Source organism: Poromitra crassiceps (assembly GCF_964638095.1).
Source record: "Poromitra crassiceps genome assembly, chromosome: 3".
In the NCBI taxonomy this organism is placed as follows: domain Eukaryota; kingdom Metazoa; phylum Chordata; class Actinopteri; order Beryciformes; family Melamphaidae; genus Poromitra; species Poromitra crassiceps.
Window position 1 is genome coordinate 80,978,914 of NC_139625.1, and position 71,933 is coordinate 81,050,846.

The window sequence follows — 71,933 nt, forward strand, 5'->3', positions numbered from 1 at the left end:
CGCATTCATTCGGACCAGGGCAGAAATTTTGATAGCGCTCTGATTCAGCAGCTCTGTGAACTGTATGGCATCCAGAAGACCCGCACCACCCCATACCACCCACAGGGGAACGGACAGTGTGAACGCTTTAATAGGACCATGCATGACCTACTGCGCACTCTTCCCCCTGAACTTAAATGCCAGTGGCCGGAGTATCTTCCCCACCTGGTGTTCAACTATAACACCACCATTCATCAGTCAACCGGTGAGTCTCCATATATGTTGATGTTTGGACAAGAGCCCCAGCTTCCAGTGGACTTCCTCCTGGGTCGGGTCCAGGATGCCGAAGGCGCAGGAGTCTGTCGGTGGGTCCAGGAGCACCAGAAACGCCTCCAGGTGGTGTTCGACTGCCAGGGACAGGATGAGGGCTGCGGCACAAATGCGGAAGGAGAGACATGACACCAAGGACACCACCCAATGGCGGCAAGTTCACCGGGCGATGTTGAAGCCGGTCCCATCTACCCGGTATCCACAGCCCCAGCAAACTGGCCCGGTACAGCCACAGGTCCCGAGGGAGGATGGAGACTCTGACGATGGCCGTTGGGCCCTCCATACCTCTGGTAATGTCCAACTGCTGGTTGCGCAAGCTGACGCGCCACCACCCCGACTAGGAAATCCTGGGGTCTCTGTCCATACACCAGAAGCCCCAGAAGCCACACACCCCTCTGACCACAGACCCACAGCCCTCCGGAGGACGGCCCGGACAACGGCCGGGACACATGGTAATCGGCATCACCTCCCAGGGCCGGTGAGAGAAAAAGGAGGGGGGGCTGCACATTCCCGGGTGCCTGGCTCTAGTAGTATGACAGCAGCTGTGTTTCGCCCCTGGTCATAGTTAATTGTCGGGCCGCCAATTTAAGAACCCTGGGGAAGATGTAGCCGGTAGTGAATGTCCCTCCCGGGCTCCCGTCTGGTAGGACACCGCCTACTTCCTGGTCCAAATTGTTTGGTAGGACATAAAAGCCGTGCCTCAGTAGGCTTCCCTCTCTCTCTCTCTCTTTGGCTCCTGGTGCGGCAGGAGTGTTTGGCGGTGCTGTTCCCAGTAAGTGTTTTAGTTTACTGGTGTAAATGCTCACGTTAATGCTGGTGACGCTAATTACCTTCTGTTTTCATATGCCCAGATATAGGCTTGTTTCCTGGCTCCCGGCGTGGCACGTAGGCGTCCACTGTGCTCAGGCTGCGTTGCTCCTGGTCCAGTACTGCGTGACCATCCCTGTGCTCTCCCCTCGTCGCGCATTGAGCTGCCCATTACAGGGTATTTGGGAAATAAGCCAAGGTAAAATATAAAGTACGTTTAGTATAGGATGGCTTATTGGGGGTGTGTCAGCAGATATAATAATGTAAATTGTGTTCTTTTATAGACACTGCCACTGCTGTTTTGTTTTGTTTGATTTCGTTTGGTTTGATTTTGTTGTGATCATTAGTGCACTTGATTGTACTTTTATTCCATGTCCCAGCCCTATGTGGCGTCTATTATTTCCTAATTCTCCTCCAAGAACCTATTGGCTAACTAGGTAGCTACCCTACCAGCCTATGTATTGAAACCTTTCTCCTTGTCTCTATAGGATCGCTGCAGGATTGAGAGTGGCCGACCGGTCCGTGGGGGGTAGTAACAGAGGTCTTGACCAGGGCGCCACCTGTTTCTAGTGATGTTGCACTCCATTTTGGATTTTATCCCTTATTGATTTTACTCACCCGTGTGCTGTGTTGGTTGTGGCCGCCCTGTAGTACATTTAGTTGCTCTGTCCCAGGACATTTACCCCCACTGCCGTCGGCTGCGGCCTATGTCCTGTAGCAGGTTTAGGCCTTTTAAAGGCTACCTTTTTATGCCTCCGCCGGCGAAGCCAGGCCGAAGGCATTATGGATCCGGGTTGTCCGTCCGTACGGTCGTACGGATGTCCGTACGGATGTCCGTCCGTACGGATGTTTGTTAACGCCATATCTGAGGAACGCCTTGACAGAATTTCATCAGATTCGCCTTAAACATTCACTTAGGCTCAAGGATGATCTGATTAGATTTTGGTGGTCAAAGGTCAAGGTCACTGTGACCTCTCGAACGCCATTTTCAAGCTTGTTAACGCCATATCTGAGAAACGCCTGGACGGAATTTCATCAGATTCGCCTTAAACATTCACTTAGGCTCAAGGATGATCTGATTAGATTTTGGTGGTCAAAGGTCAAAGGTCAAGGTCACTGTGACCTCTCGAACGCCATTTTCAAGCTTGTTAACGCGATATCTGACGAACGCCTGGACGGAATTTCATCAGATTCGCCTTAAACATTCACTTAGGCTCAAGGATGATCTGATTAGATTTTGGTGGTCAAAGGTCAAAGGTCAAGGTCACTGTGACCTCTCGAACGCCATTTTCAAGCTTGTTAACGCCATATCTGAGGAACACCTTGACGGAATTTCATCAGATTCGCCTTAAACATTCACTTAGGCTCAAGGATGATCTGATTAGATTTTGGTGGTCAAAGGTCAAAGGTCAAGGTCACTGTGACCTCTCGAACGCCATTTTCAAGCTTGTTAACGCCATATCTGAGGAACGCCTGGACGGAATTTCATCAGATTCGCCTTAAACATTCACTTAGGCTCAAGGATGATCTGATTAGATTTTGGTGGTCAAAGGTCAAAGGTCAAGGTCACTGTGACCTCTCAAACGCCATTTTCAAGCTTGTTAACGCGATATCTGACGAACGCCTGGACGGAATTTCATCAGATTCGCCTTAAACATTCACTTAGGCTCAAGGATGATCTGATTAGATTTTGGTGGTCAAAGGTCAAAGGTCAAGGTCACTGTGACCTCTCGAACGCCATTTTCAAGCTTGTTAACGCCATATCTGAGGAACGCCTGGACGGAATTTCATCAGATTCACCTTAAACATTCCCTTAGGCTCAAGGATGATCTGATTAGATTTTGGTGGTCAAAGGTCAAAGGTCAAGGTCACTGTGACCTCTCGAACGCCATTTTCAAGCTTGTTAACGCGATATCTGAGGAACGCCTGGACGGAATTTCATCAGATTCGCCTTAAACATTCACTTAGGCTCAAGGATGAACTGATTCCATTCTGGTTATCAAAGGTCAAAGGTCAAGGTCACAGTGACCTAACAAATGCCATTTTCAAGCTCGGTAACGCCATATCTCAGTAACACCTTGACTAAATTTCTTCACATTTGGCTCAAATATCCAATTCTGCACAGAAACGCCTTGATGCAATTTCTTCCAATTTGGCTCCATCATCCACTTGGACTCAAGAATGAACTAATGGCGGAGGCATAAGTCCGCGTTGCGGTCGTTCTAGTTATATCTTTAACCTATTTAGCATATTAAAGTTGTTTGTTTTAATGTTTGTTTAACTTGTGTTAGCCAATAAAACTGTGATCTTGGGGGAAATGCTTGTCTCGATGCCCTTCCTTTTGGTCACCTGTGTCGAACACTATTTTTGAAACTGGTTGCTGGGTTGGAGTATTTAAAGGGTAGTTCACCCAAAAGTTGCAAAATACCCCCGTGTGCTCCCAGCACCGCATACTACATATATTTTTTTTTAATCAAGTCGGTGTGAATGTTTTCATCACTTTTATCATTTTTTATTAAGTCGGCCTGAATGTTTTTTTTACATCATATATTATATATCGTCGGTGTCGGGCCAGGACCTCGAATGTCACTTTTTTCACTTTCTTACTTTTTCTCATGAATCAATGCCATTGGTCACCCTTCACGTCTCTGTGTGGTTTTAAACAAATGCAACCAATGGAAAAGCATTAAAACGAGCTTGTGAGTAAATCTCGTAACGCCATTCGCCCTCAATCTGTCAGTCAAACCTCGAAATCCCCCCCCTACCTCCGTGTGTACCCCCCCACGCAGGACACTAAACCCGGAAAAGACACACGGCAGACGCGCTGTGTATTTCTCATATCGTTTTGACTCATCCTGGCTTCCTCTGACGTTAATATATCAATCAAATGTTTTCCAGTTATTCCTAGGCTGCAAACTTGTTTTAACATGCAAATCGGAGTGCTTTCTGACGAGAATAAAGTAACGTTAACGTTACGTTATGTCAGACTATTTCTCACCCCATGCGAAAGCCCCAAATCGGCCATGAGAGGCGAGGGGCAATCCTGCTGCTCCTGCGCGCGCGCCCGCGGCCTGGAGCTTGGGGGCTCGTGCATGAGGATGCGGCTGCCTCCCGCTTGACTGGCCATGAGAAAGCGCTTCCAAGTCGGACTGATAATATAAACAACATCATTTGAGCTTATCCAGGTCAGATATTTATAAAGTAATGACACATTCAGCGGGAAACTAACTATAATTAAGACATGTGCCAACTTTGACGACATTTGGTTCAGTAGTTTAAGAGCAAACAGGTTTTTTTTACTTCCTGAAAAGTTTCTGTTTTGGAGATTCGAGGTCCTGGAACGACAGCAGCGATATATATATATAGGCTATATATATATATATATATATTAATATAATATACAATATATATACCGTATTGTAACGAATCACATATTCGTCCAGGAACCAGGAGACTTATAGTTGGTACAGGCTTTTATTCACACTTCACAGACACAACTCCTAGCGGTAGCTACGCTCCTAGCTTCACACACGTCCACTCCGCTTCCTCGTGTATCTTGACCATGATCTTGACTGACTCATGCTCAGACAGGAAGTCCCACTTACACACCGTTCCCCAGGAACAACCCCACGCAACAGTTCCTAGCTAAAACCCTGGATCGCTACATTATATATATATATCTATCTATATAGATATAGATATATATAAAAAAAATATATATAAAGTCAGTCTGAATGTTTTTATGATTTTTATAATAGTTTCTAACATTTTTATCATTGGTTCTACATTTTTTATCATTGGTACAGCGACCATGGAGGAGAAGGATCAGCGAAAGAGGACGATGGCGCGCTGAGCATGGCTATAAGTACTGCCACGTCATAGCCTCGGCATTGACGTCATTACCGGATGAGTCACACGTCATAGCGGACGTCAGGCGCGGACTGCATAATCGGGCACGTCGGGCAAATGCCCGGTGGCCTGGCCTGGCCTGGCCTGCAAAAAAAAAAAAAAAAAGAAATTGGTGCCCGCAGTCAGGCCACTCACTGAACAGCAGGCCAGGCGCCGCCTACTGGTTTACTAGTGGTTTTATTACTTTATTCAGGGTAAAAGTGGGTGCATCTCATTGTAAAATTGGACTCGGCCCAAATTGGGCTTCAAACGGCCCAAATCTGGCTTCAAACGACCCAAATTGGGCTTAAAACGGCCCAAATCTGGCTTCAAATGGCCCAAATTGGGCTTCAAACGGTCCAAATTTTTCGCCGCCGCCCTTCGGACGCCGGCACGCGCGTCGGCCCGTATCAGCCTGGCCTGCTTGGTATCTAATGCCCGGCCTGAATTATGATCCCAGTCCGCCCCTGGCGGACGTCACACTAGGATTACGCTTGACGTCACACTAGGATGATGCCTATTGTGATGTGAGGTAGCGTGACTGGTCTTCATCTTGAAACTAGGTCGAGACCAACATTTCAATCATGAGAGACCAGTGGGTAGAATTTAACAAGCGAGCTTTATTCACAAATGGCATGGCGATTAGATCTATGGCATGAAATAATAATAATAATAATAATAATGCATTTTATTTCAAAGCGCCTTTCAGGTCACTCAAGGACACTTTACAGGGTAAAATCAGAAGCAGAGCAACAGGTAAGCAAACAGTATAAAATATAAAAAGAGTGGAAGGGAAATAAGATAGAACAAAAACAAAGAAACTAAACAGTAAACAAAGAACACCATGGAAATTACAGGGAATATGCTAATTTGAAGAGATGAGTTTTGAGGCTGGATTTGAACAGGGGGAGGGTGTCAATGTTGCGAATGTCAGGAGGGAGTGAGTTCCAGAGTTTGGGAGCAGAGCGGCTGAAAGCTCTGCTCCCCATGGTGGTGAGCCGGGCAGAAGGGACAGAGAGATGGATGGAGGAGGAGGATCTGAGGGAGCGGGTAGAGGTGGCAGTGTGGAGGAGGTCAGACAGATAAGGAGGGGCGAGGTTGTGGATGGCTTTGAATGTGTGCAGGAGGATTTTAAAGTCTATGCGGAATTTAACTGGGAGCCAATGAAGTTGCTGTAGGACAGGGGTAATGTGATGGAAGGAGGGGGTTTTGGAGATTTGATTTGATTTGATAATCTTTATTTTGAACTTGCAGATAAAACAAAAAAATAAAAACATATCAATGAAAGCCATGATATAAAAATTAAGCAACAAAAATAAAATAAAAATAACAATTAAAAAGAAAATGCAATCATTGATCAACCTCAACATGTTCAAAAAGGAGTAGGAAGAAGTAAAGACTTATATACTCCTACCCCCTTCTTATAACATCAATATCCATATTGATAATTACAAGTATAAATGTATATCATAATTTCTATGATTTCTTAAATATATCACTATCTGTATATAACATTATATAATCCATAAAATATAAATATATTTTCTATCTATCTACTATATATCTATAAATAATACTTATTAATAATACACTCATAACTATACCCATACAATACCGTGTATGAATTTGGCATCATATAGACAATCTACTCTGATCACTAAATTACTTAAATAAAATAAAAAATAAAAATATAATCAACATAGCCCTTCCTCAACTCTATACCCCCTAAGTATGTTTCTTTTATACACCCTTTTAAACTGTACCATGTTGGTGCTTTGTTTGAGTTCCAACTCCAGACCATTCCATAAATTTACCCCACAGATTGAGATGCACTGGCTTTTCAAGGTAGTGTGAATAAGTAGTTTCTTTAAATTGAGCTCCCCTCTTAAATTGTAACCTCCCTCTCTGTCAGAGAACATCTTCTGTATATTCCCCGGCAGTTCATTGTTTCTGGCTTTAAACATGATTTGAGCTGTTTTGAAATTTACCATATCCATTAACTTCAGTGTATTTAAGTGTAAAAAAAGAGAGTTTGTATGATCCCGATATGCTACATTGTTGACAATCCTTATTGCTCTCTTTTGTAGTATTACCAATGGTTGTAAATTACTCTTGTATGTATTACCCCAGATCTCCACACAATAGTTAAGATACGGCACAATCAGTGAACAATACAAAGTGAACAATGCTTTTTGATTTAAAGTGTGTCTTGTTTTTCCCAGTATCGAAACGCTTCTTGCCAGCTTGGCTCTTATATATGAAATATGGGGTTTCCAGCTGATTTTGTGGTCTAGCATCACACCAAGAAATTTTTATTACTTTCTATTTTTATATTATCTATCATCACATTTAGTTGTGTGTCTATTTTTTTATTTCCAAAAAACATGATCTTTGTTTTGTTCAAATTTAATGACAGTTTGTTTCTATCAAACCACTGTTTCAATTTATTCATTTCTGAAGTGATCACCTTCAAAAGCAGCTGCAGATTATCCCCAGAACAGAACATATTAGTGTCGTCGGCAAACAAAACAAATTTCAAAATATTTGACACCCTGCAGATATCATTTATATAAAGTATGAATAGTTTAGGGCCCAAAATTGAGCCCTGAGGGACCCCACACATGATGTCCAATAGAGTTGACTTGTACTCACCTAACTTTACAAACTGCTGCCTGCCCATCAAGTAGGTTCTCATCCAATTTAGCCCTACTCCTCTAATACCATACCTTTCCAATTTATCTAATAATATATCATGATTAATAGTATCAAAGGCTTTCTTTAAATCTATAAATATTCCTATTGCATATTTTTTATTATCTATACAATTAGTGATCTCTTCAATTAATTCCATTAATGCTAAAGATGTACTTCTTTTTTCTCTGAAGCCATATTGACTGTCAGTCAGCAGTTTATGTTCCTCAATGAATGTGTCCAGTCTTGTATTGAATAATTTTTCTAAAATCTTAGAAAACTGAGGAAGCAGTGAAACAGGCCTGTAATTTGTAAAGTGGTGTCTATCCCCAGTTTTATATAACGGTATAATTTTTGCTATTTTCATTTTACTTGGGAATTTGCCAGTTTGGAAGGACAAGTTGCAGATGTGAGTTAGTGGTTTTGAAATTCCATCAATGACTTTCTTGACTATTGTCATATCGATGTCATTACAGTCAGTCGAGATTTCGTTCTTGAATTTGCTTACAGTGTCCATAACTTATTTTTCTTCTACCGCTGTAAGAAATAGTGAACTTGGATTCTTATCGAAGTTGTGGAATTCAACACCTTCCCTTGTTGTATCTGACTTGATTTGGTTAGCCAATTCAGGTCCCACATTAACAAAGAATAGACCCTTCTCACAGGGGGCCATTTTGTGTCGAAATCGCAGGGTAAACACAGGTGCAGGCAAAACACTAATGAGCGTTTCCAACTTCCAATCATGGAAATTGGAAACCCTCATTAGTGTGTTGCTTGCACCTGTGTTTACCCTGCCATTACGACACAAAATGGCCCCCGTGAGAAGGGTCTATTTGTTAAAACCACTAGCCACATCCTCCATATTATTTAAGGTCTTATCATTATCTATAAAGTGTGAAGGGTAACTAGAGCCTCTAAATCCGTTTCTAATAATACTATTCAGTACACTCCATAAACCTTTAATATTGTTCTTATTATTATCCAATAATTTATTATAATAATCTTTCTTACATGTTCTCATAACATGTAAGAAAGATTACCCTCCCCCGGTCCCAGCAGAGTAGTTCCGGAGCAGCGGATTGAGTGGCCCTGACCACGTGACCACCTTCGACCCTCCCTATAGGGCTGACCGTGGGTAGCTACTGGGACGTAAGTTGGGGCTTGGCCAGCCCCGGCTGGGTCACCTGGGCGAGGGTGTATGATGTTGCGAGACCCGAAACATCCTATGACCCCAGGGTACATCACTGAGGATACGTCCCAGTTATGCATCCATGCGATGTTTTTTTTTCTTTATTAGTTAGCCTGGCCTAGCCAGTGACTCATAGGAATAGACTATGTGACAACCAGGAAAGACTAGTGACTACTGGAGAGTCAGTTGACAGCCGGAACAGGGACGGCACCCGGGTAGCAGTATGGGTTAGCTCCCCAGCCTGCGTCTTCCGTGAGGAAGAAGCCCAACAACCCACGAGAGGCCTTTTAGGAGGGCCATTCAAGCCGCAAGTGGAGACTGCAGTGCCACCAAGTACTGGTACTGCATGGTGTCCACTAAGATACCATCACCTCAGAATGAGATGTTTGGAGCGGGGGAGTCTGGTGCAGCGCACAGGTCGTAGACCTGGTGAGATGAGGGAGGAAGCCGGCCGGGTGGCAACCCACAGAGCCCGGTCCCTCTACGTACCAGAGCCCTCCCCCTCCCCCGGTCCCAGCAGAGTAGTTCCGGAGCAGCGGATTGAGTGGCCCTGACCACGTGACCACCTTCGACCCTCCCTATAGGGCTGACCGTGGGTAGCTACTGGGACGTAAGTTGGGGCTTGGCCAGCCCCGGCTGGGTCACCTGGGCGAGGGTGTATGATGTTGCGAGACCCGAAACATCCTATGACCCCAGGGTACATCACTGAGGATACGTCCCAGTTATGCATCCATGCGATGTTTTTTTTTTCTTTATTAGTTAGCCTGGCCTAGCCAGTGACTCATAGGAATAGACTATGTGACAACCAGGAAAGACTAGTGACTACTGGAGAGTCAGTTGACAGCCGGAACAGGGACGGCACCCGGGTAGCAGTATGGGTTAGCTCCCCAGCCTGCGTCTTCCGTGAGGAAGAAGCCCAACAACCCACGAGAGGCCTTTTAGGAGGGCCATTCAAGCCGCAAGTGGAGACTGCAGTGCCACCAAGTACTGGTACTGCATGGTGTCCACTAAGATACCATCACCTCAGAATGAGATGTTTGGAGCGGGGGAGTCTGGTGCAGCGCACAGGTCGACCGTGGGTAGCTACTGGGACGTAAGTTGGGGCTTGGCCAGCCCCGGCTGCGTCACCTGGGCGAGGGTGTATGATGTTGCGAGACCCGAAACATCCTATGACCCCAGGGTACATCACTGAGGATACGTCCCAGTTATGCATCCATGCAATGTTTTTTTTTCTTTATTAGTTAGCCTGGCCTAGCCAGTGACTCATAGGAATAGACTATGTGACAACCAGGAAAGACTAGTGACTACTGGAGAGTCAGTTGACAGCCGGAACAGGGACGGCACCCAGGTAGCAGTATGGGTTAGCTCCCCAGCCTGCGTTTTCCGTGAGGAAGAAGCCCAACAACCCACGAGAGGCCTTTTAGGAGGGCCATTCAAGCCGCAAGTGGAGACTGCAGTGCCACCAAGTACTGGTACTGCATGGTGTCCACTAAGATACCATCACCTCAGAATGAGATGTTTGGAGCGGGGGAGTCTGGTGCAGTGCACAGGTCGTAGACCTGGTGAGACGAGGGAGGAACCCGGCCGGGTGGCAACCCACAGAGCCCGGTCCCTCTACATACCAGAGCCCTCCCCCTCCCCCGGTCCCAGCAGAGTAGTTCCGGAGCAGCGGATTGAGTGGCCCTGACCACGTGACCACCTTCGACCCTCCCTATAGGGCTGACCGTGGGTAGCTACTGGGACCTAAGTTGGGGCTTGGCCAGCCCCGGCTGGGTCACCTGGGCGAGGGTGTATGATGTTGCGAGACCCGAAACATCCTATGACCCCAGGGTACATCACTGAGGATACGTCCCAGTTATGCATCCATGCAATGTTTTTTTTTCTTTCTTTATTCTTCTTTATTTCTTTATTCTTTCTTATTTTTATATTTTTTATATTTATTTTCAGTCTCTATATTTCTATGCTTTATGAAATCTCTATATAGTGTATTTTTCTTTTTGCAAGCATTTTGTAGTCCCTTAGTTAACCATGGACTATCATTATATTTTTGCTTTCTATTGTATTTTTTAATAGGACAATATTTATCATATAATAATTGGAATATATTTAAAAATGAGTCATATGCTAAATCTATATCTTCTACTTTATACACCATATCCCAATTTTGTTTTAATAATTCATTTCTAAATAAAGTCATGGATTCCTCATTTCTGGCTCGTTTATAGATGAATTTTTTGGTGTCCTTATCCTCCCTATGATTACAGTCATAGACTTCAAATACTGGCAAATGGTCACTGATGTCATTTACTAGGAGCCCACTAACTATATTGTTTTCCAAAACATTAGTCAGTATATTGTCTATTAATGTGGCACTATGTGCTGTAATTCTGCTAGGTCTTGTGATCTTAGGATGTAAGCCCAAGCGTGTTTATGAAGTCCTCAGTTTGTTTATGCTGGTCTGGGTTGAGAGATGATGCGGCATGGGGAGATGAAATGGCATGGAAACTAATTATATGGCATGGCAACTTGTTCTTTGGTGTAATGACTCCGTGGTAAGATGCCTCTCTTCTTGTGGTGAGAGAGGAGGGCATCTGCTCGGACTAGGATAAAAGAAAAAAGGAAACCCCCCAAAATTGTGGGTTTCGAAAAATAACATGGCTCTGAGACAGTCTGGCTTGAGAGACACAGGAAGTCATAACACAAATGGGTCAAGTGGGTGGGGCTACATAATGTGAACAGCAGTCACCAATCACCATAAAACAGAAGGCTAAACAGTATCATTTTATTGGGACATTTATTAGACATTGTATAAAGTATGGGAAAATACAAATATTTCACACAAGTTTCACTGATGCCATGAGGCAGTTATGTTACATGTTTAGAGTGTGGGTTTATTGAAAAGGAAGGGGAGAAGGAATAGTAGCCTAATGATGCAGGATAAAGTAAAAAAAGACTCCAAAAGGCCAAATAGATTCACCACACAGGAGAGCTATGTTTGTAGCATAATCTCATCCACATGGACCTGGTAGAATCTATTGTGGAAATATTTCATAATTTGTTTCTGATGGATGATCAGAGTGTATAAACGCCAACATTAGAAATATTTCAAATTGATTAAATTACTGTTGGGATAATTTCTGCAAACTGTTCAGACATGAACACACTAAAGCATGCACTCTGTTTTTACATTAGCTTGCCACATTTAAGAGAGGTTTCAAGAAATTCCATCTTAAAAAAGACGAGGCCAGCTGATCAAGTTTGTGTTCACATTGAAACCAGCACATTGCATATTTTAAATGAAATACAAAGACTGTTTCAGAGTTAGACTAGATTGCTTCTGTCATAACAAAACCTATGTTAAAAAAGTCAACAAACAGCCTTGAATGTCCATGCAATTTAGAAACTGTGGGATTAAAAAGGGCCTCATCTATAAAGGACAGTGTGCACCTTCAGTTCAAGTAAGAACATGGAAATCATCAACATGAGTCACCCAGGTTGGAGTTGTGAGTTTTTTCCTGCTACAGCAGTGTCACACTGGCTAATAGGTTGACATGGTTATAAATCTAATCCATCAGTAGACCGCAAGAGGTATAGTTATCTTCCATTGTTTTAGTTAGACCGAGCCCTGTCATGACATACATTTATCAATGTCTATGTAAGATTTGACATTGACGCATGATTTACATGAGATGGTGGGGATTGTGTGTACATGTATTTGAGGCAGATCTCAGGCAAACTGTTTCTTTTATCTCCATTATACCAGCTATTCTCAACCACTGGGCCGTGGCCCACTGGTGGGCCTCAAAGCACCTTGTAGTGGGCCACGGAGGCAGTGGTATTGCCAAATATATGAATAAAAATAAAATAAAAAAGTGTGCTGACAGCTAGTTATTTATTTTTATATCTAAATGTGCTCAAGAATTATATAGATCAAAAACTTCCAATTAAAATGCATAATTTCAATTACTTTTTTCCCTCTGTCTTTCATTTATCTGGGAAGGTGGCCCTCGGAACTGTTTTAATCAGAAGTGGGCCTAAAGTTATAAAAGGTTGAGAACCCCTGCATTATACCATAGAAGCAGGATTATACTTAGATTTTGAAAGAAACAAAGAGAAACTCAGACATTAGAGATAAAAAGAAAAGTCTTAATTCTGTTTACTTGCACATATACTTCTTATACATCCCATGTATATCCCTTACAAGTGCATAAGCATCTTATGTGGCTGGTAGCACCGTGTTGCAATATTGAATGTTGGTGATTTTTGTGTTATTTTCTTTTTTTCCATTTTCCTGTGTCTGAGCCTGTTTGTTTTGTTTTGATTGTGTTCTGTTCTATAAAAAAACGAGAAAAAAATATATAAAAAAAGTGACCCGGCTGCTGTCTTTTTTTCTACCACGTCTAAATATTAAGCACAACTGGCATTTGGATAAGTGACGGCCACCACTAAGCAATCAAAGTGACTTGACATCAGAATTGAGCCCAACATTCATTTCAACATGAATAACAGTTAATAGCTACAATGCACGATAAGAGCCAACAATCCCTCCAATCCAGTAACCCGCTTCTGTAGAACACTGTGCAGTCAGTGTGTTCAACACTGTCACGCTTCCTACAGACACAGGTGTGTTCAAGACCCTCATGGTTCCTACAAGAGGTTTCTTAAGTAATAAGTTCTGTGTCGAAAACGGAAGCTTTCAGGAATGTTTGAGTGGCAATATTTTCAGGGGAAGACAGAAGAGCATATATCATGCAGGTCACAGGTAGAAGAGCTTCACCTCGCTGCGGTTTCTCCTCTAAATAAAAAAAATTGAATTTGGTGACTGTCTAACAAGGGCATTATCTACAGTGTTAACTCTGGAAAGCACTACTCACTTGTATAGACTTCCATGACTATTCAGTATAATAGAAGACTTGTTCATGTGCGCAGGAGATATCAGTACAAGTCTCAGAAGTGCCACTTGTCAGATGGTCTTAGTGTTGTTTTTGTGTCCTCTGCAGACAGGAGAGATTCATTTTGTTTTTATCAACTGAAATATAAATGATTAAATGAATACCGATAGAGAAATCGACTAAAAATAGAAATCCGCAGCGATCTTTGAATTGTAGCTGATTGTTCGGGTGGTCCAGCAGGAAGTGCATTATTAACCAAAATTAATGCTAGAAAGTGTTTTTACATAACCCTAGATACTACCAGCGATAACTAAATAAAAATCTAAAATACCTCAAAGTACAACTCCCCTAAAAAATAACCCATTTGACTAGGTGACAAATTAAAATAGACAAAATTAAATTGAGGTTTACAGTTGCAAAAAACAGTGTGTGCGTGCGTGTGTGTAAACTACTCAAGGAAACATTAAGAGAAACTGTTCTTACAAATGATGACTTCTCCTGAATGCACATGCTTAGGAGAGGTGGAGAATAAGTACTGTAGCTTTCTGTCCACTTCAATCGTTATGGGAGTGTTATTCAATACAGACACTAAACTGGCACGTGGAGAGATTGTATGGGAGGTACTAAACGCAGACCTGCGTCAAATAGCATTTTCAAATAATTCTTAGCATTCTTTTTAACTTCCTCTGGGCTCCCAGGTGGGCAGGGTTTAACTGAACAGAACAACTCAAGATACTGTCAGGTCAGATGTCAATCACAGAAAAGTTTGACTTTCAAACACATTCCTGTGTCTGAACTCTGGTGCTCGAACAGAAAGTGCTCGAACAGATGACTCAGACTGCCACTTCCTTAAAACAAAGTATTTATGAAACCAAACTGATGCGTTTTGGCGACTGAGGTCTTTCCTCAGAGTGTTAATGAGTGTTGTGGTCAGTCTGTGCTTAAAGGAGCTCAGTCTAATGACTTATAGGGAATTTGCAGTCTGAATCATCTTTTCAAACTCTCAAACTCTCTCTCCAAGCGAAGAAATTGTAGTTTGACTCTCCTTTCGACACTCCTTATCGAAACTGTAAAAAAACTATTTGAGGCAGGTCTGGTACAGAGAAGGAGGAAACATGAAGTGTGGTGTGTTCTCCCCAAGAGACGACACGAGCTGTGCAATCTTGATCCCGGTCCACCGGAGGAGACAGCCCCTTAGCCGAAGAAGCCAAGTTTCTCTCTAAGCCACTCCTCTGTTAGGTCCTCTGTGGCCCTGATCTCAAACACCTGGCACAAACAAGACGGAGCAGAACAGCACCAGAGCTTTCTATTAATACAGTAAGGGAAGAGTGGTTGCAAGTTATGAAATGTTATTAAAGGGCCCATATTTTGCTAATATAATGTATTATTATTTTATTGTTGGCCTCCAGTAGAGTAACTTATTGCATCATTCATAGTTGAAAAAACTCATTTATCTTGTACTGGCTCTCACTGCCCCCTTCAGTTCAGCCTCTATATGAAACGCTCTGTTTTAGGTCCTGTCTTTGAACCCCCACCCTCCGGAAAATACTCCAGGAGGTAGGAGGGCAGCGCGAGGAGTTTTTGTGTTTGGCAGCGGAACGAGCTAACCATAACTTCCCAAATGCTTGTGACTATAGTGTGCCTCTCCTAGCAAAGGCTACACGGACCAAACCAAAATGAGGACTTGGAGATGTCAGCAAGTTGGACTAACGTTACAAGTTCTGAAAATGTGTGCCTTCGTCATTCATCGGTTGTTCATGTCTATGAAAGGCAGCTGTGCTGCAAGGCTAATAGCAAGTGCTAACGTTACCCAGCCGGTGGTAACGTTAGCGCTTCCTAGCTGCTAGGTACAACCGATGCTGGAATGAGACACATATTTTCAGAACTTACCACTTCGGTCCTACATCCTGGCTCACTTCCAAGTCGTCTCCTTGTTTTGTGTGAAAGTGAAAGGCAGATACGGCCGAGACGAGTGGAAATTAGCAGCGCTACTGTCGTGTCGGTCGGCAGTGTACTGGAGAAATGTCAACACAGGGAAGGGTGGAGGCTGGCTAGGGCATGCGCGCGCTGCGCGCCGGCGGCGGCAACGCTTTGTTGCCAGGGTAACAAGTCCTACCTGACGTCACCAAAACTATGGTTCTCGCACAAAATTGGCATAAATCCATGTCATCTCGTCTATGAGAGTTCATGGGCGGGAGGGGGGGTTCATGGGGGTAACATTAAAACACTTTCACATATTTATTTGAAGCTTAGCCCATGTTTAATATGACCATCCAAGATTGTAACAACATATATATGATACAAAATTAAGAAATGCATAATATGGCCCCTTTAAAATGAAATACAAATCAAAATATCCCTCTAAATGGGTGAAAAATTGTATGTATGTAATAAATTGCACCACAATATCCATGAACTAATTATTACTTACAAAGAGGCGTAACATATTTTGTAACTGATTATATAATACTGACTAATAATACAGTAACTCACTTATTACATCAATTAAAATGTTACACCCTTTATGAAGTAAAAAAAATACAGTTAAAGTAATAGACCCTTTTCACAGCAGCCATTTCGACGCATCAAAGACACTGAATAGTCTGGTTTTCAAAGCTCAGGGAGCACACCAGGCCCAGGTGCACTCAATCAGCCTTAACGACCCCAGCCAGCGGAGGAGAGTGGGAGGCTCGTCACAATAGACCCTTTTCACAGCAGCTATTAGCTAACGTGTTACCAATAACATTAAAGTTATAATCTCAAGGATATTCATGTAAGTAATGTCCGTTAAGTCACTATCTATCTGATAGTGAGTTGACACAATGGTGATTGAGCCACTTCCACTGATGGAAGCCTTAGACCTTATTCGCTAACCCCGGACAGCGCCATATTGTTGACATACCGTCCTGCAGCTGACAACTATAGTAACGGCCTTATTGTCATTTCTGTTCCATTACAAAATAGCGATAGTGATGACAGCAATAAAAACCCCACAGTTATGCTGCCGTTAATGCCTGTAATAATAAACTAAAGAAAAAACGAGGTGAACAGACTTTGCTGTGAGGAGCTGTCAGAAAGTTTCACCTGTCTCTCCTAACTATCCACACATCTCCTGTGCTGCTGACGTATCCTCCGTCTCGCTCCCTTCACGTCTGTGGACGGTAGGGATAGAAACAAACCACGGGGACTTTATTGCTGCAGGTCACCATCCGAACACAATTGGAACGATACAGGTAACGCTAACGGCGGCTGGCTTCCTATAAACGCTGCTCTTACATAGGCTGTCACTTGAGAGCTGCTGCGTTATGTCGAGAACATGGCGGCGGTGGGCGTGCCAGTACGTGAGTGACGTCAATCGAATAAGGTCTATAATTAACTAGCGGAGCTAACGTAATAGACTCGCTCTTCAGGTTACTGTAGGTTCACAGGGTGGGCGGAGCTAACGTAATAGACTCGCTCTTCAGGTTACTGTAGGTTCCTGACAACTCTTGTGTGAAGTAGGAGAACAAGCTACTTTTCTCTGGTCTCTCCCAGCATTACAGGTGCACTGCTTACTATGGCCTAACAGTAACAACTGACTCTGGTCTCTCCCAGCATTACAGGTGCTTACTATGGCCTAACAGTAACAACTGACTCTGGTCTCTCCCAGCATTACAGGTGGTTACTATGGCCTAACAGTAACAACTGACTCTGGTCTCTCCCAGCATTACAGGTGGTTACTATGGCCTAACAGTAACAACTGACTCTGGTCTCTCCCAGCATTACAGGTGGTTACTATGGCCTAACAGTAACAACTGACTCTGGTCTCTCCCAGCATTACAGGTGGTTACTATGGCCTAACAGTAACAACTGACTCTGGTCTCTCCCAGCATTACAGGTGGTTACTATGGCCTAACAGTAACAACTGACTCATGTCACATAATATGCAATACTTTTTGGATCTCACCTGCAATTACCAATCATTGACATAGATGTCACATAAGAGAATTCAACTGAAATCTTATGGATTATAACTTTAATAATGAGGGCACCTGGCACTGGAACTCCTAAATGGAATGGAACCATCATTAATAATGTTATTGGTTACATCTGTGTTTACCCCGCTTTGACATGTCAAAATGGCTGCTGTGAAAAGTGTCTATTGATGGTTACAGCTGTATGTGTCCCTTGTGGTGCTTTTCCCTGTTCCTCTCCTGTCTCTACAGCTCCGCCCAGGTGTGCATGCAGCTAAGCAGTTCTCAATGAGGTGCGCCGGCCCTAACCTGGTTAAAACCATCCAGTCACATCAACTAACATTGGGTTTTGTTCTGCAAGACACAAACAGAATGTGACTCCATGGATCTGGATGGTTCACCTGGCCCAGGAGAGAAGTGGATAAATGCTCCAGGCTGTTCCAGGCAGAGCCTTCTGCTGTGGACTGCTGGCCTTGCTGCCTCTCAGCCTGAGATTTTAATGAGTGTTGTTGTTGTCTGTTGGCAGTAGTTTGATTTCCTGGATTTTGTGTCTTGGTGGTTTTTGTATGTTTTGTATGTTAATAAAACCCATGGTTGGGTATTTTAATGTGTTGGTAGAGTGTTATTTTTGAGGCAATGGTGGAGTGTTGTTCGCCCCATAAGGCAGACTACGGGTGGGGCGTAACATTGATCTAAATAACTAAATATCTAAATATCTAAATAATACATTTGATTCTATTATCTATAGGTTCTATTACATTTTCAATCCATTCAGGACAATTTATTTGATTTTGACAAGTTATCTGGCAATTGTTAGAAAGCTCAGTTACAATCAAGGCCAGATCTACCATATGGGCAACCTGGGCAGGTGCCCAGGCCCCCTCAGTATGAAGGGGCCCTCCAAATTTATTTATTTTTCCCGTCGGGCTCCACAGAACTATGACACAAATCTAAGACCAATCAGGACAAAATAAAAATTGTTTCCAAGAAGATTAAGGGCTCTATCTTCCAACAGGCGATATCCCCTAATAGCGCTGGTGCACCTGTTTGCGCGTGCCTTAAGGCACGGAAGATAGCATTCCGCCTTGCGCCGTCCGCCAGGTGTTCTGCCGAGTTTTGCTCCCCCGCCGAGCAGCAAAAAAAAGCATCCCCATGATTTATACAGACACGTAACTGTTTAAAAGTGATATAATTGTCTGGTAGACGTGACCTCCCTGATTTCTTGAAAGAGCCCCGAAATATGTTGGGGATGCAATTCTCGGCCGGGATGCGGAAAGGTTCACGGCACGTGTCGCAAGCGCAAATTAGAGCAGTGCCAAAATCATCTGCGCCCCAAAATGCCTGCGCAAACGGGATTTGGCCGGTCTTAACTACCAGAATTATTCACAAGCGTGGCCAGGCAAGGCTGGGCATTACGTCAATCAAAACCAATCAGATTCCCGTCTTGCAATGGCTGTTTGCGCGAGGAATGCAATATGCTGTAATTCTCTCCGTGTGTAATAGAGTGTAGTCACTCGTGCGAGGGCAGAGGGAGCTTATTGACAGATCGTCTGTGGTGCCAACGACGCTCCGGGTTATGAAGGCAAATAGCCTATGTCCATTGTCCAACACGTTTTCTCAATTAATTTACCTCTTTGCGATGTGATAAAAGTTTCTCAGTGAGTTATAGTTGATTGCCTCACTGAATTATCTGCTAATACCCAATTTTAGCAGTATAATTTGATGTCTTGGCGTGGCAAGGCTGTGCGTAATGACATATCCTAAAGGAATTCCACTTTCCACTGCGCAAATACCTCTCTGCGCTGGGAGCGCAGCCGTAATCTCCGTGCAGCACACCCAGCGCAGAGAGGTATTTGCGCGTAAGAGGTCCTTTTCAAAGCTCTTAGCGCAAAGTAATTGCGCGCTGCTGACGATAGGGTAATGCCATCTATCGCAACGCCTGCTTTGGCATGGGGCAGCCAATGCCCAGTACAATTATCACAGGCATGCGCTTGTGTCCGCCCCCGATTTGCATTGGGCACGGCGTTAAACGAGCGCAAACGCTAAATTAGCGCTTTTGGGAAGATAGAGCCCCTCAGTCTCATGATTGAGTGTCATTGGATGCCTGTGGGCAAGTGGTGACCAGGGGTGCGGGAAGTGGGGGTGCTTGTGGTGCTGTGCTGCAGCACCCTCTGGTGGGGGTCGGGATGGGTAGGGGGGCCCCTGGGAGCTTCAGTGCCCAGGGGCTCCTGGGGGTGTTAATCTGGCTGGTGGTTACAATGTTGTATTTGCTGTAGGCAACTTGGCATTAAAGGAACAGTTCACTCAAAAAGGAAAATTCTGTCATCTACTCACCCTCACAGCAGTTGAAACACAGGTGAGGTTTGCCCATAGATAGAACCCACGGGGAGGTTGCCAGTTCAGTACAGTACAGATGAAGTCAATGGTGACTGGCTTTCTCTTGAGTTGTGCTGGCTATGGACAAACTTCACCGATGTTTAAACTGGCATGAGGGTGAGTAGATGATGACAATTCATTTTTGGGTGAACTGTTCCTTTATCAGATGTGAAGATGGCTCACTAACCTTGGTCAGTTCGACAGTTTGCACCAGTTTGTTCTTGCTTCCTGCATACATCATTTGCAGCTCCGGTTTGCACCCTAACAAATACAAATACATCAATACAATACAATACAATACATACAATACAAATACGCGTACATCATGTGCTGGTCCGGTTTGCACATAATATTGCAACTTGTGATTAGAAATCATGTATTGCACACATACTTCCAGAGATGTTCTTACCTTGTGGGCTGGAGAAGATGAAGCAGAGGGGATAAGAAACACGTCCATCATCATGTTCGTACTTGTAACTGTAGACGACAAATGTTCCTGGGGCTAAGGACAATTCCCATGTTTCACATTTGGACTCATTACAAAATACCATGGCAACGATGCGAGGAATACACTAAAACAGCCCACCTTCTCACTCAACAAAACTGTTAATTGGTGTTCTGGGAAATGTAGGAAATCATTCACTGAAGTAGAAGTGGATGAGGAAGGATGAGGGAATTACAACGTGTCATCACAAAATAACTCTTAATTGAACTCTTAATTGAACATCACAGATTGATTTGATACAATATCAGTGTAAGAGGGTTGATATTTTTTCTTTCTTTGGCATGTTTTTATTGGGGGGTTCCTATCTGGAGGAAAGCCCAGGGGAGCACGGGGAGAACATGCAAACTCCACACAGAAAGGCCCTTTTTGACGAGCCCACCTGGCCAGTAAAGGCATTGAGGATATGGGGATGGGGACCCACTCTCAGCGCCCACAGCATCCCAGGTGGGAATCGAACCCAGGACCTTCTTGCTGTGAGGCGACAGCGCTACCACTGCACCACCGTGCTCCCGAGCTGCTTAGGAACCTACAAGCAGGTGGGGTAGATTTGTCCTTTAAATACTGGTAAAGACGCATGTCTTTTTTCCCAATCAAAGGATATCTTGGCTGTCTTTCAGGCAGTTCCTCCTTTAGCATATCAGGAGAGATATCCTGAAACAGGAGAGGACATTTAGTGAACAGTTACAGTGAGGTGCTAGTTACACTTTATCTACAATATATTATCCATTAACATCCAACAGCTGACGAGTGGCAAAACCAAAATACTTTTAATAACACAAAGTTGAAATGTTTCCTTTTAACCCCTAATGTGCTGTTCATCCCAAATTCTAAAGTATGCACTATAAATTTGCATGAACTTGCAAGCCCACTGAGAACTAACAACTAACAACGACTATACAACAATTTAGTAACAGAAAAATAGATACATTACCTCATGTTCTTCATCAAGGATTACAAGCTGTGTCTCTACATCAATCTTCACTGAAAGGGAAAAGAGAAAAAACACATTTTATGTAAAATCATCTCTAAAACAGAACCAGTTGCCATGGAAATTTTGTAGAGTTTATGTAGTTCAATTAGTCATGAATAATTGACTTTAGTGTGTCCTATGAGACAAATGTCAGCCCATGGAACATTTTATTTTTACATTTCTGGGAGGGGCGGGGCATATTTTGTAGGGTTGCACGATAAATCGCATTTTCATCATCATCGCGATATGAACATGCGCAATAAACACATCACAAAGACTGCCTGAAATGCAGTGAATGACAAAAAATATTGTATTTATATGTGCCATGCATTCACATTCAGCATGTGATCATTTTGTCTTCTGTTGTAAATTGCCGCCAAAGCGCAAACACGCTTCTCATAATGTCTGATGTCAGCACCTGGTTTTACCACAAGCTATATTGTAAGACTTTGATGCCACAAATAAGGTTATTTGTAGGGGTGTCACGATACACTCAGTTCACGATACGATACGTATCACGATACTGGGTTCACGATAACGATACGATACGATACGATTTTAACAATATTTTTTTAAACTTGAATAATGACAATATATGACTGGAAAAGTAGTATTTTATTTGAAATGCACAAATACAAAACATGCTGTTGTGAGAAATTGTTATTACAATAACAACTAGAAAAAACATGAGATTGGAGATAAGGCTTATCTTGAAATAGAATGAGTTACACCGTCACTTAGATTTACTTTGAACTAAAAGGTTTCTCAGCAGTATAAATTCTCATTATGCATCTTCAGTTTTTCTTCAAACTCAAACAACAAGACTTTTCTTAATCTATTTTTTATGCATCTTCAGTTTTTCCTGTCAAGTAAACAGTTTTGCCAGAAACTCAATTGAATGGTTTCTCTCCTGTATAACTTCTCATGTGTCTCTTCAGAGACTTGTTCAACTGAACTACTTTCCACACATTGAACTTCAACAAACAAAGACGTTTCTTAGTCTATTTTTTTTTTTTTTTTTTTTTTTTTAATTCTTTTGCGATATGAGATTTCATCTCAACGATACATATCGTGACGTTTTACTATCGCGAAATTTCGTGGGACGATATATTGTGACACCCCTAGTTATTTGTCAACAAAATACAGTGGCAAACACTTTGGCTAATCAGCAGAGCAGGACAAACACAGCTACACATGAAATATCTTAAAAATGACAAAACTGACTGGAGGAAGGCTTTAAGAACTTTTCCTAAAAAGCAACAAAGTATTGGGTGTTTGCAAGTTCACTCCCTCATCTGGATTAAGAGACTCAAAACAGTGATCCTCGTCACAAGCGTACTTTTCTAAACTTCCAACTTATTATTTACAAGTTAACCTAATTAATATGCAAACTGCTGCATGCCAAAGATGACAAACACGCATACAAATTCAACGTGACAGCTTTAAATAATAGCGAAATGCAATACTTGACCATCATGGTAGAAGCTGGTCAGTTTTAACGGGGCTTTCCCTACTCACTGCAACACCTTGCCCTGGCTATTGGTACTTGATCTAGAATGCATAATGATCATCTATAAACATGCAAGCACCAAAGTGTCTTAAATGCGATGCTGATACTTACTGACGATAGCCGCATTATTAGTCTGCTTCCGGAAACGGAACTCCCTCAGCTTTTTCACCAGATCCTCATGTACATCACACACCGCAAGTGATTCACTCTGTTGAAAAGGGACAAACACGGTGTGGTCACTCAAATGTCACAATTTCACAACCAATTTAAGTCATGAGGTTTATTTTGTTTTGGATAACAGTGAAGTCCCACAGACAGTATATCCTTCTTACATTAGAATTAGCATGTATATGTTTTTTTTATATATAACCCTGCACAATTCCTCTGTGTTTGTGTTTTTTTAATCTTCTTTCACTCTGTTTTTGTGTTAAATTTATGAACCAAACTCTGAAGTTGCTTTAAAACTAAAAGCTGACATAAAGAAGGGGTTATTATAGTAATAGTATTCACCTTATCAGTCGACACTCTACATTAGTGTTATAGTCAAACTGCATGCTGATCAGGAAGTGCATCCTAAGCCACACCTATAAAGATTATTTTAGTTCCCTTCAATTTCCTCCCTTCTAGTAGCATATTAACATACGAACATCTGTTGTCTAAACAGTTTGGACATGTTTTTGTTTAGGCTTTTCACAACAGAAATATTTTCAAGTGTTTCTCTGCAGGATTCTTGCACATCTTTCTTCCACAGTTTCCAGTTTATGGGTGTAAGAAGTTCTTACATCCATTTCTCACATCAAACATTTCCAAAACTCTTGCATGGAAACTGTGGAAGAAAGATGTGCAAGAATCCTGCAGAGAAACACTTAAAAATATTTCTGTTTGTAAAAGAGATCCACATCAGTCCCACATCTCACCATGTACTCATCTTAAGCCAGTGATTCCCAACCAGGGGTACGTGTACCCCTAGGGGTACTTGAGCAGCTTGCAGGGGGTACTTGGAAAGATTTGAGATTACAATTTACTTCCAAAATGATTTAAATATATATATGGCATTCCAAGTCATTTCATAAGCCCAATGTTAAAATGGTACGTCCGCGCTGCAACTATTCCCCCTGGCAAGTGTCAACTGCTATGCTGATAAATGGTTCAAAAACATTCAGTTGCTGTCACTCCAGAAACAGGTTTGGGGGGCCTGGTGACAAAAGGGAAAAAAAGGCCAAGCCCAAACACCAGCAGTTCAGTGAAACAAATATTTTGTATGGATTTACTTGTTTGTCTGCATTTCAACTAAAAGTTAAACAACAAATTTAGGAGAATCATCAACACACATGAGTGAGGGGGTACTATCGGCATGGAAAAACAGCTTAAGAGGTACATATGACATAAAAGGTTGGGAACCACTGTCTTAAGCTATTGCCAAAGTTATACTTAATTTAGCTTCATGTTCTTTAGGATATTTGCAGAGGGTTATGTTTGGAAGACAGCTGTAGAGGCACTGCTTCACTTGAAAGCAATATAGAAAAAAAAATCTGAATTCCCAAGCCAGTTAAAAGAAAAACATATTTTTGTCATTTAAAAATCCTCCTGACACAATGTATCAAACCAGGATCCTGCAGGAGTTCATTCTGACCTACTGGACCTTTTTATCCAGCAGGACAATCAAATACCAGTTCCTGTAGCCTGCACACAGGATTACTCACTGTATAATAATGTCATCACAATGCTTAAAAGTCTGCAGTTTTTTGTAAGGACGAATTTGAATGCAGAAGTCACCCAATTTGAATGCAGAAGATTGTGCAATAATTACACCTTCCTGAACAGATGGCTGGTGGGAGTCAGGATTTCTTTGAGCCCATTTTAGAGAAAAATATGCACAGATTAAAAAGAGACTGTGGTCTCTGTGGTCAGGACAAAGCAACGTGTAAATCTGGACGCAGAGGGGGAAACAAAACAGGGGCTACCCTCCATCCATTGACAGGCAGCTAGCTAGCTTTGCCAGCTGGGCTAGCAGTCAGTCAGGAAATTAAAGTCGGCTAACTTTAGCTAGCAGGGTCATTTAAAGCATCTGACGTGTCTCGATCTGCCGTACAGATGGGACAGCAACATTTCCCTAGCGTGCATCGACACTTAACAATATGAAGTTGTCATGACACGAACAGACAAAACGAAGGGAAAGCTGTCAATCTTGATATGCGAGCTAGCTTGTTAGCCAGCTGCCAACTCCCCATACCAGACGTGTTGTAGCACATCACTGATGAACAGATAGCCAGACGAATACAGGAAGCTGGCAGCAAGTCTTCACAATAAGCGCGTCAAATGTCACTTTAGACAAAAATAATTATGGGGGTTTGTGTCACTACACAAACCAGAATAAGCATTATTATTAGCAGAATTAACAGCTTTATCACGGGATATTCTTATACATAATCTTTATTTTCACCTTCGAACTTCACTCCAAAAACCCAGACCGGACGTCTAGGTTGTCTATATTGTGGCTACTTGACACTGGAGGGTGGAACTTATGCTAGCTTGGCAGGCTAACAGTAGCCTGGGTTTACTTTTTCTAGATAATCGTTGCCAGTTCAATTTTGTTATTAAGAGCTGTTAATACAAAGGTTACGTTACACAAGTTTCCTCGCATGCAACTTACCATTTTGCCGAGTTAAAAAAAATGTCCCGAACCTGCAGCTGCTGTTGTGGATGGTGGGGAAGCTTTCTTCAGTGAGTGTGTGTTATGAGGGGTATGTGTGTGTGCGCGCGTGCGTGTGTGCGTGCGCGCGTGCGTTCGTGTTTTTTTTTACTTCCCTCATGCATCATCTTGTGACTGGTTTGACCAATCCCAATCGCACACAAGCGCACCCTCGTTTGTTTATTTATCAGTATTTTATTTTCATATTAATTTCTGTCAACCATTGACGCCAATAACCGTTTTGAGGTGGTAAAGCAGGCCCTCATTAATGTTATTGGTACACATGCGTTTGCCCTGCTTTTACACTAAATAGAAATTTGGGCTGTGAAAAACGAATGGAAAAACGTTACAAAACGAAAATGTCCACAAAAAACGGTGAGATAAGGCAATCGAACTATCTAGTTAAATTGTTTTTTTAATAACAGATAACTGGTAGCCGATAATAAACAAATAATTGTATCCTCTTTCCCTTTGCAGTTTGTTTGTGACACAGTCGCAGCAATGCAAAGCAAAAAGTGTTTGTGTGTCCGCCTTTGGGAACGCGCCCACTCTAGCATACGTCATCATCAAGGCGTGTGTGCGCTTCCTTTTCAAGAGTTCTGTCTGTCTGAAGCTAGTTGTGTGTGGAGCCTGTAGTTGTATGCTATGCTACAGTAGCTAGCTAAATTAGCTTGCTACCTGCTTTTCACAACTGGATAAATAATCGTTGTTGGCCACTACCATTGGAAAGGAGTCTGTCTTGTGGAGAGGTAGCAAGAAAAAATCTACTTCCTGTACTTTTGAGCCCTCGTCTAGCTAGCAGCTAGCTAAAATAAACAAGTGAGCTAACGTTAACTAGCCGCTAGCTAGCTAGCCAAGTATAATATGTAACACCAGTTAACTAACGTTAGATCCATGTCTAAATCGCTAACTAATGTTCCACTGAAGACCATAACAGTTAGCGTCTGCTTAGCATATCGTTGTGTATATTCTCAGCTCTCTCAACAGTCTGACTAACGTTAACGTTACATGGATTTGCTTGATCACCAGTGTTGGTTGGAAACAGTTACTCATACATAGAGCATTACAGTATGTGTATGTGAGTGTGACATGCCTTCAAATGTGGTGCCAGCTATAATTAGTTGTCATAACTATTTAATAAAAACTAATTAAAGTTGTGTCTTGTGTTTTGTCTTAGATCATGGCAGATTTCTCGGTGAGTTTAAATAACTACTGTCACTCAATTATGGTGATTTGATTACATTGTAGCTAATGGTTATTTACTTATTTTATGGTGTTTTGATTCAATTATAGCTAATTGTTATTTTCAATTTAAATTAACTACTTTATTTTCATTAGCTTTTGCAATAGTTTATAAAAACAATAGTTATGTTATTGTGGAGAGCAAGAAAAGTCATCTGCCCTCTATCTTTCGCTTTAGCTGTCAGATGCCATACTGGACGATGTCCCGGGCCAGGCAAGCAAAATAGGAAACACTAACCCCTCTGTCCCTGCCAACACCATTCCTCCTGCTACAAACCCAGGCTGGCCCGGTTCAGCCCCTGGAGCTCCGACCCAGCCCTCCGCTCCGGGTGAGTTTCCTGGGGGGCCGTCTGGCCCGGGGGCACCAGGGCAGTATCCTGGAGGTCAGGGACCATTCCCGTCTGGTCCTGGCGCACCAGGGCAATACCCCGGACCTCCTTCAGTGCCTGGTGGATTCCCACCAGGTCCTGGTGGATTCCCACCAGGTCCTGGGATACCTGGACAATATCCATCTGGTCCAGGGGCACCAGGGCAGTTCCCCTGTGGCCCTGGAGCTCCTGGGCAGTTCCCAGGGCAGTACCCATCTGAAGGAGCTCCAGGACAGCTACCTGGAGCCCCCGTTCCATACCCAACTGGACCGTTTCACTCTGGCCCCGGAGCTCCCCCTGGGCCTTATCCTAATGTGCCTTTCCCAGGCGGTCAGCCAGGAGGAGGGAATGGGATGTACGGACCGGGTGGCCCAGGTGCCTTCCCCCCTGCAGCCGGTCCAGGCGCTTTCCCTGGATTCCCTGGTGGAGCATTTCCTCCCGTCCCCCCTGGATCATGGGGACCACCTGGAGGGGGAGGTTTCCCTCCGGCCCCTAGCCCCTTTGCTCCAGCACCCATGGGGCCATATGGTGGGCCTTCTGCTCCTGGAGGCATGCTGGTGGGTATTAGTACTGTTTAAAACAATACATTTGGCTTGCTTGCTGCATTTCTGTGCGGATGATCTTGCTCTAGTGACAGTGGAGCATCTTCTTACTTGCTGTGTCTGTCTTTGGGATTCAGGGTGGGGAATAACTGTTGATGGTAAATTATTCTACCAGCCACTTTAGCAGGGAACCAGCCATCAGATGTCCTATTCTGTTGTAGTATTAGTTTGCTTCTAAAACAGTGAATATTATTACTGATCATTTTGGTGTGTACCTGCCACTGAGGCTGGTGGACAAAAAAAGTTTGTTTGCTTTCCTGTTGGGATTCTCTGGAAGGTGTTGAGTCTTCGGTGAGGGCTGCGTTTGGATTCTTTTGGTCTTGGGCTCTGCAGGGGTGCAAAGCAAAAAATAAAGTAGAAACAACAACAAAATGAATATTTAGTCATCAAAACTGTATTCTTGTCTTTCAGCCCAGATATAATCCACCATATTCTTGGTGAAAGCAATGAAATCAACTTTTCAGTCGGACAAGGACACCTGCACCTGCAATCACCTGCACTTATGGTTTTATTAGTCAACATGGAAATGTACCAAGACTGAATACATGGAGTTAGTGGTTTAGTGTTAGATCTGCCTGGGGATCTGATGCCGTTTCAGTCAAGTGCAGTATATGATTTTTGCCACTTTACTTTTTACTTTATAAAGACACATTTATTTTTGTAATAATAACATACACCCCTCACCAATAAAGTCATAAAAAGTATATTCCCACTTTCCCCGCGTTAATTTGTAACTTCTGTACATGATTGTATTAAAAAAAATCTTAATTTGTTTTCCATCATTGTGGTTGGAGTTCAGTTTTGTTATTTTGTTAGTGCCTTGTACATGTAAAAGATGAAAAAGCTCCAGCTTGTTGATCAGCTTTGTCGTTATCTTTGGCTAATCATTCCCTAAACCCCGCTAATCATAGTGATTTGCGAGATAGTGCTAAACTAAGGAGATGATGACTCATTGGCTGTTGGAGTAGGAATGTGGGCGAGGTGCAACATTTTGAATAGTGTTCAACTTAAGATTTTTCCACCCCCGCCCAATGATTTGACGTATACAGCCCTAGTTTAGACTATTGGTGTGATTTCTTTTAAAATCATTTCTACTTCTGCCCACCCAGGACTATTATAAACAGGGTAAACACCATTTGCATCTTCTGTCTTTTGCTTCATATATTATATTATATATTAGTCATATGGATCAAATTAACACCATTTCAAAATAAACTACCATAGTAAATGTAGCGTTCTGAAATTTAAATATTTCTTGCAGATGGTGCCCCATGATCTCCCACTTCATGCTGGAATTATGCCCCGACTTTTAATCACGATAGTTGGAGAGCCTGTTCCCGGAGCAGACAGGTATTTATTTATTTCAGTATATTCATACTTTAATTCTGCTGCAGAGATGTCAGTGATACCTCAACATAACTCAGGCACTGATAACTACATTTGATCCATCTAAGCACATGGCAAAAGCAACATTTCACATCTATCTATATATAAAATTGAGTATGGGCAATATTTGTTTCAAATTCTGTTTGGCCACAGCTATGCCGTTTTACGTGCAATCGGGCTGATACCTTCAGGGTGTGTAAAGGGCACCCGTGCGGGTGACCTGACGGAGCCAGATTTTTTAATTAGTTAATGATGTGATGTCATCAGTGATGTCATAAGGGCGCACACACATGGAGGCATTGTGACGAGACTGATCAGTGATGTCACACACACGAGGCATTGTGACAAGACTGATCAGTGATGTCATAGGGGGGCACACACACACACACACACACACACACTGATTATGTCATCAGTGATATAAGGGGGCACACACACACAAGGAGGCATTGTGACATCACTAATGCAATAACATTTAGTGAGCAACACACGCACGCGCCCAATAGGGCAGGCGAGGCCCTAGAGAGTCTCCTCTTGTAATTCTATTCTACAGAAGCCTGTCTTCTACAAGTGGAACTTATCTTGCAAAGTGAATGATTGTTATTTTTCTGTCGTTTATGCCATATTAAAACTTTCTTAATGCGGGATGGTGGTTTCTGTATGTTTTGCTCTCTGAAGTTCTCAGTCTCATTGGCCTTTTACTTGCAGGTTCCAAGTTGACTTCATCAAAGGACCAGACGTCATCTTTCACTTCAATCCTCGGTTTCCTGAACAGCAGATTGTCCGAAACTCCAATCTAGATGGATGTTGGGGACCAGAGGAGCGGGAAGGAGGCTTCCCCTTCGCTCCGGGCCATCGTTTTGAGGTAGACTTACTGGAACTGTAGCTAATACTGTCAAACTCACAAGCTTAGGGTGTTTGATACATCATTGAGCCTAGTAGGCCTATGCTGATATCAAAAGTTCATATACAATTAGCCAAAATTACCTCGATATATATACTGTTATCCCAATAATTATCCTGGTAATTTTGATCAAAATCAATACCGTAATATGATTAAATTACTTAAAAACTAATTTATCATATCAGTCACGAGACATTTCTCTTTTTATACCTCCACCGGCGATAGCCAGGCCGGAGGCATTATGGATCCGGGTTGTCTGTAGGTACGGACGTACGTCCGTCCGTTGTTCGTTAACGCGATATCTGAGGAACGCTTTGACGGAATTTCATCAAATTTGCCTCAAACATCGACTTAGACTCAAGGATGATCTGATTCGATTTTGGTGGTCAAAGGTCAAGGTCACTGCGACCTCTCAAACGCCATTTTCAAGCTTGTTAACGCGATATCTCAGGAATGCCTTGACGGAATTTCATCAAATTTGCCTCAAACATCGACTTGGACTCAAAGATGAACTGATTCCATTTTGGTTATCAAAGGTCAAAGTTCAAGGTCACTGTGACCTCACACACCCAAGTTCCAAGCTCTAACGCAACATCTCAGGAGCGCCTTGACGGAATTTCTTCCAATTTGCCTCAAATGGCGATTTGGACTCAAGAATGAACTAATGGCGGAGGCATAAATCCGCAGTGCGGTCGTTCTAGTTTAAACACGTTTTAATGGGAGTCTGTAGAGCATGTAAAATATTGACTTTTTGCATTTATTATTCAGCCTCCTAACAACTAGAGCCCGACCAATACTGGATTTTTGAGGCAGATACCGATATTAGGGAGTAAAAAAAAATCCAATATCGATATGACTTGAGATATCTACTGTAGGCAGGATATATTACAGCTGATCAATAAACTTTATTGTCCAAAATGACATCAATGCAATGAATTGCATTAGTTAATTATTAATAACTAGAAATACAAAAACACAAATAGAACAAATATAAAATATAACTTGAGTTAAGAAAAAAGATCAAATATACACAACATGCTGTCTATAACTTAAAAAATACAAAATAAATAAATATCTGCAATACCGGCCAACATGTCGGCCGATACGGATATATCGGTTATTGGGCAATATCGGCCGATAATATCGGTGGACCGATATATCGGTTGGGCTCTACTAACAACACAATGTTTAAATATATATAATATATTTACAGTATATATAATATATATTGATAGAGCAGCTTGATATATATTAGCTTGATATATAGATATATATATATATATATATATATATATATATATATATATATATATATATATAATATAAGCGATGCATAGTTTGATATTAACGTTTGTTTGGCACAGCTTTTCAGCTTTATTTCATTCTAGTTTCTGCTACAGTGGCATCAATGTAAGTACAGTGTTGAATCTCGAGCATTAATGTAAGTACAGTGTTGAGTCTCGAGCATCAATGTAAGTACAGTGTTGAGTCTCGAGCATCAATGTAAGTACAGTGTTGAGTCTCGAGCATCAATATAAATACAGTGTTGAGTCTCGAGCATCAGCTCAATTGAGGCAAACTCTGAAGCAGGATTTCCAACTACATACGTGCCAAATTGCTACTGGCTCAGTGGGGAGTGGAGGGAGGAGAGACGAGGGGTTAAGTGTGTTAGTCTTCCTGGTTTCTACTGGCTCAGTGGGGAGTGGAGGGAGGAGAGAGGAGGGCTTAAAGTCGAGCTGAACCCAAGAATGACTTTTCTTTAGTTCAAATACCTGGTTATGCAGTGCACCTATTTAATAATGTATGCAAAACAAATCACAACAATCTAATTTCTTTAGTTTTTCACACTTTTTCACATCAAAAGTTCGTTTTTCAAGATTTCATTGATAACAGTAATTTACAGTTTGCTAACGTCACCCAGTACTATCAAATTTCTACCCCATTTCAACCAATCATATCACGACATGCAGCTGTCAATCAAATCTTAATTTCTGGATAATTTTCTCTTCCAAATGAAGTCGAAAATGGCGCCTAGTGCCTGTCATCTGGCAGAATTCCTATCCCATAAACGAACTACTAACTTGGCCAATTGTTAGAAACATGGATAAAAAACAAAAACTATAATGCAAAGAAATGTAACTGGCTCGTTAAAACGCCCATTCCAGGGATATCGTATCGTTATAGCAGTGATAATGGCGCGCGCATCCGAGAGCTTGGTTGTCAGGGGTCGCACTTCGGAGATTCCAGGCCGACGTGCTGCACTCTCCGCTCGGCAACACGAAGGCAGCTGGCTGCCTGCGGGTCGCTGAGCTCCACTCAGCCACTCAGCCTCCCGTCAAAAGGCTCTTCCCAGAGGGGAGCACCACAACACACTGAATCGCACTCGATTTGGAGGCGGAACACGCCAGGATTGGTCAAAGCCCAATCCAGTCCCCAGAATTGTCAAATAAAATCATCGACATGATACTATGACCCGCCTCTCAACCTGTCATCTTAGACAAACTATGTTTTCAGTCTGAAACGGACTCATTATGCACGTGATGAACAGGTTCAGTTCGACTTTAAGTGTGTTAGTCTTCCTGGTTTCTACTGGCTCAGTGGGGAGTGGAGGGAGGAGAGAGGGGGGCTTAAGTGTTAGTCTTCCTGGTTTCCTTCAAAATTACAGCGGCTTTATTTTGCATAGTCTTTTTCCTAAAATTTGAATGAGATTTAGGAGCTCTCGAGGTCAAGGAACATGCAACCCTTCAACATCATCAAGCTGCTCTATCAATCCCCCTCAGCAGGTAGAATATGCACATACCATAATAAGTAATAATAAGTAAAAGTAGCAATACCAATAACATGGAAAAACATCCAATAAAACTCCATTCAAAACTGTAAAAGTCTAGTAATATTTGCAGTAAAATATACTGAAGTATCAAAAGTATTTTAAAGTTGTAGGGTGGTCCAGGTGGCACTAGGTCTAACTACTACTCTTCTAACAATGCAACATATCTTCTGAGCTTATTGTATGTTTTACATGTAAAACATTATTCTGCCATTAGATAAATGTAGTGGAATATATTTATCTGATGATAAAAATAATAATAAATAAAAATTTAGTGGAGTATAAAGTCTCACAAAATGGAAATACTCAAGTAAAGTGCCAGTGCCCCAAAATTGTACATAAGTACTTGAGTAAAGTGCACTTGATTTCTCCCTGCAGCTGAAGATCCTTGTGGAAGAGGACTCGTTTAAAGTAGCGGTGGACGGCAGCCACCTGCTGGAGTACGAGCACAGGGTGGGCGGCCTGGAGGAGGTCACCCTGCTGCGGGTGACGGGAGACATCACCCTCTACAGCGCCGCCCCCAGCATGATCTGACTCACACACACACATAACGCTATACAGGAGACCTAGGTCACACCTTACTACTGTATTTGAAACCCCCTTTCAAATACTTTTGATGCTATTGATGGAACTTGCAAGGCACATAGTCAGCAAAGTGCAATCTCAGCCTCCATGGCACTTATTCATCAAAGCAGGTCTGATACACTAACACAATGTGTTCTCTTCTTTTTCTTTTTCTGCTAGAAGTCTCGATATGTAATAATCACTCACAATCCAATATATATCATGATTTAACAGTGTCTAAGGTAGTCGGTGAGATGAAGTGCACCTAACGCAGTTAATGTTTTAGGGGGAATACTAATTTATACCTAATGAAAAGATTGTAGGCCAAGTGGAAAAGTGCGATGTGTCTCAAGCATTTCATCTATTTTCCATAGTATGCTGTATTTTGTTTATTTGTATTGTTTATTCTGCTGTCGTATATAGGATCATGATCTTGATAAGCCTTTGTTTGTGGTGCATGAGGGTGTGTGCTGAAAATCTATTTCCTTTTGACTTGTCTTATTTCATTGCTGGATGCCGCCCCACCCCCCCCCAAAACGATTTGAACCCTAGCCTTACTGGCCTGTGAATATAGGCTGTTGATGAAGTTTTTAGAATTATTTATAGGGCTGTGCTAAGTTTTGAACCCTGGCTTTCTTCAGTATTAATCCTCAACTGTAGTCTTCTGACTGGAGGGTCAAAATAATGTTTTACTAAATCTGATTTCATGTTGAAGTCAAGTCTAACGCTAATTACAAAAGTAAAGGCTCAAATGTAAAAATAAAAAGAATTAATGCTAAACTGTGGGAAAGGCGAAGGGTAGTCGCTCTGATTTGTTGCCAAAGATAGCAGTGGTACAGTGTTTTGAGATGATATGCGTATAAATAAAGGAGCAACAAACAAATAATGCCTCATATTGTTTAGATGCATAACATTGTGTCCTTTTGTGTTTGCCTGCTCCTTTTTCTAACCGTAGTCAATAGCATGGGAAACCAATCCTTTATCAGTTAAGACGCCGGTTGAGAAGATTTCAGGATTTCCACAACAAAATGAGGAATCACTTTTATTACCTAAGAATGTATCCTACTATGAGACAGGGATGTATTACCGAACAGGCCTACCAGGCCAGAGCCTCTTCACAGGGCCACCGCGTCTCTTGCCCAGGCCTGGCTGGGACGAAGTGATTCCCAACCAGGGGTACGTGAACAGCTTGCAGGGGCGACATGGAGAGGATTTTGGATTTCAATTTATTTCCAAAATGAAAAATAAATCTTTTCAAAAGTCATTTCTTAAGCCCATTGTTAAACTTGCAGGTGCACGCCGTAACTAGTTGTCCCCAACAGGTGTCAGCTGTTACATGACTGATAAATGGCTCAAAAACATCTAGTTGCTGTCGCTCCAGATTCAGGTTTAGGGGAGCCTGGTTACAAAAGGAAAAAAGGAGGCCACGCCCACACACCAGCAGTTCAGTGAAACATATATTTTGTATGGATTTACTTGTACAAGGTCAAAGTTCACTTTATTTGTCTCCCATGGGAGAAATTTGTCTTGGAGTAGAAGACTAAAAATGCTGCAGTAAGCTACATACAGACAGACAGACAGTCACAGTCATTTATACTCATTGCCTTGTTTCAGGCATACCTCTCAGGCCATAAGCATCATGCAATAACTCAAAATACAATAAGTTCTAGTGCAATCAGTTACAAACGATACTAGTAAATCATGTTTTACATTACAGGCAAGCAAACAAGCGATTGTTAGACTTACTGTACATGTTAGCAAACAAGTGAATGTTAAAACTATACATGTAGGCAAGCAAGCAGGTATTAGAGCCTGTGAAGCTATCTCAGAGCCTCCTGTCTTTCTGTCTGACCTCTAGAGGGAGCCCAGTGTAACTGATAGAGGACGAAATGAATGCTTGTATCTATTGTGCTTACACAGAGGGACCCTCTATCTCCTCCCAGAGTTCATCAGCACATACTCAGAGTTCAACACATGGGAGGGGTCAGACAAAATCTTGTTGGCCTGCCAAATGGTGGACTGTTCAAAGATGTCTTTAAATAAGTTGATTTCTACTTTTATCTGGTCTGGTAAACATCTGAGAATTAGTAGTTCTGCTCTACAGGAATGCAAATTGGCTGGTGGCCTTGCGCTTCCAAACTTCTTATACTATTATAGGGCAGCTAATTCTCATAAGTTATTATTTTGGTTCCATTCAGCTAACACGCCCTGGTGCTCAATTGAGGCCAAATCATGTGCTTCATCTACATCTCTTTCTGCCCTTTTATGTTCCTCCTATCCAATTTCTCTCTCTCATTATACAAAAGACCCAGTTGTCCTGTCCTCTCTTCAAATCTGGTATCAATTCCAACATCATTTCAACTTCTCTTCTGCCATAACTTTAGGTCCTATAACCTCTAACCATCTATTTTCCGCTTCTTTAGACTCTCCCTTTTCTTTATGGAAATCCAAAGGAATCACCTCCTTTTGATAACATATTTTCTACTTTTCTATCCCTTTCAAATAAATGTGACTTGCCACGTTCACATCTCTTCAGATATTTTCAGATACGTCACTGTGTAACCTCTGTGTCGCTCTTTTCCTTCTCTACCAACTCTGCTCCCTTGGGAGGAATTACTTCATCTTTCACTCGAGAGATCACTTATATCTCAGATTTACTCCTCCATTATGTCATTTGATAACAAATATGTTGTGAAAGCTAAATCAGCCTGGGAGGAGGAAGTAGGTATTGAGTTCTCTGATGATTGGTGGGCTGGAGCAGTTGATAGGGTTAGTTCTACAACATCATGTGCTCGGCTGGGTCTCATAAGGTGCTGCACAGGCTCCATTATTCTAAAGCCAGGCTGTCACAAATCTATCCCAATGTAGATAACAGATGTGACATTTAATTCCTGTATGTATGTGTGTGTGTGTGTGTGTGTGTGTGTGTGTGTGTGTGTGTGTGTGTGTGTGTGTGTGTGTGTGTGTGTGTGTGTGTGTGTGTGTGTGTGTGTGTGTGTGTGTGTGTGTGTGTGTGTGTGTATGCGTGGGAGGGGTGGGGGGTTACATGTTAGTCTGTGTGTGGGGTAGCTGTGCAGGGGGATTATAAAGCACTCCATTAAATGTTAAATGGCTGTTAGATGCCATACAACACATGTTTTCAACCTGCTCACAGTGTACTCCTTGCTCCTAAGTGTTGTAAGTGTATATGTGTGTGTATGTATATAAAATAAAAAACTATGTTTACCGAAAAGATGTCTTGGGGGTTAGGGGGGTGGGCATTCCCATAATCTTCCCTGCATGCCGTTTTGACCAGACTAAATATTTCAGATTTAGATTTGACCGTTAGGATTCCAGCTGGTGATGCCATAACGTAAAATGGACTCTATGGTCGCTCTATAAAAAAATCAACATTCTATTCATACACCAAAAGCTCGGAGCCTTCTAAGAAAATGGAGGCGCTGATGGATTCTTGCACAAAACACTTGCCACAAGCGTGTGCCAGTTAGGTTCCCTATCAAAGTGGACCCCTAGGTAGGCCTATTTGTAGGAAGTGACCTGCTTGCTTGATGTCATGGCCATGTATGGCAACCATGCTGTGATCCCCAATTGACCTGGGATCCACCACAATCTCCTCAGTTTTGGATGGAGCATCATCAACAGGCATGGTCAAACAGCTCAAGGGGTACATAAGACAAAAAAGGTTGGGAACCACTGGTACGGTACACCACTGATATGGTATTCAAAATAGTTGTCCACGTCTAGATGAGGATAAAAACCCACCTATCTTGTCTCCATACACTTCTCTCTTCCACTCTTTTCCTCGTTATCGCTCTCATGACTAAAAGTCCTAAATTCCCACATCGCCCTGCTGTAAATGACCCATGTTTAATACATTTTGAAAAATGTGGTGCAAAAGAAAAGGTGAGAGGAGTTAGCAAAGAGAGGATGGTAGCAAAGACAAGTAACGGAGGGGGGAGGGTTTCAAGCAGAAGAGTTTAATTTAAAAAGAAGAAGAGTGGATGAGAAGAAGTAACAAAGAAAGGAGATCGTTTGATAAATGAGTTGTGACACTTTGGGGCCTCTTCCCCTTCCTCTATCTGCTTCTCATCATCCTCAGGATATTGTGACACACACTGCCTGCCTGTGCGCACAGATAGCACATGGACACACACACACACACATGTCTCAAGAGTCTCCATATCGTAGTTTCAGTTGGCTAGGTCTCACCCTGGCACATAACCAGGCAGTAAGACAAATCAACCCAGAAACTGTGTCTGACTGTGTCTTAATGGTCACCTTGAATACAGTAGTGACAAGGCATTACACAGGAAGTCAAAATGGTTAAATAAGATTGTTTTATGTAGGGGAGAGCAGGGCATGTGGTCACACTTTTCACTCATTGGTGTATTTCTCACTAGTGCCTTAATTACTACTGAGAAACAATATTTGTGGGGAACACTTTATAATAACTGTACACTACGAAACACTAAATAGGCTACTTAGTTATTCAATACGAGGGATCAGCCAAGCAGCATTTTTGTAAACAAACCGCGTTTCCGGGTGGAAACAGCAATGGAACCCTATGGAGCGAGCCTTGAGTGCATAAACACCACAATCTTGTGATATATTTCAATGATGACGAGCATGCCCATTTCCCAGTAACACCACTGGAAATGCTCAAACTTCACAGCCTACGGGATGTCACTCAATTAAATCACTCGCTCCCTCTCCCTCCTCTCCTTCCCGAACGTAACGTGACGCATCTGTGTCGTTTCACTGCAACGCATGGAGATGTAGGTAACGTTAATTGTTACACTTTCAAAAAGTCACAGTGGCAGTTAAACTGTATTTCACACTTATGGTTAAATTAGCAATTAATCCACAGTTCACTTGCATGACGAACCGTGGGGGGTAATCTGTAGGCTACTGTAGTAGCTTCACTACAGCTTTAAACATGAGCCTGCTAGAGCCTCTGAAAGACAGTAATTGTGGCCACGGATGAGGAGTAGAAAATCTGGGACATTTTCCGGGACAGCTCCATCCGGGGACAGGTCCCCAAAAATGGGGACTGTCCCCGAAAATCTGGGACGTCTGATCACCTTACAAGTGAGTTTATTTCTTGTTATTGTGCTGTTGGCTTTGAGAGTTCAGGTGGCTGTGCTGTAAATCCTGTTGAGATGCAGGTGAGTGTATGTTTGAATTATTCTGGCCGTATGTGCACTGTGAGGGGGGCCCTTGTGCATCCAGGCCCAGGGGCCCGTCATGTCATAATCCGCGTATGCTACTATGACTATGAGAGAATTCATATCAGAGATTTAACTGTTATTCCGCCTACTACGACACAGACAGTTATGGCATTAAACCAGATTAAAGAACAAAAGGCATCTCGGTGTGGGGTCCCTGGGACAAAACTTGAGCAAGAAAAAACTTTAGCATGACAAAGTTGGTGTTGCAACTTCATTCTCTCATTTGCATCACGCTGTCATTTGCATCCATGCTCCTTTCTGATTCAAATGTCGGCCTGAGACCCTTAGAGGGCAGCATAAACAAATCCACAGTTCAACTGTGTGCCAGAGAGGCATAGGAAGGAAGCAGGCAAGAAGGAATCGAAAGTCCTGAATGAGTTCACCTTAAGAGAAATAGTTTGTCCCCCCCTTCCACAAAAAACGGCACTTTTGACATCAGTAGGCCTCTTGACAAGATGAATGGATCACTGCACCACTCTGCAGCCAAGGTCATGGACATTAAACTGAAGCGAGGACCCGCAGGTAAGAAGCAATGCACTTTCAAGGAAACGGCACAGCTAGCTAGCAGAGATGATCCCAATACTGTTGCTGACTAGCTACTGTGGCTACGTAGCACAGCAATTAACGCAACGCTAACGAGCCCCACTGAAGCTAACTAGGAAGCTAAATTGCGTCTGAAAAATAAACGCGTCACATTTCATTGTCCGCGCGTAATCGTCTGCTAAAGTGGAGGAGGGTGTTGTGAAACCGGCTGTGAAGGAAGGAAAAATCTGCTAAATTAGCAAACTGACATTATACACTTTCCAACTGCTAAAGTGCTAGGCCTGTCAGCTGTCAATTTCCACCAAATCAATGCCGCTGCAGAGTCAGGATTATTATCATTATTAGCGTTAGCTTCCTAATTACAAGTGAGAGAGTAATGGCTGCTAAATCCTGGCATGGGTGTTTGTTATGTAATATTTTATTACATGAGGGGTTGGTGACATTAAACTGGTGTCTCTTTGGTTACACCCCATTGACCTCAGTATGTCAGTATTGTGTTGGAATTCAACTTGTACTTTGATCCACTGAGAGATAAAATACTATGTTGGAATCTGCCGCTTCTGCCACAGCAAACAATGCAATCTCTACTGTCTTTCACTCTAAAACTGACCCACAGCAAACAATGCAATCTCTACTGTCTTTCACTCTAAAACTGACCCACAGCAAACAATGCAATCTCTACTGTCTTTCACTCTAAAACTGACCCACAGCAAACAATGCAATCTCTACTGTCTTTCACTCTAAAACTGACCCACAGCAAACAATGCAATCTCTACTGTCTTTCACTCTAAAACTGACCCACAGCAAACAATGCAATCTCTACTGTCTTTCACTCTAAAACTGACCCACAGCAAACAATGCAATCTCTACTGTCTTTCACTCTAAAACTGACCCACAGCAAACAATGCAATCTCTACTGTCTTTCACTCTAAAACTGACCCACAGCAAACAATGCAATCTCTACTGTCTTTCACTCTAAAACTGACCCACAGCAAACAATGCAATCTCTACTGTCTTTCACTCTAAAACTGACCCACAGCAAACAATGCAATCTCTACTGTCTTTCACTCTAAGACCTTCTCACTGTCCGTTTATCTGTTTGACTTCTCAGGCTTGGGGTTCAACATAGTCGGGGGAGTGGACCAGCAGTATGTTATGAATGACAGTGGCATATATGTGTCCAAAATTAAAGAAGATGGAGCAGCAGGGTTGGATGGGAGACTCAAAGAGGGACACAAGATCCTGGCGGTAAATATTGACTCCACTTCAAAGATATTTGCACACTTGGCAAGTGTTATTCCATTGCTTGTCCACTGATTGAATTGAATGATCAATTGGTGAAAGTTTCTTTGTCGTGTGGGTTGTGCAGATTAATGGGGTCAAACTTGAGGATCGGACGCACAGCGCTGCGGTCGAGCTGTTTCGGACCGCAGGGGAGGACGTGGAGCTCCGTGTTCAGCAGAAGGTAGATATGAAACCTATCCACGTTAATATCTAAACGTTTGATTTTGTGAAGAAAAGTGCAATACAATACAGTTGTTATAATTCGTAAAGATGTACTAAGCAACTTTGTACTTTGGCATCCCCATCCCCAAGTAGCAACTGTTTGAGAAGAACTTTATTACCCAGAAATCATGTAATGTTATGTGAGTATATTGTGCATTCCTCCACCCGATGTCTTCTTATTGTTAGTGGAAGTGGAGCTGGAGGGGTAAAAAGAGTTTTTATTGCTGGTGGAAGTGGAGCTGGAGGGGTAAAAAGAGTTTTTATTGCTGGTGGAAGTGGAGCTGGAGGGGTAAAAAGAGTTTTTATTGCTGGTGGAAGTGGAGCTGGAGGGGTAAAAAGAGTTTTTATTGCTGGTGGAAGTGGAGCTGGAGGGGTAAAAAGAGTTTTTATTGCTGGTGGAAGTGGAGCTGGAGGGGTAAAAAGAGTTTTTATTGCTGGTGGAAGTGGAGCTGGAGGGGTAAAAAGAGTTTTTATTGCTGGTGGAAGTGGAGCTGGAGGGGTAAAAAGAGTTTTTATTGCTGGTGGAAGTGGAGCTGGAGGGGTAAAAAGAGTTTTTATTGCTGGTGGAAGTGGAGCTGGAGGGGTAAAAAGAGTTTTTGGCAGCACATTCAATCGTTGTTGGTGAGTCCAGCTTCCTCTGGACAGAGTGCTCGCTCCCTGCTTTTGAAGAAACAGTTTTGTGTTTCGTTCTTAAGTTTTAATTAATCAGGCGTACGGGTAGTGTAGCGGTAGATTCCCTGCCTACCAACACGAGGGTCGCAGGTTCGCAGGTTCTGTGTCACCTCTGGCTTGGCCGGGCATCCATACACACACAAGTGTATATATATATATATATATATATATATATATATATATGTGTGTGTGTGTATATATATACTGTGTGTGTGTGTGTGTGTGTGTGTGTGTGTGTGTGTGTGTGTGTGTGTGTGTGTGTGTGTGTGTGTGTGTGTGTGTGTGTGTGTGTGCATGTGTGTATGTGTGTGTTCATCACTGAGATTTCCTGCCAGCCCATTAAAAGAGGTAGGACACTCCTCTGATGTGTGTTTTCAGCTCATCAGACGGGTGAACTTTTACTTGGAAATCTTGCCGATGCAGCATTAATGTTACTACTCTGTTTTGATCTGTGTGTTTTGCAGTTGCCCCACATGAACGGACCCACAGGCTCAGGACCCGAGGGCCAATCCTCTGTCTCGCCTCTTGGAGTACTGGCTGCTCTAGCCGGAGCTGCTGTGTTCTTTGCATTCATTTACATGCGGTTCAAGCCACAACTTAGGAAACACTTTTAACAATGCTGACGTTATCTGTATATTTTTATGACCAAAAAACTTTGCTGAAGGCCAAAGAATGAAGAGGGAACAAACTCTTACAAAAAAAGTAGACCTTATTTTTGCTAGGTGTTAATGTCACTGATGAGTTTCTCCATGTTAATGTGTATTGTGTGATAATTGTAGCTGCTTGACACCAACGCCGCCCCTCCTTTACAAAATGTCACTAACTTTGAAGGATGTACACCAGGGATACTCAACTTGCTTTGCCCGGATGCCACTTTTGCAAAATCACAGGAGGCCAGGGGCCAGTTAATAAACAAACATTAAGAATATAAATTTTTCTGTAGTGGATTGTAGGTATTTGGGGTGTCAGCCGGAGTTTAGTCTGACAATTTTGTGCACACAGGATAGGTTAAGTTAGTACATTTAAGTACCTGGGTGATGAGCAGGTGGTGATATTTCAGAATTTAGCTGGAGTTCAGTTGAACTTCAGAGTTTTCATTGTGAATTAGGAAATGGCCAGGGGGGCCACTTGGCACCCTATCACGTGCTGCATCTGGCCCCCGGAGCCACAAGTTGAGTATGACTGATGTACACATTACATTCCCCCTGCTGGCTGAGTTGAGCATTACATTCCCCCTGCTGGCTGGGCTGAGCCGAGTTCCTCTGCCTTCAATAGGTTGTACGCAGCAGTAGTGCTAAATGGTAAATGAATGGGTCAAGTCAGACTCACTCACGAGCTTCCGGGTCTCTGGACACATTTGCCAACTGAATGCCAGTGTTGTGTCCAGCCACGTGTAGGCCTCTCTGCCTTCACGGCTGAATGGCAGGTCTGTCTTGAGGGGGAACTCAACTGTATTTTCTGTCTCAAAGTGGTCGAGGTTCACATGGTCGGGTGGCGTTTTCATTCTGTGCAGAACTGTGGAAGCGATGGCACGCTGTTCTTCCTATATCGAGCTGTGGGATGGAAAAGGCTGCAGTTAACGTAAATGAAAGGACTTGTATTTCATAATGGACTTTAGAGTGCCTTTTTTGTCTGTTCTAAGCAATATTCTTTTTGCTCCTGGTCATAATCAGAATGAAAATCCATCCTGTTGTGTTTTTGTGTTTAAGTCTGTCAACGCCCTGTTCTAATAACGAATTCATCTAAAGCCTATTAGTCTCAACTTGCCAAACAGGATGGCTTTCAGTTTGGACATCATTGTATAAAGTGTCACATGGTCACTCAGAATGAACCATTGAATTGATCTTATGTAAACAAAGCATGCCTTATATTGTTTTATGGTGAGAGCGGTTTACTTTTTGATTCTCTTATCACACCTAAAGGCTCTTTGAGAAGACGTGTTACCATGTCTGTCGTAAAAGAAGTCAAACCTTTTAACCATTCTCTAATTTCACATTCTGCCAGTGGCAATGCTACTGCAGTGCACCTGTGTCACACCTTCTGCTGAGTCTGTTGTCTTGTGGGACGCATGTGTATATTGGTCTATGTTATACAAAGGGAAATGCATTGTTCCTTTGGTGAAACATAACAGGTTTATGAGCTCACCATGAATGATGTCTTGCTGTCAACAACTTTTTGCACTAACCGCCATTGTGGAAGTCATTCAGTAATTGCCATAGAACAGACGACTAACGGTTTTGTGCATGCTGGGAGTGTTTGCCCATAGTTCTTCTCTGTCAGTCCGCAGCATACCTGTCATGTCATATATCATGTAATGTCTCTGACTTTATGTGGCTCCATGTCTCTGTAAATACATTTCATTGTTGCTCTGCTGACAGGGATTGTGAATAAGTATACTTACAGTATGCCAAGAAAAACAGATCAGAAGCACTAAATTATGCAAATACTATGTGTTTGATGTCCAAGCACCTATTAAAATTCATGTTGAATTCTCTTTGTTTTGGCATTTTAGTATATATTTTATACTTCACTCAGGGATGTATTATCGAACGAGCCTCAGCGGGCCCATAACCCAGAGCCTCTTCACAGGACCAGGCCTGGGACGAACTGATCCTTCAGGGAACAGTTATTTTGAATAGCATATCAGTGGTGTAAGCCTTCCACCACTGATATGCTATTCAAAATAGTTGTCCAAGTCTAGATGAGGATAAAAACCCACCTATCTTGTCTCCATAGTCCATACACTTTGTATTTCTCTTCCACTCTTCCTCGTTATCTCTCTCATGATAAAAGTCCTAAATTACCACATCGCCCTGCTGTAAATTACCCATGTTTAATACATTTTGAAACCTGTGGTGCAAAAGAAAAGGAGACAAGTATGAATGGAGGGGGGGGGGGGTTTCAAGCAGAGGGGTTGAATTTAGAAAGAGGAAGGGTGGATGAGAAGAAGTAACAAAGAAAGGAGATTGATAAATGAGTTGTCACACTTTGGGGCCTCTTCTCCTTCCTCTATCTGCTTATCATCCTCGGGATATTATGACACACACTGCCTGCCTGTGCGCACAGATAGCACACACACACACACTCATGTCTCAAGAGTCTCCATATTGTAGTTTCAGTTGGCTAGGTCTCACCCTGGCACACAGCCAGGCGGTAAGACAAATCAACCCAGAAACGGTCTGACTGTGTCTTAATGGTCACCTTGTATACAGTAGTGACAAGGCATTACACAGGAAGTTGAATGGTTAAATAAGATTGTTTTATGTAAGGGAGAGCAGGGCATGTGGTCACACTTTTCACTCATTGGTGTATTTCTCATTAGTGCCTTAATTACTACTGAGAAACAATATTTGTCAGGAACACTTTATAATAACTGTATGCTACGAAACACTAAATAGGCTAATTATTTATTAAATAAATAAATAAACAATACTGATGCAGACGGACATTCCTTTCTTTACTTTGAGTCACTTTTAGTCCAGCACCAGTTTTATTCAGCTGGTGTGGGGATGTGTAGGATGTTACAGTAGGATGTGATGTGTAGGATGTTACAGTAGGGCCCAACCCTTTATTTTTGACAAAGTGTTCCATAAGTTTATGGATGATTAGAGGGTTATTGTGCTCTTGGCTTTAATTGATTGTACCTGCACTGTAAATCCTGTGTTAGATACAGGTGAGTTTATTTCTTGTTATTGTGCTGTTGGCTTTGAGAGTTGAGGTGGCTGCGCTGTAAATCCTGTTGAGATGCAGGTGAATGTATGTCTTAGTTATTATTCTGGCCTCAATTGTGTGTATGTGCGCTGTCAGGGCCCTTTATGCATCCAGGCCCAGGGGCCCGGCATGTCATAATGTGCCTATGACTTTACTCGTACATGAAGAAAAAACAGTGAGAATCAGTATTAAATACTGTAATTGCTTGATGAGAACATGTTGGAATAGTTTGTATGCTTTTATAATAGATTTGCTGGGAACTTAGATGTGTTGTTAAATTGTAGCCTACAGCAATCACCAGAATTAAGGGGTGTATTATGGTTGCATGATATTCCCTGGTTAAATAATCCATTATGAGCAGGAATATTTAAGGCTATAAAAAATATTTGATATCAACAAAACAAGCCAGCTTTACCAGCCGTCTGTCAAGCCTGCCACATTTAATAAGGGGAACTCCTGTCATAACTTTCAAAATAAATGCCCTTTATCAAATGTGCTTTTATTTTTTAGTAATGCAAAGCACAAAAGGGGAAATAAAGACAAGGTTTAATGAAGAATCTGTCGTGAATAAAAAATAAAAAAGGGGAGGGGGGTCCTTTTAACTTCTCTCTCTCACACACACACACACACACACACACACACACACACACCACGTCTCATAAATCCCATCTCAGATCAGTTTGTTGGAGGAGGATGTTGCCAACTTGCCTCTGAGGCAGATATGATGTAATCAAATGCTTCACTGCCAATCAGAGAGCGAGAGGGGGACAGAGGGACACCGAGAGACAGAGAGGCTGTGCCGGGGGAGCGCAGGCTGGATCACGGCTGGTTTAAGACTGAAATAAAACTGGAAACCACCTAACGTAGGAATCGAGAGGATTGAGTAGACAGAAACTGGAGTGCAAGGTAGGCTATACCATGTCGAGGATCTCTCCCGACTGAAGATGTGGGATGCGGGACCGTCCACAACACCAGCTGGAGATGCTCGTGAACCCGACTTCATCAGCTGTAATTGTGTCAGCACCACCACCACCACCATCATCATCACCATCATCATCTTCCTCCATATCTGCGCTCCTGTTTGTTTTCTCCGCAACATATTCGCTCTAAAATGGCTCGCACTCCGGCGTCTCCATCGCTAGTGGCCGGGCGCCCATGATGAGAGGAGGGAGAGGAGGAGGAGAGATATCGCCGATCCCCGCTTCAGCTTTCAGCACTTCTAGGCCCGATGCCCGCTTCGGATCAAGTTATCACCCCGGCCGCTTCTGATCTATTCTGAGTTTCTATGTTTTTCTGCAACCACAAAGCCTGTCAGCATCCATTCAACAGATCTCTCCTATTCCTTTATTTTTTTTAGATGTGCCGCGTCAAGTGCTGCAACTCGCTGGGCTCTGTCGAGATTTGACTTTTTTCAGATTTTATTCCACCATGGTTCTTTGACGGATCGCTCGTCTTGTTTTTTTTTCTTCGTCTTCCCCCCCTTCCTTGTCTGTTTATTCCCTGCCTCCCACTGCTTTGGACATTTCCCCGGACACGGACAGTCTTGGACATCCCCCCGCCCTCTTGCTAGGGGGATGGAACGGCCTCCTCCACCCCTTCAGATCTCACTCCTGAAGCTCACTGTGATCATGTGATCTATTCTATAGAGTTAAGAGGTGCTGACAACCTTATAACCTCGAGTGTGGGAGGTGTGCCTTTCCAGCTCAGGACTAAACCATGGCCAGTGAACCTGTCATCCTTAATGTGTATGATATGGTAAGGCACGGTCCATTTCACTGCACTTTACATACAATGTTTATTTTTTTTATCTGTGGGCTATTTCCCACATTAGATGATTGCAAACTAGACACCTGCACAGCAAGTGAACGCACCCCTAGAGTTAACAGCTGCACTAGACACCTGCACACCAAGTGAACGCACCCCTAGAGTTAACAGCTGCACTAGACACATGCACAGCAAGTGAACGCACCCCTAGAGTTAACAGCTGCACTAGACACATGCACAGCAAGTGAACGCACCCCTAGAGTTAGCAGCTGCACTAGACACATGCACAGCAAGTGAACGCACCCCTAGAGTTAACAGCTGCACTAGACACCTGCACAGCAAGTGAACGCACCCCTAGAGTTAACAGCTGCACTAGACACCTGCACAGCAAGTGAACGCACCCCTAGAGTTAACAGCTGCACTAGACACCTGCACAGCAAGTGAACGCACCCCTCGAGTTAACAGCTGCACTAGACACCTGCACAGCAAGTGAACGCACCCCTAGAGTTAGCAGCTGCACTAGACACCTGCACAGCAAGTGAACGCACCCCTCGAGTTAACAGCTGCACTAGACACCTGCACAGCAAGTGAACGCACCCCTCGAGTTAACAGCTGCACTAGACACCTGCACAGCAAGTGAACGCACCCCTAGAGTTAGCAGCTGCACTAGACACCTGCACAGCAAGTGAACGCACCCCTAGAGTTAACAGCTGCACTAGACACCTGCACAGCAAGTGAACGCACCCCTAGAGTTAACAACTGCACTAGACACCTGTTTGTTCCTTCCCTGCTATTTTGATGTTTGAAAGAGCCCAATTGGACACGCATATGAGAGGCAACACTGTGCCTTCACACACCTACCTGGCATTTGGGGAAGCAAAATGACACGCATCTCGAAGCAGGAACAAAACAGAAATCTGCTGCAATATACCAAGCAGAGGTTGAATAGTTTGTATCCCCATCCGCTTCACACTTTCAGGTGTGAGGGCAGCTTGTGTTGTGCAGCAAAATTCTAGTTGATCTGCTCGACCAGACTTTGTTTAGGTCTGTTCTTGTGTTCAGAAAATCAAGTCGGCTTGTAAAATAGTGCCCTATCTGACCACAGGCCTCCCTCCACCCCCCTGACCTCTGTCACTGTGCCTACAGCTGGTCTCACATGATGCACACACACACACACACACACACACACGCACACACACACACACACACACACACACACACACACACGCACACAAACCAGCAAGGGGACAAGGGTCCTCATTCAGATGTGAGCCCACTGCCTGACTGCTGCACGACATCCCGTGTGAATATTACACAACATGTTGCTCCAAATCCTCAGAATCCCTCCTTTTTCAGCATTTTTATATTGATATTTTACGATGTATTCATAAGTAGAATACTTTAGTTCCAAAATGACACACCCTCACACCCACCATTTGAAACTAGTGACTCCTGCTCTTATAAAACTGCTGCATAAAACAAAGACAGTTTTATATTTTAACGAAAGCCCTTGGTTGATTTATGGTAACACTCTCACAGAATGGAAGCAGCATAATATAGTGAACTCTTCAAATGTTTGATACTTCAGTTGAACTTATATATTTTGGGAAATGCATCACTTCAAACTGTTCTCATCTTTTGGCTTTCAAGAGGCGTCAGTTAATCAGTTCACTCCATACTTAGACAAATGATATAAATCAGTTCACTCCATACTTTACTTTACTTTACTTTATTGGTTTATTGTGACGGGACAATGCACATTAATGGACATGTTCAGAAATACAGAAGCCTCTATATACGAAAACATGTAAATATGCCGGAGTTAGCTAATGCTTACTTACAAATGATATGAATACAACAGAACAACAGTGATGCAGATGTGTTCTCATAAATTGAGACTGTGTTGTGGCCAGGTATCATTTGGACACTCCACTCTCCCCTGATGTCTTCCAGCTGTCTCACAGAAGACCACCTGAGTCTGATGTCTTCCAGCTGTCTCACAGAAGACCACCTGAGTCTGATTCAGTTGCAGTGTGGCTCTGCTGTGCTCTGCTGTGCTGCTGGGACTTAGCGGGTCATGCAGAGGTTGGGGGAGAGGGAGTGATGATGGCGGCAGGGGGCAGGGAGAGTCCAAGTCGGCCTTAATAGAGAGCCAAAGTGGAACCTCACTTCCTGCTTCAGAGATTTTCATTCGCCATTTATTTTCCCCATAGACATTTCGTAAAATGCTTATAAAAAGAGTTTTACTTGTTCAAACCAAATGGTACAGATATATTTAGAAACAGGAGAGATCGCGTAACATTTCACTCTGACGAAAACGTTTAAAAAAAGCGGGTTTAAAGAAAATATTTTTTAGATGTTTTTTTTTACGTTTTGGTCCGAGTGAAATGTTCTATGGTCTGTCCGATTCTAAATATAGCTGAACCGTTTGGTTTGACCAAGTAAAACTATTTTTTATAAGCATTTTACAAAATGTCTATGGGAAAATAAATTGCGGAAGAAAATCTCTGGTACAATGCTGAAGCATTTAGTGACGTTCACTTTGTCTCTCTATATTTAAATACATTGCTGGGAATCAAACCGAGTCAGCGGAGTCTGAGTGATCTGCAGAGAGATGATGGTGATAATGAGGAGTTGATGGTCTTCAATGTGAAGTCAATGAGAGGGGACAGTGGTGTGTGCATGATGGCATATCTGCATAGCCAGGAGATTGCTGCTGGAGACTGCATGGATGGTTAGAGCGGTGCCGGGGGGGGGGGGGGGAGGCACAGTGTTGTAGAGATATGATTTATATCAGCCAATGCTTGCTTTGTCAGAGGTCAGACAGCCAACAGGGTGAAGGTCACTGCAGTAACATGAGAAGACTTTGATGACATAAAGTGTGCTGGATATGCTTTTACTGGATCACTCCCAGCCGGGAAATGTGTTCTATTATTTATAGGGGACAACTGGGGGCGTGTGGAGAGCTTTGAGCACGTTTCCTCGGGGGTGTCTGCAAGGGGACAGCAGCCTCAGAGGGGGGGCGGGGCCTCAGAGGGGGCGGGGCCTCAGAGGGGGGCGGGGCCTAAGAGGCTATGTGCTGTTAAAGTGTGGCGGGGTGGCTCAGTGGTCTGCTCCGTCACGAGTGTCATCTCACAGCAAGAAGGGCTTGAGGTCCATTCCTCAGTGCTTTCTGTACACAGTTTGCATGTTGTTGGCCTGGATTTCCTCTCACACCCCAAAGACATGCAAGTCAGGTGGAGACTCCTCTAAATTAGAGGATTGAAGACTAGTGCAGGGTGTTTCCCCTGGCCCTGCCCTCTGCCCAACGCAGGCTGATAATAAGACAGTCATCGATCAATCAATCAATCAATCAATCAATCAACCAATCAATCAATCAATCAATCAATCAATCAACCAATCAATCAATCAATCAATCAATCAAAACTTTATTCCAGACTCAAGGTCCATATAAAAAGACATACAACACTAAAAAGAATCCCTACAGACAGTAGGGAAAAAGCAATATCCAAATAAATAGTGCAGTGTTCATAAGAGCGACATATACCAGTGTCTCCACAGAGGGTACTGATGTGTGTGTGTGTGTCACAATATATCGCAATATCAAAACGTCACAATATGTATCGTTGAGATGAAATCTCATATCGCGAGAAAAAGAAGCTGAACATGGTGGCACTGATCTGCATCTGATTGCATGCTCGCTCTCCTTTTCATTGCTTTGTTTGAACAGATGAGGGACGTTACAGACACGGAGGATGAAAATGGTGAAATTACTCAAATTAGAGTGGAGGATGCCTCCTCAACTTACAAATCGATCGCAAAAAAAGATTGTTAAAATATCGTATCGTATCGTTATCGTGAACCCAATATCGTGTATCGTATCGTATCGTGAACTGAGTGTATTGTGACATCCCTAATATATATATATATATATATATATATATATATATATATATATATATATATATATATATATATATATGTGTGTGTGTGTGTGTGTGTGTGTGTGTGTGTGTGTGTCACAATATATCGCGATATCAAAACGTGACAATATGTATCGTTGAGATGAAATCTCATATCGCGAGAAAAAGAAGCTGAACATGGTGGCACTGATCTGCATCTGATTGCATGCTCGCTCTCCTTTTCATTGCTTTGTTTGAACAGACGAGGGACGTTACAGACACGGAGGATGAAAATGGTGAAATTAATCAAATTAGAGTGGAGGATGCCTCCTCAACTTACAAATCGATCGCAAAAAAAGATTGTTAAAATATTGTATCGTATCGTTATCGTGAACCCAATATCGTGTATCGTATCGTGAACTGAGTGTATCGTGACATCCCTAATATATATATATATATATATATATATATATGTGTGTGTGTGTGTGTGTGTGTGTGTGTGTGTGTGTGTGTGTGTGTGTGTGTGTGTATATATATATATAAAATTCCATTATTCAACTTCAGATGGTTCATTCAAATGCAGAAATGTTGTGATGTTTGATGAAGCCGGAAAGGGCAACAACCACTGCTGGTGATTTATGAGTGTTTCATTTGACTACAAAGTCACTAGGACTTGCCAATTAGTTGTGTATTTTATTCTAATTTTAATCATTCTCTGCATTTAATAATCATATAATTTTGGCATATTGGCAAACCTTAAACACTTAATTTAACCTAGAATATCCACTGAAGGTGAAAATAGTCAAGAGGACGATATAAGTGCAGTAAAATAATTGTGTTCCCCATAATATTCCTCTAACACTAATAATACTGATGAATAATCATGATCATAACATCTGATTATCTCTTCAGGAAATCTCATGCAGCCCTAGAAGTCACAGCAATCATCTCGTCTCATCTCCTGCCTCCTGTAATGTATTTAGCAAGGATACAAAGCAAGACAGAGTAACACTCTCTTCCTCTCTTCCTCTTTGCAGTACTGGATAAACGAGTATACCTCCAATCTGGGTATTGGCGTCTTCCACTCAGGCATTGAGATTTATGGACGAGGTAAGATGGAGTTGTCTTTCTGTCCTCGGGGTCAAATTACAGTTTCTCAGAGCTGGTTCCCAGCAGGCTGCACTCTGACCCAGTCTATCATATCTGATCTCAAGCCACATGGCTTTTTCCCCCCACAGACATGAAGAGGAACTGGTCTTTAGATGGAATATGGTCTTTTATTCTTGATCAAATGAGCCCTTTTCTCTGGCTTGAGTCACTGTGTATGTGAGAGAAAAAGAGAGAGAGAGAGAGAGAGAGAGCGCGAGAGAGAGAGAGAGAGAGAGAGAGAGAGAGAGAATTAGAAGCCAGCATGAAACTAGATCAATGGGAATTCCATGATGTCCTTGCAGCCAGAAATATTGCGTCTGTGCACAGAGAAATATGATGACAGCAAAAATGCTGTTTACTAAGGTAGGAATTGGCACCTCCTTTGAAATCCAGCATAAATATATTGCATTTGCAACATATTTCTCATAATGACCGCACAAATCTGGTGACAAAATGTCTTTACAAGAACACAGAAAAACAGCCTTGTTTTTAGCTTGACTATCACATATTTTCACTATCCACTGAAGTGGTGTCATACTGTCAGACCAAGAGGTGGGAGTGTTTTCTCAACCCATAGGCCAGGGGATGATGCGATCCTTCATTTTGTTACAACCCGGCTCTAGGCTGGAACAAAGAAGGGAGTGATACATCAAAGTCAAAGTTAAAACAGCAATTTATTTATGAACTAAAACGAAGGGAAAACAACTAGATGACACATTAAACAAAAGAATAGAAAAGGTGGAACAGTGAGGAGGGAGAGCGATACTGAATGGTCTGCAGGCTGAGTACAGTACACTCCATCAGCCTAAAGCCCCGCCCAGCTATAACAACACTCAATCAGCCTAAAGCCCCGCCCAGCTATAACAACAGAGTCCTGCAAGACAGACCAACAGCAAGCAAAACATAAAAGGCCTAAAAACATAAAATATTGCTGTACTGCTCCCCGTGGGGACATACTTTTTTTTTGCACCAGATTAATTCAAGCCCCCTGAATATTGTTTGGCAAATTTTAGAGGCGATCAACGGTGCGCCTTGAAACTCCGAACAGACAGACGGCTCTCCGGACAAACAAGCAGCTCTCCAAAGATTTTAATCTCAATTCCAATTTTGGCTTCCCACAATTATGAAAACAAGATAATCGAGATAAAACAATTGTTTATATAATATATCTATCTTCTTTTACTTTCATTTATTTCTTTGTTTTTCAGTTCAATTATATTTAAAGTTGAAAGAAATCCAGTATTAAAAATAAGTTTTTTCAAGTTCAATAAAGTCATGATGTTGCTAAAGTCAATGAGTAATCGCTTTAAATAATCATGATCACAATATCAGTCAGAAATAAATCATGATTATGATTTTTTACCATAATCGAGCAGCCCTAATCTAGGTAGCAGTTTAAGAGGAAGAGAAGAAGATCACAGGAGACAAAGCAGGAAACAAACACTTCATTCAGGCTTCAGGGCTGCATGGGACCATTAACCCATTGATACCTGATGCAGCATTTGTGTGTGTATCCCTTTAAGACCGCGAACCGCATTAACGCGGTTCGCGGTCTTAAAGGGATACGCACACAAATGAGGGATATACACGCAAATGCTGCATCAGGTATCAATGGGTTAAGACAAACCGTCCTTAGTATGGTGAAGGAGGGAGTCACACATGCCAGAATAAGAATTTAAACACAAATTGATGACCTATAACTAAGGTCTAAACATCACAAACTACTACAAAGCAAAAGAACAGAACAAAAAGGTGCACACAGGTGAGGAGGGAGAGAGACACTGAAGTACACTGGGCCCAGGTGTACTCAATCAGCCTAATGACCCCAACCACCAGGCTCCTCCTGCAAGACAGAGCCAGGGGAGTGGGAGGGTCATCACAATTTGAAAATCAACAAAATTGGAGTCAGAAGGTCACGTGACAATAGCGATATCTCACCACATTTGTTTAAACATGTGGTAAAAAAGTGTTTGTTTCGCTGCGCTCTCTCTCCTTCACTAGTTGTTACTCATTAACAGCTTGATTGCTTGCTCAAACACCACAGACTGTAACAGGCTAGATTCACAAAGTTAACAGTTCCTACTGCAGCTAAATAAATGCTCTTTAACAACAGGGATCTTCAATTGCTAACCGTAAAGGGACCCTATCCATTATACTGTGTCCCTAGTGCTCCTTACTGCTTTCCAGCATACTGTTGTGTGAATACAGGGACGCGAGGACTGTAATTAGTCAGGCCTAATGACATAAGTACAGTGTGGCAACGATTCATTACGTTCTTTTCTGTAATTACAATTGTTTAGTTTGAACGAGTTCACCTGTATTGTGCATCTTTGTCCTCTGCCATGCAGAATTTGCATATGGAGGACATCCATACCCGTTCAGTGGCATCTTTGAAATCAACCCTGGGAACGCTGCTGAGCTAGGAGAGACATTCAAATTCAAGTGAGTGTGTGTCAACACAATGCGCTCTGATGTTGCTACATGTCAATAGGAATAGGCCCACTGATGACTGGCTTTCTCTGCCCTCACACAGGGAGGCCATTGCTCTGGGTACCACAGACTTTACAGCGGAGGACATCGATCAAATCATGGAGGAACTAGGCAAAGAGTTCAAGGGCAATGCCTACCATCTAATGCATAAAAACTGCAACCACTTCTCCTCCTCACTGTCTGAGGTCAGTCTAAGGGGAGGAGCTTCTCTCATGCAATTTATTATTTCCCTTCTGGAATGAAAAGGGCTTTTCACACTACTACATTTAGCCGGGGTTAGCCTGGGGCTCAGGGAGCTGCTAGCCCCAGGCTAAGAAAGCTTTCACACTTGCACAATCCCGGAATATTCCTGGAAACATTTGGCCCCGTGTTTAGCCGAAGGTAGGTAGGTAGGTAGATGCCGAAGGTAGGTCGATGCCAACTCGGTCAGTCTCTTGGCCTTGACCTTTGTTGATGGTAATTGAGAATGCCAATCTGATTGGGAACTGCCATCTAAATCAGAATCAGAATCAGAATCACTTTTATTACCACAGTATGCAAGTTACATACAAGGAATTTGTCTTAGTGTCTGTATGCAGCGTAGCGGTCACATCAATATACAGAGAGAAGAAGTAGGAAGATAACTAAAGACAATCACAAAGTTGCAAGTGCAATCAAATCAAGTAATACAATATGTACATGAGTGGTGAAGTGTTCTGTGGATGATAAATATGAATTCACGTTGAATTTACAGTCGGAGTTAAATAAGAGTTTACATTGAATGTACATGAATTTTACAGGCTAATAAGTTAAATAGGCATTAAATGTGCAGGGAATTTACATGAATTTACAGTCCCAGTGAATGGAAGCTCATTATTTCTGTCATGGTGAGGAATTCTTGGGAGGAAGATCCTTTCACCTTGTTTGTCCCTATATCAATTGAAACAGACAAACATTGCCCCCTTGCTCCCTTTTAGATTATATTAATAGCTACAGATTCTTTTGACAGGAGGCCAGTCCAGCTGCGGCGATAGTGAACACTAGGAACAGAGATATGTTTCACACATTTTTATACAGATCTAATAGGCAACTCCTCCTATCCCAGAATTGGCTCAATCCTGCTGCAACTTTCATCTTATTGGTGAAATTAATAAGGCCTTGATATCTCACTGTGACAAACTTTATTAATAGAATAGGCCTTCATATCATTACACGCCTTATGACAGAAGATATCATACTCTAATTATAACCTAGGGACCTTATGACTGAGACAGCTATTCTGGGCCACCACAATGTCATCAGTGACGTGACTTGAGTGACATCAATGACATTATATCATTGTATAGTGCCCCCAGTGGCTGGATTCTTTTCCCTTTTTATGACACCAGATTCATTCCAGACCACTGAAAAGTGTTTTGGCAATTTTGGGAGGCGATTGGAGCACCGGTGTGCCTTGCAAACAAACAGACAAACAAACAGACAGCTCTCCAATAATCATAGTAAGATGTCATTACAAAGTGCAAAGAATATCATTTGGATGGAGAGCTTGTGAAACTGTGATGGTCAAGCATTTCATTTGTGATTACTACAGCAGAATAAAATTGACCTAATATCGCGATTCAGTTTTCAGCCCCACGACACATATTGTCACATTTTTGTATTGCAATATATTGAATTCCAATATATTGTCCCAACTCTACTTTAATCATAGCATCTTTTTCTTTTCAGCTACTGTGTGGACAGGAAATCCCTCGCTGGGTCAACAGACTGGCGTACTTCAGCTCCTGCATCCCCTTCCTGCAGAGCTGCCTGCCAAAGGAGTGGTTGACCCCGGCCGCCCTGCAGAGCCACATCAGCCTGGGCCTCCACAAGGAGGAGCAGAACCACGAGAGCGACAACGACCCCTCCCCGCCGTCGGGGGCGGCTGGCTCCGGGACGTCCCACAGCTGTCACCACACAAGGGTCTGACCCCCTTCCCCCCCAAACCCCTCCCCCTCCAACACACTGACCTCTGGACCTGCCAGCCATCGCTGCAGTGGCCACAGTGGCATTAGCAGGCTTGAACAACCACTAGGGCTGGGTAGTGTTTAAAAAAAATCACGATACCAGTACCAATACCGCTACCCCTTAAATCAATTCCGATGCCAATTAGAGTTCTTCATTTGATAACGCTTTGGTGGCATCTCGGGGATGCTGAACTGCCAGCTCTGTCACATACTCAACCACCAAGGATGGTATGGGGTGTTGCTGATGCAGTATAGTGGGCCAATCACATGTCGCATTCAAATTCAAGAACGCTTGCGGTGATTGGCTGCGAGCAAAACCATACAATTAGTCACATTTTCTAGCTCTGTGTACAAAAAGGATCGAATGCAGGTATCGTTTGACCGGAGATGTTCCAATACTGTACTTGGTACTGGGTTATTTCGGTCCGATTCCCCAGCCCTAACAACCACCTGACCTCATCCTTTTTGTCCGCTGAGTGAAAAGGCAGGAGAAGAAGACCTGCCACCAGAGACTTCACACGGACCGACAGGCTGGCAAACTTCCACCACAGGCATCGGCTCAGACTTGACCACGGCTACTTGTAGATCCCAAGTTTGTAGTCCAGTATTAGTGTGTAGTCCAGTATTATTTATGAGTCTTTTTCCATGAACTTTGAAACCTTTGTCAGCCTTCTTCCCTGCCCTGCCTCCAGAGCTGCTTTGGTAGAATAGAGACACCTGACACTACTGATAGTGATATTACCACTGACCTAAATCATATTACCAGGAGTTGCTAACTTGCTAAATTTCAAGAAGTTCTTGTTCAATAACCTCAATGTGGCCTTCAGTTGATATTGTTGATTCTGCTTTCTTTGTGTGGAGCGTTCGTAGTTGACTTTGGCCATTTTTGAAGGTTATGGGGAAAGGATTTTTTTCCCTAGAGTCCGTTCTGAACTAGTGAAAATGTTGCACGTTGACAGAATTTGACAAAACAATGAACAACCAGACTAAACCGAAACACCGCACTTCTGATCATATCAAGTGTTTCATCTCATTTTCATTTTTGAGGAAAAATGCATCTAAACTGGGACCTATTTCTAAGATCAGCTGCCAGATAGCCTTGATCAAATTACTAATGGAGGAAACTGTTCAATTGAAGAACTCACAAATGCTGTTCTCATGGCCTTGGGTAGCCCAGTCCCTATTTCTGAACATCATCGTCGTCACTTTAACTCAGAAATAGTAACAGAGAGAATCAAGCTGCTCTACTGACAGTGAACAACACGACGTGGACTTTGAGAACCAGTACAATCTTTGTCTAAACTTTTATATCCAAACAATCTTTATACTAGAGTAGCTATAGTGCTGTAACTTTCAAACCAGGAAATGCACACTTCACAGAACATTTTGGGGTGTGAACTCTTAATAACCTTTTCCACCCCCCCCCCCCCACACACACACTTTGTTCTCACTGGTTGGGATATAAATGCACATGACAGATTTCTCTGTTGTTTCCAGCCACGGGAGACAGAAGTGAATGTTCACCAGAAGAGACTGAGCTGCCACAGGCCAGGAGAACAGCAGAAACGCAGACCTCCCCCTTTAAATGACATTACTGCCTGAGCTATGGATGATTAACTTTGGCTGTAAATGAGATTGTGACACGTTTACAGAGACAAAACATTTGAAGGCTACCGATTAGACCTTGGTAGAAACAGTGTTCATCTTTTCACCTTCCACCCAGTATTTTGAGCTCGATAGAAACTAGGGACGTCACGATACTAGAATTTCTACTTCGATACCGGTACCCAGGAAAATATCGATACCCGATACCATTTTCGATACCACGTGATGACGACACATCAAAAATAAAGTTAGACAGATGGACGGACAGACGCACACTTCTCCATAATCTAGGCCCGATAAAACGCATTAAAAACTTTGCACTGACAGCAGATTAGCCCTGCTCTAGCCTATCAGCCTATCAGAACACATTTAGCTCGTTGAAGCAACAGATACCCACCAATGATAGGGAGGGAAAAATCTGTGATTTTTCATTAAAAGAAAGCACTGCTGGTATCGAAACTGTTGCAAATGAGTATTGTATCAGTTTAAACATTTTAGTATTGATACTTATTGATACTATCGATACCTGTTGCAAATGAGTATTGTATCCGTTTCAAAATTTCAGTATTGATACTTTTCAATAGTACCGATACTTTTGACAACCCTAATAGAAACAGTGTTCCTCTTTTCACCTTCCACCCAGTATTTTGAGCTTGGTTTTGGAGAAGATCAGGCTGTGGGGAAAATGGGATGTCATGAGGTTATTTATTATTATGATGATGATGTGTTATATTTCTTACCATACTTGCCTGAAGAACTGATTATGGGTGATCTTTTCTGCTGAACAGGATGGTAATAGCGATGACAATGTTGACCATGGCCTCCACGCATTTTTACCCATTTGGATTCATGTCGGTGTGTTGCTTTTCCAAACTAAAAGCATGCAGCTCATTGAACTAGTTAGCTTCATCTTCTACCTTTTCCTCATCTCTCTTGTTATATTCCTGCTACAGTGCATTCATGGACAACTACCCTTTCTCAGGAAGGAAATCACATGACAGTTGTGGCAGTAACAGTCATCTCATTCCTATCAACAACCTTGACAAATGGAGTTGAAAGTGCAATTTAATTTAATATTTGACTTCATATTGTTAAATGAGATATATCCTTGAGATATATCCTTTACATAGTCTTACATTTCACAGAGTGTATTGCGTTCAGATTATTTTGCTGTTGGATTATTTTATATATTTTGAGTTGAAATGGCCTGGGCTGTACAGTGATCAGTATTCCATGCTCAAATCTTTGGCACTTTCTACAAGAACAGACCAGACAGATAGTTTTTTCTATTGTATTGTGTCAACCTTAACCTTGTATGTCCTTTTTCCTAACCTAAGACAATTTGAAGAATGATATAGTATTAGAATAAAGAGACCAGATAATAATGAAACGTTTTGCTCCTTTTGTTGACAAGAAGAATATTTAGCCTATGGAAATAGGCCTACTATCCGATTTATGAAGAGCAAGAGAGCTTGAAAAGAATAAAGGGCTTCAAAATGAAAGAGAAAAATTACATGATATGATTTGACACAGCAGATGGTGATCATCATGATGACTAATTCATTGCATAAAAGCAGAAATATGTCCTCGTCAGAGAGAAATACATAATATGACAGATAAATAAATACATGTAACTGTGATCAATCTTCCCCAACATAAATGGGAGCTCAGGCTCTGTCTGTCCCACTGTGATTGTCCCACTGTGACATCATCCGTGATGTCATAAATCCTACTGTGACATCATCCGTGATGTCATAAATCCTACTGTGACATCATCCGTGATGTCATAAATCCCACTGTGACATCAGTGATGTCATAAATCCCTGATTCCACTGTGACATCATCAGTGATGTCATAAATCCTACTGTGACATCAGTGATGTCATAAATCCCACTGATGACATCATCAGTGATGTCACTTGAGCAAGGCTGATGGTGGGCGTGGTGCATCATCTCCAGAGTATCCACCCTAGGAATCAAGCGCGAGATTCCTAGTTTGTAATGTGTTAAGTGAATAACGTACATAAGACTGTAAACAAGAGATCGTTTTCCAGTACTGTAGGGTACGGCCTAGGCCTAGGGCCTACTACACTGTAGTCTACAGTGTGTAGGCTAATGTAGTGCTCTGGGCTAATGTAACTGCAGAACGGGGTTGCCAGATTTGTGTTGAATCCCCCTTTCAACGTTCTAGAAATATCCGCGTTTACTCACACAATTAATCAAAGTTCTGCGGTACTCCATCTATTCTAGAGAATGTGTAGTTCCCCCCCACTATATCATCCAATGGTACAGGCGCAAAGTTATCTACTACTTCTCCAACCCTCCAACCAGTTAACCATTAACGTAGTTGTCACCCAACCTGGCAACGTGCAGCCAGCCAGCAGCATTTCCTCTTCCCTTCTCCACCTCGCCTGACGCCCGTGCACTTCGCACTGACTCGCCATTTTGATACAGTCGAGTAACGTTAACTTCATCTAGTTATAGTTGTAAACAACCGTTTTGGAAGATACAAGAATAGAAAACAGAGGTGAGACCTGTCTACGTTTGTTGTTAAATCGTTTCCTTAACATTACAATTGTTTAAAGGACGAACGTAAAGCTAAGGTTCGTGTTTTTGGGCAGCAGACGGTTATGTTGTTTCAAGCTAACGCTAGCTAGCTAGCTAACGACTAACGTTAGCTTATGCCAGCAGAAGTCGAAGTAGTTAGCAAGCTAACTTCACGCTAACGTTAGCAAACGATAAGGAGCCACAAGAAATGACCATGCTGTTATTAGCATGGTAACGGTTACTTCCATTATCGTCATACATGTAGCTAGCGTTAGCTAACACTCGTTATGTAGTTAATATTTGACATTAACGCTAGATGTTTGCCGAACGCTAATTGCTCAGTTGTGTTTTAACGTTACAGCTAATATGAGCGGGTGTCGTGTCTTCATCGGCCGTTTGAGCCCCCACGCTAGAGAGAGGGACGTGGAGAAGTTCTTCAAGGGCTACGGACGGATCCGGGAAATCAACCTGAAGAATGGATTCGGCTTTGTGGTGAGTGTGGCCGCCTTCCCCGAATTATTGCTTGAACCTGCACGAGTGCACGTTATGGTTTTAGGCCTTCACTGAACTAGCGTTAGTTTAATCGTTTCCACTCCTTTCGCTTTTAACCAGGAATTTGATGACCACAGAGATGCCGACGATGCCGTGTACGAGTTGAATGGGAAAGAACTGTGTAGTGAAAGGTAACTATATTGGTCTGCGTTCTTAGTTTGGGTTGTGGGCCGCATCGGGGTCTCGATGTGAAGAGCCATTGTATTAAAGAGCTTAGGTCTCAGTATAAGTTGACTCCATGTTGTGATATTCAATGCATTCCAAGAGCTATTTTGTTAGCCTGGCATTGCCAGACCAATTCACTGTTGACACAGAAAATGGAACAATGAGCTAGCTGGTAGCTAGCGTCAGGTTCCCATGCTACTATTTTTTGTAAATTTTGTTGTTGTACCCACTCCCCCCCTCCCAGCAGACTTATTATAAATTACTAAATTAGTGATTTCCCAGATTGAATAAAAATATTTAGAAGGGGTTCTGTGATTAAACTCTTACTACTGCACATGAAATATTTCAAAGTGCTGTTACGTTGTTTCTATTTAGCTAGTCTGTGGGAATAAGAAAAATGCAACACTGGCCCAGTAGCTGTTATTTAAGTGTTAATGTGTTTTGTGGTGGGGGTTTTTAGATCCCCTGCCATAATGAAATCCATTTATTTTCAGACAGCATAGCTACACAACTGTAACTGGTGCCCCTAAATACATAACACAGATTTAAACCTACATTTCCTTTGTAGACACATTTGCCACACTGAATTAGTCCCATACTTGACCATTATCTTAACGGGTGCTCTCTTCCCTTCAGGGTCACAATCGAGCACGCTCGCTCCAGAAAAGGAGGAAGAGGTGGTGTTGGTGGTGGTGGAGGAGGAGGAGGTGGTGGAGGAGGAGGAATGGGACGTTTTTCTCCACGGTTTGGCAGCTATCGCCAGTCTCGCAGCAGTGGATCCAGGTAAAGTAGCCTTTGCTTAGCTTCCTGAAACCGAAGCTAACAAGTTATGTAAAGCTTATACTGATGTTTGGGTACAATCAAAGCTGTTACAAAGGAAAATAAAGGGCTTTGTCAAAGAAAATTTCCAGCACCACAAAACTGGTTTTACAGGTTATTTCCCCCAATGTGTAAACATTTTCAATCATTCTGGGGGGGGGGGGGGGGGGGGGTAGCACTTCTTACAGGGTTATCTGGTTGTGCCAGAGTCAAAACAAGACTGTGAGCTATGATGGATGGACCCTCATTTCCACCCATGTACAAAAATTGGACAAATTGACATCTTAGTAAATTAATTATGGCCTTAGGCAAATTAATTATGAAAAACTTTAACATGTACATTACAAACATCTCCTTATCTGAGTACTGAGAACTTCTGAAAGAGGTTTTTTACTAGTGTGACATGACTCTGAAGCAGCATTAAAAAAGGCCAAGCCAAACCAATAGTTACATCATTTGGCAAATGGAAACCAATAGTTACATCATTTGGCAAATGGAAAACGGCTGAATCAACATCAAATATTGACATACAGCGGCAGCATATAATAATAATAAAGTAAGCAATTTAGTGATCAAAATGGAGAGAAACTGGCTAGACTGTTGTGATAGCTAGTGAAAGAATGGGTTATATTAAGTTACAGCCTTTTCTTCAACTAGGAATCTTGCGTGCTAAAATCCTGACTGACCGACATACAGACACCACCCACCCAAGCGCTATCAGTTGCTCGAGTGACATCGCTGATGACATCACAACAATTGTTCGGGTGACATCACTGATGACATCACAATTGCCCAAGTGACATTGATGACATCACAATTGCACAAGTGACTACTGATGACATCATCACTGATTACGTCACAATCGTGACTGAACCACACCCCCGCCAACCACCACTTAGCTAATTTTATTTAACTAAAGAAAAAGATAAGATACTGAGTTGTATAGCTTGACTTTCATATACTCAACCTGCACAGTGAAGTGTTTGTCATTCTTTTGGAACATTTGTTGGTAAATGTTGTGTGGGTGGCTAACCTGATGACCTGATTTTCCCTGTGGGATTAATACAAATTAATGTATCTATGTATCTGTTGAAGGTTTTCTGTGTCTCCTTTCATTTGAAAATGTTATAAACTTTTCCTGTGCAGGTATGGCCCACCTCTGCGGACAGAACACAGGCTCATTGTAGAGAACCTCTCTTCAAAAATTAGCTGGCAGGTGAGAGATTAACTCAAATTTCTTTTCTATCATATTACATACATTATTCTTAAGTATCTTAATTACATATCAGCTTTTAATTTTAATGACTGTTTTTTATTTTTATGAAGCAGCATTAATTTGATCGTTCTGGGTCAATTTTTCAGTAGTCACATTGCTTTAAAAAATTAAAATAAATGTACTCGTTAGTTAATTGGTGAAGTAGAATAGCAAGCCCCCTAACTAATTTTACTTTACTTCCATTTATTGTGTGTTTCAGAGAAAGCACTGTTATTGGCATTCTAACCAAGAACATATAACTGTTTTTTAACTGCTGCTCTGATAATGGTTTCATTTTATCGGAGTTGCATGCACACCCTCCATGGAGGTGTCTGAAGTGCATAGCGCCCTCTCCTGGTTGTTTTTCTGAAAAGTGTCCATTTGGTGCCTCTCCTTACACGCAGTTGCCGCTGGTCTAAGTCTTGGCTGGGCCCCGTAGCGGGTGAAAGTGGTCTAGCGCAGGATACGGTAGCCTTAGGAGGGTCCGTAGCCACAGTCTGGAGGTTCTTTGGTCTGGCATCCCCGACTGCTGTAACCCCCCTCAAATCCACGGTCCCTACACTCTCCCGTGTGGGTCTTTTTCTGTTGCTGATGGAGCTGAGGGGTGTTGAGTTGGGCGCACACCCCTCCCCCTACTTGGTCTCTGGTGGTACCTCACTTGTGGAGGCCGGATTCCGAGTCAAGGCCGAGGTCGTTTCTCAAGGGCTTAACACTGCATTGGTTCCCATTTGCTATTTGGACAAGTGGCTCTATGATAAAATCTTCCTGGGTATGGAATGGTAAGTAGCAAAAAAACTCATGTGATTGGGTTTCTAAGGGGTTGGATGGTAAAGGGGTGTAGATTAGGATGGGTAGGGGGGAGTAGTTTTATTATGTTAACAATGTAGATGATTTGAGCCCATATTGAGTAGCAACCAATTCATTTTGATAGGCCACATGGACAAAAAGAAACTCACATAAAGCTTTTTATCCATTTACCCATATTATTATTGTCACCCCCCCCCCAATAATGATATACACCATTTTATGATTACATATACTCGGACCATAAATCCAACATTAACTTGAATACTGCAATACACTTATTTTTTTTTACATTGAATAATTATTAAATATTTCACCATGTGAAGTCCCTTTTTCCCCCTTTTTTCTTTTTGTTTTTGCAGTTTCAAAACGAGGGTGAATTTAAAGAGCCAATTAATGGGACTCATAAGCAATTGTTTTGGGTAAAGGTAACGCTTGTCCACTCTCACGCAGCATTTTCAGTGGATCTTTAGTTTACATGCCCTCCACTGAAATAGGAACTTAGAACATTCATGTTTGCTGTGAAAGTCGGCAATAGATAACCAATGTTACAGTTGTGAATGCTGCTTTCATGCTGCCTGCTCATTTCTCTCACTCCAGGTTTGAAAAGGCTCTCACAGGCGAGGCGCCTCACACATGTTGTTATCTGTTACTGATCCCACATATGCTTTGAAACAGGACCTGAAAGACCTGATGAGAAAAGTGGGTGAGGTTACCTTTGTGGATGCTCACAGAACCAACAAAAATGAAGGGTGAGTCGCTTCTCTTCCGTTACCCAAACCTTGTCTTTTATATTTGTCTATATTAGATTTCCTCCCCTGAAGGAGACGTGACAAAATGCACTCGGATGCTTTTCTAATGATTGTGCTTTGCTATCCTCAGGGTTGTTGAGTTTGCATCTCGCAGTGATATGAAGAATGCCATCTCCAAGCTTGATGGAACAGACTTGAATGGACGCAAGCTGAAGCTTTTCGAGGATCGCAGGAGGAGGTGGGTGCTTTTCACCATTGTTCTTGGAAAGATTCATAATGGATGAAATTCCCCCTCCAGTCACTTTTTCCACCCGTTTTAACAGTTGGTGTTCTATTTCAAATGTTCTGTATAGTCGCATGTCATCTGATTCTGTGCTATACACCAAGGAGATAGGCCCGGGGAAATGGCGCAAGTTATGCCGGAAACGGCATTCTTCCGTACCTTAGCTGCGTTAATGCTGGCCAATGGGTTTCTTATTGGAAACTCTAAAATGGTTAACAAGCAAATGTTTTGATCACTCAGTGATGTTTTGAGCCCAGTGAACATGGTTACAGCCAGCAGGCATCTGCTGGCATATTAACAGCTAGCTAGTTAATATGCCAGCTCATCCTAAGTCAGAATCTAATTGTCATTACGTCTGACTATAGCGTTCCATTGAGTCATAGGTCGTCATTCCATTTGAGCAACTACTTATTTTTTTTAACTTGAGTGCAAAATTAATTAAAAGGGGACTTACCCCCCCAGATTTCTGGCAAAACAGTATTCTACTTGACGTGAAAACTCTGCTGGCAAGATGGCCGCCTATAGCCCCTTGTACCCTGGCAGAATTCCTAGCCCATAAACTAACTAACTTGGCCAATAACATACAAAATAAAAGGAATGGTAATGTCTTCATTTGATGTAGAATGCAGAGGACATGTAACTGGTTCGTTAAACTCGCATTCCAGGAATATTGTATTTACCCCAATGCTCCACGTTAACGTAGGTGGCTCGTGTCTCAGAGAGCCTCGTTGTCCTAGAACCCACTCGCTTAGTGCCAGAACACACTCGAGTTGGGGGCGAAGCACGCCAGGATTTGCCAACGGCAATGCACAGAACTGTCAAATCATCGACAGAGATGCTATGGGCCGCCTCCCAGTGTTTTCAGTGTATCAGAGATAGATAACGTTATAAATATAGCCACGTTATAAACAACAAACTACTAAACTTACTCTAAATGGTTAAGTTATATCAATCTGGTCATTCAGTGGTGGTTTACTGCCATGTAACATAACTAACTAGCCGCTAACATTAGCAACCAGAGTAGGCGATTACCCATGATGCATTGCGCTGTTAAAGGGCTTGCGCTAAAAACGGGTCCATTGGAGTGAATGGTAGGGATGCACCGATATGAAAATTTTGGCCGATGCCGATATCCGATATTAACATTGCTGTTATGGCCGATAACCGATATTTACCGATGTCGATATGATCTGTATAAAAACACATTTCTATGATAATACAATTTTGTAGATACTGAAAAACACATGTAAACACTGAATTTGAAAAAGTAATGCATTTCTTTATTTCAAAAACATTTGTAAAAGCCCATAAATCATAGATTTACTGCATTATTTCATCTCAATGTGAAGAATTTGGCTGATACCGATAACCGATATTAACATTGCAACATCGGACCGATATGTTAAAAAATGACTAACATCGGCCGATACCGATATGATTGCCGATATATCGTGCATCCCTAGTGAATGGAGATGTTGCAACTCTCCTGGTGTGAACTACAGTCATAATAAAAAAACAGTTCGGCATTGTTTCACATGCCGAACAGTTCGGCATTGTTTCACATGCCGAACTGGAAATATCCATCCATGCATTCATTTCATCTAGACTAGACTACTGTAACTCCCTTTATTCATATCTCAATAAATCATCCGTGGCCAAACTCCAGCTGATCCAAAATGCTGCTGCCAGACTCCTCACCAGATCAAAAAAGTCATGCCACATCACCCCCATCCTAGCCTCACTGCACTGGCTCCCGGTACAGCACAGGATCAATTTCAAAATTCTTGTACTTGCATTCAGATCCCTCCATGGCCAAGCCCCCGCCTATATCTCTGACCTCATCCACCCCTATGCAGCCAGCCGGTCTCTGAGGTCATCCAACCAAGAGCTCCTGGTCGTGCCCAGGACCAGGCTAAAAACAAAAGGCGACAGAGCCTTCGAAGTGACAGCCCCGAAGCTCTGGAATGCCCTCCCCCCTGATCTGAGAGCCGCTCGCTCTGAGCTCTCGTTTAAAAAACGATTAAAGACCCACCTGTTTAGACAGGCCTTTTAGTCATTCATAGCCATTGTTTCTACCTGTTCATGCTCTGTGTATGTTCTTATGTTTTTGCCTTTTTCTTGTATATTTCCTGCACTTATATTTCTGTGTTGCTATTTTAATGTGTAAAGCACTCTGTGCATTCGTGCTGGGAAGGGTGCTATATAAATAAAATTTTACTTACTTACTTACTTAATAATCACATGAAAAAAAAAATCATGAGTGGGAGAGAAAATTCTCCAGAGAAAAGGGCTGCGTAGTGCCTATAACCTGGGAGAATTGCGTGGCTCAGCCTGGTGGTCCGCCAGAGAATTGCCTTTTTTTTACACAGACAACCGTTTTTTGGAAATATATATTTGGGAAACATCACAATTTTGAACATTTACTTTCAGAGGCTGCAGCAGGCTCAGTTTTAAAGCCAGAGTGAAGTTTCTGGTATCATATGAAACTAAAAGACTACCATGTCATGCTAGCTTGTCAGGAAGATGGCTAAATAACACTCCAAACTTAGGCTAAATTTTGGCGAGGGAAAAATACTTTTTCAAAGGGGTCCTCTTTTTCACAGCCTAATGTTGGACCAGCTAAGTAGCCTTATATTGTTATTTAGCCTTTCTGCTGCTATTGCATGGTTAAATCAGCCAATTTTATTTTATGGGGCGTGGTGTACGCAGTCGAAGTGGTCCCTGGGAAATTTGGTTTGGTACGTAGTGGTACTTGGTCGGAAAAGTTTGGGAACCCCTGCCATAAACTTAATAGCTTGGCCAATTGTATGTAACATACAAAATAAAGCAAACGGTAATGTCTTTCATTGCAAAATCATGTAACTGGCTCATTAAACTCGCATTCCAGGATATGGTTAGTCTCGCTTGCCAGACTCTCTAGGGTAGCGTTATGTCTGCGGGTCTTACCACGGCCCCTCTGACATTCCATGCCGACAGGCCTCAGTTTCTCAGCTCAGCTCCACACGGAAGCAGCTGCCTGGCTGTCTGGTTCTCCACTCAGGTAGCGCCACAACACGCTGAATCCCACTCGATTTGGGAGCAGAACATGCCAGGATTGGCCAACGCCAATTACGGTCCCCAGAATGGTCAAATCAAATCATCCACATGCTTACTATGGCCCGCCTCTCAACCTGTCATCTCAGACACGTTTTGTTTTCAATGTAGAAGGAATCTCTTGCACTACAGCCCCTCTACAAAGGGAGATCGGCGCTCTCAGATGATTATTTGTCGTGCCATTATGACTATTATTTTAGACCTCACTATCAAATGACATACTTGCACTGGATTCTGACACGTCTGTTTTTTCTTCTATAACTCTTAAAAATGTCCTCGTCTTCCCACAGCCAAAGCAAGAGCCGCTCCCGTTCCCGCAGTTACTCCCGCTCCAAGAGTCGCTCCAGAAGTCGCAACCGTTCCAGGAGCCCCAGGAGCCGTTCCAGATCGGCCAGTCGCACCCCAGAAAAGAAGACGTCAGGAGGGGGCAAGGCCGCGGCAAGATCCCCCTCCCGCTCGCCATCTCGCTCCAGGTCCCGCTCACGCTCCCCTGCTCCTGCCCAGAACAAACGCTCCAGGTCTCGCTCCAAGTCCCGCTCTCGTTCCCGCTCCGCCTCAGCCCACAGCCAACACTGAGATTTTTTACACCTACACACACACACTATAATAGACTGGTGCTTCGTAAGACCATAGTTGCTGACCATAGGCCTATAATGGCTGTGTGATTTGTAATGAAGGGGAGGGGTTGCCTTTGGGATGGCCTCTTCTTTTGAAATGAAAATAAGTGTCGGCCATGATTGTGCCAGCGCTGGCTCTGTATTTTTTTCTCCTTTTTTTAGCTTTTTTTCTTTGTTCTTAGTTTGGATGTGCTTTCAATGTAAAACCATTTTTGTTCCCCTAATAGTTAATAATTGATCGATTGTTCCATTGAACGCCCTCCGCATTTTAATTAAAATCAAGAAAGACAGAAAACATTTTGATCAGATAATCTTACCTATAACTGGTTACCGGCCACGTGAAGTAACTTTCACGATATTTTGATGGGAACTGCTTGGAGAGCGGTCCAAGATGTCTGCCAGGAGTCCGGTCCAACAGCTGCCATGCTATGATTCCATCCACCCCTCTGTGTTGCTGTAGTGTACTTCAGAATAGTTTGTGCTTAGGTATGGAATCGTATTGATTCCCCAACACGTTGGTAAATATATTTTTGTTTATGATGGTAGCTCCATGGCATTGCCGTGATACTGTGACTATGCTCCTGATGAAGTGCCGTAAAGGGTGCCTCTACACACGTTGCATTCACTGCCCTGATATGTGAAAATATAAATGCGAACATCTCAGATGGCGGTTTAAGTCTGCTCGTTAGTACAGTGGTGTTGGAATCTGGCATTAGTTTTGACTTGCTTTTCTCTGTGAAACTGCCGAGTACCACCTTGTCTAGTATCTGTGATTAATTTTCCTTACTTTTTATAGAGCTTTATTTTCAGCCTTGCCCTGCAGGGTGTTGTGGGTCTGAGCACAAGAAAGCTATGGGCTTGTGTGGCTATTGTAGCAGGGAGAAATATCTGTACATTGATTTGCTACAAATAAAGGTTATTACCTATTATTTCTCCTTGCGATACTGTCCAGGAAGGTGTCTCAAAAATCAAATTTTCCCCCTTTATGAGCATTTTGTGTGGGTTGATTACACAAGATAGTGCTTCGGACAGGGTTTGGACTAAAAGTGTTCACAACTCTCAGATCTGTCACTCAAAAACATCCTCTGTTCTGCAGTGTTTACAAATCATACACATGTAGACTAACCTTGAGGTACAAACAAACCAATAAAGATCATTCTGAACTTATATGTACTGCCAGTCCTTACTCGGGAATGATGGAAATGTGTTTTGGTATGGAAAAGATGTCTGTTTAGCAGGATGACCATGTGTTAGATTACAGGAGATATGGTGGATGAAGTGCGTATCTACATCTACTAGTGGGATTTTTCTCTTGCACAACGCAACATGGGAAGTGAAGCAGCTTCCTGATCTTTGTATGTGTCTCTGGATTCTCATTTTAACATGGACTGATCCAGGCAAGTCTGCTAGTGTCAACATTGATGCACACTAGTACACTTTTACATAATTTTTTACACAAAAGCATATATGATTTAAGAGCTAACCCACCTTTTATTTATCTTATTTTTTTTTCTTTTCATATTTCTGCTTATCTACCTTACTCAATTTCCCCCCTCTCCCTATTTCCCCTTGCTTAAAAAAAAGTATTTCTTAGTAGTTGTCACTGTTTACTATGAATAAGTGTCACACTTGCTTATCGGTATGTCTCATCTCCATTTTAGAGACAAAAAGTAGGCCTATGTAATTTGAATGTGTGTGTATTGGGCTGTTTGTGTCACTTTTCACACATGTAGATAACATGCTGTGTAGTCAGTGTCAAATGTGTGTTGCCCAAAGAACTAAAACATGTTCTTCCTTGTGTCTCTAAAGAGCAGAAGAGGTGAGACGAGCTGCCTTTGACAAATTATACCAGCATGATACTTCTAGATGAGCTATCCTCCATAGGTTAATATAATATTCACAAGTTCTAATTCACCTTTTATCCGTTGACTATAGATGTTACTGTCTCCCCAAAAGCTAACTTGCCTAAACAAGTAGAAAACATATTTGCTCCAACAACAGACAAAACCAAAGTGAGCATGTTGAACTTGATCCAAACCAACCACACGGTGGCAGTGCCAGCTTGCAGTGAGATGACCTCAAACTAATTGAGTACCACGATAAGAGAATACATGGCTGAGCCTGTGCACAACTGAAAATGAGTCATCATCAAGGGTGAAGGGAACAGTCAGTAATACAATGGTGTTTTAATGAAGTGACACTTTATTGGGCCCATGGGAACATTACACTAAACCTAACGCAGAGGACCGCTACTGATTCAGATTCAGACCGGTGTGGGCGATTTGCTCAAAGGAACTTCAGCAGGGCAGTAACTGGACTGTGGCTTTTACCAATAGATCACCCTGGTTCAAAATGCAACCATTTAATATTCAGTGCTTCAAATGTGATGTAAAAGTCGAGTCGTAGCCTAGTAGATCAATGATCAATTGATCTATCAATGAACGAGTGCAAAATAAGGTGAGTGGTAGACTAGACTACCACCTATGCAGCAGTGTGAATGAGAGGGTGTCGGGTGAGTGCTCTGCCACAGTGAACTATCAGAGAGGTTTTCTGTGTGTATTTCAGGGCAAGAAAGGTGAAAAATAGACAGTCTGGGAATCGCACCGTCCCGTTGGGTCCAGTCCAGCATCCGCTGCACTGCACCTGCCAGAGAAGTCGGCAAACTGCAGCGCAGAGAGACCGCCGATGACGTTATTTCCTGGGGCTGGTGGTGGATGGGAGAATGTATGAGGGGTGATGGATGCCACAGAGGAGCAGGCGGAGGAGAAGAAAGCATGGGCGTTGAGGAGCTTAATAGGACTACTGAACAAAAATATA

General features: G+C 42.6%; 4 protein-coding genes across 6 annotated transcripts; 3 read left to right on the forward strand and 1 right to left on the reverse strand.

The window, feature by feature from the left end:
- Window positions 1-11,661: 11,661 nt before the first annotated feature.
- Window positions 11,662-25,841, reverse strand: gmfb (glia maturation factor, beta). Its single transcript, XM_083633504.1, has 7 exons — window positions 25,744-25,841; window positions 23,202-23,298; window positions 21,542-21,591; window positions 21,210-21,261; window positions 20,515-20,595; window positions 20,293-20,366; window positions 11,662-15,042 (listed from the first exon to the last, which is right to left on the reverse strand). Exons 1-7 carry the CDS (start codon window positions 25,744-25,746, stop codon window positions 14,971-14,973), a joined length of 429 nt encoding a protein of 142 aa, XP_083489630.1. The 5' UTR covers window positions 25,747-25,841; the 3' UTR covers window positions 11,662-14,970.
- Window positions 25,842-26,369: 528 nt separating this feature from the next.
- On the forward strand, window positions 26,370-34,545 carry lgals3a (lectin, galactoside binding soluble 3a). 3 transcript variants are annotated; one of them, XM_083633497.1, is made up of 7 exons: window positions 26,370-26,531; window positions 26,960-26,977; window positions 27,203-27,353; window positions 27,720-27,949; window positions 29,256-29,344; window positions 30,089-30,245; window positions 33,490-34,545. In XM_083633497.1, exons 2-7 carry the CDS (start codon window positions 26,963-26,965, stop codon window positions 33,643-33,645), a joined length of 798 nt encoding a protein of 265 aa, XP_083489623.1. In that variant the 5' UTR covers window positions 26,370-26,531; window positions 26,960-26,962; the 3' UTR covers window positions 33,646-34,545. The 3 variants fall into 3 exon arrangements, with proteins under 3 accessions (XP_083489623.1, XP_083489622.1, XP_083489624.1); XM_083633496.1 differs by having other exon boundaries at window positions 27,203-27,949; XM_083633498.1 differs by lacking the exons at window positions 29,256-29,344; window positions 30,089-30,245; window positions 33,490-34,545 and adding an exon at window positions 28,406-28,776 and having other exon boundaries at window positions 27,203-27,949.
- A 4,713-nt stretch (window positions 34,546-39,258) lies between these two features.
- On the forward strand, window positions 39,259-56,587 carry LOC310773589 (deubiquitinase DESI2-like; the record flags this gene model as incomplete). Its single annotated transcript, XM_083633500.1, has 7 exons — window positions 39,259-39,425; window positions 40,558-40,694; window positions 40,816-40,911; window positions 52,039-52,111; window positions 54,499-54,592; window positions 54,684-54,825; window positions 56,348-56,587. The coding sequence occupies exons 1-7, from the start codon at window positions 39,359-39,361 to the stop codon at window positions 56,585-56,587; spliced, it is 849 nt and encodes a 282-aa protein (XP_083489626.1). The 5' UTR covers window positions 39,259-39,358.
- A 4,039-nt stretch (window positions 56,588-60,626) lies between these two features.
- srsf5a (serine and arginine rich splicing factor 5a) lies at window positions 60,627-70,274 on the forward strand. Its single transcript, XM_083633499.1, has 8 exons — window positions 60,627-60,756; window positions 61,138-61,268; window positions 61,389-61,459; window positions 62,130-62,276; window positions 63,459-63,528; window positions 65,050-65,123; window positions 65,254-65,361; window positions 68,790-70,274. Exons 2-8 carry the CDS (start codon window positions 61,143-61,145, stop codon window positions 69,073-69,075), a joined length of 882 nt encoding a protein of 293 aa, XP_083489625.1. The 5' UTR covers window positions 60,627-60,756; window positions 61,138-61,142; the 3' UTR covers window positions 69,076-70,274.
- The last annotated feature ends 1,659 nt before the right edge of the window (window positions 70,275-71,933 follow it).

Excerpts from the sequence above, each read along its gene's own strand:
- gmfb (XM_083633504.1), bottom strand. Across the intron at positions 21,262-21,541 it reads TCCTTGATGAAGAACATGAG|GATATCTCTCCTGATATGCT; the intron begins GTAATGTATCTA and ends CTCCTGTTTCAG. Across the intron at positions 15,043-20,292 it reads AAACTGTCGAACTGACCAAG|GTGTTTGAGATCAGGGCCAC; the intron begins GTTAGTGAGCCA and ends TGTTTGTGCCAG.
- lgals3a (XM_083633496.1), top strand. Across the intron at positions 27,950-29,255 it reads CTGCTCCTGGAGGCATGCTG|ATGGTGCCCCATGATCTCCC; the intron begins GTGGGTATTAGT and ends TATTTCTTGCAG. Across the intron at positions 30,246-33,489 it reads CTCCGGGCCATCGTTTTGAG|CTGAAGATCCTTGTGGAAGA; the intron begins GTAGACTTACTG and ends TTCTCCCTGCAG.
- srsf5a (XM_083633499.1), top strand. The coding sequence starts at position 61,143 with ATGAGCGGGTGTCGTGTCTTCATCGGCCGTTTGAGCCCCCACGCTAGA. Across the intron at positions 61,269-61,388 it reads AGAATGGATTCGGCTTTGTG|GAATTTGATGACCACAGAGA; the intron begins GTGAGTGTGGCC and ends GCTTTTAACCAG. Across the intron at positions 62,277-63,458 it reads TCTCGCAGCAGTGGATCCAG|GTATGGCCCACCTCTGCGGA; the intron begins GTAAAGTAGCCT and ends TTTCCTGTGCAG.